Here is a 72,089-nt window from a genome sequence, read left to right on the forward strand (position 1 = left end):
CATTAAAAAGAGTTCAGATAAGCAAATTGTTATATTTTTAAAAAATGGTCTTTTTGTCTCACTTCAAAAATTGTTAATTTTTGAAAATTTCCCCAATTTTAAATTTGATTTCTTGGGCTATATGCATCTATGCAATAAAATAAACTATGAAACTTCCACATAAAGGAGTTAGACTGCCACCTTCATTTAGTAAAAACATATATTTTTTCATAATCCATAAGCGGAACACTAAGTCACAATCTTGGGGGGAAAAGTCAACTACAAGGCTTAGAAAAACTCAGGTTCCCACAGGTAGACATTAATTACATTAGTGCATGAAAATCTTCAGACAATACTAGCATTTAAACGATGCTTTGCATTGTCATATAATTCTTGCCCGAGAGAAGGAAGTCTCGTTGATATCCCATGATCATGTGATTCGTGGAAGAATCATGATGACCTTACTTTCTTTAGGCGAAATACACTGCGCTGTGGGAGAAAGGCCCATCTATTCCTTTAAAGTTCTATGATTATAACAGCATAGGTATGTTTCAAAAATAATATTTAAAAAATGAATTTTTTTAATTTAAGATTTTGCTACAACAAGCATACAAATTGAAAACAAGTAATAAAATAAATAAAGCAAAACATCAAATGCAGTTTTCAAAGTTTTTTTTTTCTGAAAAAAAAAGGATAAAAATCATTAATACCTATTTTAGCTAATATTCATTTCATTTTCAACACAGTAGAATTTATTTAAAATGAATAAATTCTAAAGTTATTTTTCTGTTTAAAGTGTAAATATTGAGTATTTTGATGACTTTTTTTTAAAATTTATAATGAATCTATTCTGAGATAGCTTTTAATTAATTATTTCAACTATTTTACCATGAAGGAAAATCTTTCAGAACGATCAAAGGGGGAGAAAACACCGAAAGAACCCCTCTTTATAACCACACTAATATACCCGAAATATTAGAAATGAAAGCCATTAATAAAAGATAGCACTAGCACCTTTCTTTTCCAAAAATATCAATAAATTTAATTAAATTAATCATCAATTTGAAATTTAATTTTCCTTTCTTTGTAGACGATATTAAAGTAAAATTTTCATTGAGCTATGACGGAGTTTTATCCCCCCCCCTACCTCCCCTCTCACCCGCATATCGATAAAGAGACTATATATTAATTTTTCCCGAAGATTTTTGAACATAAAAATTATCGCCTAAACTTAAGTTATTTTACATTAAGCTACTTAACATAGTATTTACATAATACTTAATTACTTATTTCGTGTTTTCATAAATAAGTAATTCGCTCCCTTCATTTATTTTCCTGATAAATAAATACAGAAATATATTCTACAAAATTATCGTGCATTTTCAACAGTAAAATCTGACAACATCCTAGCAAAACTTATTGGATTGACTCCAAGAATAAAATATTGCTCAAACTAATACAGCCACGTCTCGTTCTCGGACCAAACCAAAATAATTTCCAGAAATGAAATTATATCAATGGGCGTTAATATTTAAAATGTAGAAGAAACGTTGATTATCAGAAGGTGCTATATTTTTCAAACTATGTTCTTTTCCACTAAAATGTCCTAAATTTTGGTTTAAAATTTTTGTGCTAAAAAAATATTTGAAAACTTATAAAGATATCGAGAAATAGGTTGAAATAAAATTTCCCACAACAAAAATGTTTTTTCAATACTCACATAGTTATGAAGTAATTTCATAAGTAATTTTTTAGAAAAAGCTGTCAAAATGTAGGTAAACATTAAAGCATCGTTAATGATACTCATAAAGCCACACTAAAAAACAGTTCCAGGTCATTCCTTCATGAAAACAACAACACAAATCATAAATATCCTGCAGGAAAATGGACTATAAACGTTATGTCTAAAACTACGTCATGAAATTCTACAATCAAAAAATTGGTTTTTGAAAAATTAAAAGGAAATACCTGAAAAATGAATCATCAAAATCTCTCATCATAGAGAACATATTTTTTGCTTGTCCTTTCGCAATTCACAGCCGAAGATGAAAATTTAAACTTAATGGAATACTACAATAGAATTTATCTTCGCAAAGGCGTATACACGCAGTAAAGTTGTGCTCGAATTTGTGTAGGATTTCTACTTCTAGAATATGCTAAAATCGCAATGGTGACAAAAACTTGCCAGATTCATCCAGAATACTAGAAATTTCTGTAAAGACGAATGCCAGTTTTTAGTTGCTACTATAAAAAACATCGACCACTCTTGTGTTTGAAAAATTGCTTCATACTACACTCTTTTGCCATTTATATTATCCAAAAATAAAGTCAGTCTTTACATTAATCTTTAAAAAGTAATTTATTGAGGCAATCTGCATCTCAGAACATTTTTGTTAAATGAACCATGGCCAGACCATTGAGTCTAAATGCTCTCCTCCTGTTTAAAACTTTTAACTGTAACTGTGTAAAGTTATTACTTCCGGTTCCGTTTCGCAATAATTTGAAACTTCATCTTCATCAAAATATTGCAGCAAAAGCAATCATATGGGGACTTTTTCGAGGAGAGAACACAAAGGCAATATCATTCAAAATAGCAACTGCTAACCACTAACTAGCGTAGTAAATAATTTGGGAGTTTATCTCAAAAGTGTCATAGTATAGCACCAAAGAGTCTTATTGAAAACGTATAATTTTTCGGACTTATCATGGAAACGGAAAACTCATCTTCAACGACTGGTAATTTAAGCCGAAAATTCCTCTTCACTATAGTTTTTCTCTTTTTTTTTCATTAACTGTTGTAAATTATCTTCAATTAAGATCATGTAAAATATTATTGTTTAAGTTGCACAACTTTTTTGTCATACACACTACTTCGTTTCGGTATCATATCAATGTTAAATAATCATAATTATAAAGTTCATTATTATTTAGTTTTCGTTTTAAATTTAAAATTTTCTGGAAGCGACAGAATCATTCTCGAGAAAGATGTCCAAATAATATCTTGAATGACAAAGGCTTTTAAAAAAAACCACACTTTGCTAAGAAATATAAAATGTGGAAAAATCTTAAATTTTATTAACAAAATTTGCAAAAACTTGGTGCCATGCATTTTACAAAAACGAGAAACCCACCCTTTTTTTTCTTTTGTTAAGAATAGAACTGACGAATTAAAAGATACCATAGGGCAATTCCATGATAAGGCCAACCAGATGATCAAATTTTCAAAACTAAAATTTGTCAACAAATGAGGTGTCATTTTAAAGGTAAAAAGTTGTATATTGTGAAATGCCTGTCTAAAATTTGATCACTTCAGTTATAAATAAGTTACAGCAGGTTAAACCAAGGTCAACATCTTGAGTATTTTCAAACCATATTTCAAGACTCTCGAAGAAGTTCTGTTTTTTCCAAAAAATACATGCCAATATTATGAATTGAGATGAATAACCATTTAAAGATACAGAGTGTTGCTGGTGATGTTGCAAAAATGTGTCAAAATATAATTCATTTTGATTTGTAAAAGAATTCCTCTGGGGTACATTAAGTGTTTTACGTCCGACACCAAAATGGGCAGTTAATTATGCTGAGCCAATAATTTTAAAGCTACATACATGTATTTTTGGGTACAAAGTAAGATTTTCAATCTCTTTGATGTAACCTATTTTCATTTTGTAACAAGTGAATATTTTTTACTAAAATCTAGGTGTCGGACGTAAAAAAATTATTACGTCCGACACCGTTATATTCCTTTAAATAACATATGTTTTAAACTGTGTTTCTCCTTTTTTTGCCTTTAATTTCAAAGTTAAAGTGAAACATGCATAAAAAAACAACTTTGTGAATTTATTGTATATACATTTAGGGTTGATAGGGGTAAGTATGACCCCTTTTGAGAAAAGGTGTGTTGAATGAACGTAATACAGTTGATTAAGATCAATTTTGGCAAATTTGCCAAAACTATAAGTGTAAAAAGAAATTAGAAACACTAAGTGACTGCACCTATGTAAAATTGGCTAAGGAAGAACCATTATCAACATTCAACCCATATAAATCTTGATGGTTTTCTTTCATGTAAGTTTCACAAATAGCTAATCACCAGCTTTTGTAGCTGAACTATTAATTCCTACTAAGTCATCATAGTTGTCTTGTATTTCACTAATGCAAATATTTCATCAAAGTTGCTTTTGATTTTCAAATCCTCACTGTTAGGGGGGGGAGACTACTTAGCCCATAGTGTGGGGACGTCTTATAGCAAAATTTTACGGGGTAAGTGGGACCCCTACTCTAAAACAGATTTTAATAATATTTTACTCAAAAATTCTGACTGCAGTATGCACTTTAAGTTAAACTGTACATGAATGTTTAATGATCATAAAAAAATACATGCTAACCGGGAAACACTTCTTTGAAAAATGCTGCTTAAACTCGCCAAAAAATATTGTTCAGATTTTTTTTTTTGACTAAGTTCCCTGACCTAGAAAAAAATTTCACTTAACCCAAATATATGCAAAACTAATCACTATGATGAACCATGACTTGATCAATGTAAAAAAGTATAAAAACCATATGAATATTTCAGTTTTTGGGGTGCGACCCACTTACCCCAGTGTCCCACTTCCCCCAATCAACCCTACTTTTGAATTTACTTGGTAAATTTTGTTTCAGTATACGTAACCTATAATTTACATATTTATAACTGTAATGATTGTTATGTATTTACATTTAAGAGCAATAGTTTACATCCAATATGAACAATTTACGTCCGACACCAAGCTAAAAATATTTTTTTTAAATAATTTTATTCCTTATAATATCATTTGAAAACTGTGATATATGCTTCAATCATAAGTGTACTTTAGAATTATGCTGTTTTTAAAATTAAAATGTGAGCCAATTCACAGACCTTTAATAATTTTTCAGTGAACCATCAATTTTACTATTTGTGTGTTTACGTCCAACACCAACTCTTTAAATTTTTTTAATTTATACTTTAGGGATCTATTTTGAAAAACTAACATGATTTTTTATTCAGTGGGATGTAGTAAGTATCTCGTAAATAAATTTGATAATTTTGGAACAGTTTATATTTGGTAAATGAATTAAAACTGAGAAATTTTTCTTCATTTTTTACCATAGATCTTTAAAAGGGATAGATAGGCCTTTCTCCTACAGCACAGCGTATTTCGCCCGGAGAAAGTGGGGTCATCATGATTCTGCCGAGAATCACGTGATCAAGGGACATCGTGTCTCCCTCTTCTCGGGCAGCAGTGATATAACAATGCGAAGCGTCGTTAAAAGTCTAGGATTGTCTGAAGATTTTTCATTATACTTATGTGAGAAATCTCTATACGTGTGAATCTGAGATTTTTTAGCGAAAGAGGGTTTGATGAATGCAATGCTAGTGCCAATTTTATTAAAAAATAAAGCCATTGTGGACTTTCTGAGTAACAGAAATCTTTCTTTCTGCTAAAGGCAAAAAAGGTCCCTGCAGAGTCGAAATTAAGAATATATTAAGCAATTTATTGTAGATGCCGAGCATTATATTAAATCACTAAAATCAAGCGATGGAAAATTAGTTATAGTATGTCCTCGAAAAACTGGATTTTTAAGTTTCCTAATTTCCCTATTGAAAAGTGTGCTGGGAACATATGAAAAGTATGTAGGTGCCCGAATTCCAGTTCTAAACTGCGTAATGACTTATAAGCTTACTCGGGATCACCTTGAAACTTTTTTCAGTGCGATCAGGTTGTGAGGGGGGATTCAACAATAATCGTCGGACAATTTCGAAGTGCGAAAAAAAGATTATTCATTCATACGGAAATTAAGGAGTTCAGTTCTTTAAATTGCGCTGATTTTGACAACCTTCAAATGCTAAGATTAAATTTGAAGCGTAACAAAAATGCTTTGAAAGAAAGCCAATTCTTCCGATTCCTTTGACGACGATTTGGAAAATTCAGAAATCACCTCAATTAACATGACGCAGTATATTAATGATGTTTCTGACTACGCTGGATTTTTTGTGAACTGCGACGACTGCAACGCAGTCTTAACTACAATAAACCAAAAAATAGGCATAATAAAATTTAAGAATTTTGAGACACATTCAAGTATGATAAGTTATTGCAAGATTGCAACCATTGAAATATGTACATTTGTGAAGAACAACTGAGCGAGAATGTGAAAAAGTTTTGGGAGTAAAACACAAAAATATAATGTTTACTCATGAAGCCACAAGAGTTATGAGAAAAATTTCTAATTCCGTTTTTCTAAGTTTAAATAAGCATATGTTGGAAACAGAAGCAGCAGATTTTCTCGTTAACAAGTTTATAAAATTAATCGTTACTAAATATTGAAGCGTTAGAATGTATCGCGCTGTCAATTCAAACAATGAAAATAATTCACAAAGACCAATAAGTAGGAAAGTGACAAAATTAATATTGTTGAGGGACAATAATCACTAGTTTTCTTCACCCTCGAGTTTAAATTGTCAAAATTATCATATCCTGTAGGACGAAAAAAAAAAAAGAAAAGAAAAATTAGGGAGAGGGAGGGTTGGGGGGGGGATTGGGGGTGCGCCTGCTTCAAAAGTTATGATTGGGAAAATATCTAATGGACCATTCCATGAAAAAGCTGTCATTTTGTTCCGCATTTCATTAAAAAGTAATAACTTAAAAAGTAACAAAGGACATTTTTTTGCAAAAGTACAACAAATACATTTGCGATATCTTAATGAAAAAAACCTTTTTTAATTATTACTTTTACCTTTTTTAATTATTACTTTTAGTGAAAAATATGAGGTGTTACGTGAGGGACAGAGTGTTCCCTTTTTCTTTAATAATGCGTTAAGTGGTTTAATTTAACCCATGCTTAAAGCATTTGGCCCATGGGTTAAATGCTTTAATTTCCCCTAATTGTGCAAATGATCGCGGCGCAAAGTGATTCTCTTCGATAGGGGAAACAGTTTCTTGTGAGAGGTGTCCCTTGATCACGTGATGTCCAACGGGGGATGTTGACGCGCGCTCTGAGGAGAAAAGTGGGGAGAAGGCACATCTATTTCATTTTAAGATCTATGTTTTTTACGTCCGACACCATGGAATTGCCCCAAACAGAACTTCCTTCTATCATTTTTTTGATAATAATAATAAAAATTGCTTGTGTACTTAATGTTGAAAGTTTTTAAAAATTCTGTTTTTGAATAGCTAAAAATGTTAGAACATTGAAATAAAACAATTCTACATGTTTGTTGAACTTTAAAGTTAAATTACCTGCTTGAAAGTATGATACATAATTTATGTTTATTAATTTATGTTAAGAACATATTATATAAGTTTCCTTTTTTCCCCTTTTTCATAATCCTCTCAATTATTTCAATAGGTTTAAAAACCATGCAATTGAATGATCAAAAGGCTGGAATGCAAGGATTAAATAAAGAAGCCATTAATAAAGTTATTTACGAAGCATCCAAAGGAACTCCATATTTTGCTTTTCAAGAAAAAAGACAGAGATCTATTGATTCTAAAGTTAACGAATTATTAGCAAATCTTAAGAAAATTAATGAATTTCAAAGAAAAGATTCCTTAGAAAAGGTAAGCTAATTTAATTAATAATAAAGTTTTTATTGTGTGTGTGTGTAGTTTTTTTTTAAATTTTATTTATTTATTTTTGTGACATATTTAATTTTTATAAAACCAAACTGATGCTAGTGTTTGAAACGTAGCATGTGAGTTTTAAATTCAAATTATGAGTTTTTTCCCTTATGGCTTTATTTGGAAAATTAATCAATAAATCGGCAAAACAAAGAATGAATTCAGGGCACTAGGGGTCTTTGAACCAAAAAATTATGGCTGGCACTACATTCTAAAACTAAAAAATTATTTTTTATGCATATTCGAAGAGTTTTTTTTGGGGGGGGGGGTCGAGTTTTCTTGTAATTAACAAAAATTTCACTGTCTTCAGAAAATTTTACTTGAGTTCTCTTTCACGCCTGCAATGCACTATTTTTAATCAAGTTAAACACAAAGTAAAGGAGCAAACCTTCATTGAGAGTTTGTTATTATTTCTGTAGTCCAGGCGCGGATCCACGGGAGGGAACTAGGGGAACGTTCCCCCTCCAAAATCCAAAGTGTACCTAAAAATTTTCAAAAGAGAGTACGGGAAAATTATTCCGTTTTTCAAAACTTGAACTATAAGAAAGGCGCCAGAAAAAGTAAGGAGAGAATTTCAAAAGCGGATCTAAAAAGAGGAACTGCTGGAATGTCCCCCCCCCCCACACACACACACTTTAGAACGTGAACTAAGGTACCAGGAAAAGCAATTAGGCAACAACAGAAACGAATCCATGGAGGGAGCTGCGGGAACCTTCTCTTAAACCCAAAACCCCCATACATACCTAAAAATTTTCACAATAGAGTGTAGAAAAAATCTTCTGTTTTATAGAACTTAAACTCCAGGAAAAGCTCTAGAAAATTCGATCAAACAATAGCAGAGGCGGATCCTTGGAAGGGAACTGGAGGAACGTTCCCCTTCCTCTAAATTCTCATGTGTAGGTACTTAAAAATTTTCACAACGTATTACAGCGAAGTTCTCCAGTTATATAGAACTTTAGCTTGAAGAAAGGCACAAGAAAAAGATAGGAGAGAATTTCAAAAGCAGATCTAAAGAGGAGAACTGGGAAATGTTCCCCTCTTCCCTGCATAAAAATAAATAAATAAAGACAAACCTGTTTAAACTGTTTTTTGCATTTATTTGGTGAAGGATTGATCATTATATTTAAAGCTACTGCAATTCAGTGGCGCTATTATAGGTGGAGGCTGGAGGGGGGGGGGGGACACAGGGCGACAGGATCCGTGATCCCCCAGAAGGCCGAGTAGAATGTTTTTGTGAAACATTTCCTATAATTAAAGAGAAAAATAGAACGTACCTTGGAAACAGTCGCCTTTTTTAGTCGGTCTAAAAATAAGAAAGTCTTCATAATGTCGGAAGTCCGCTTCCTCCGCCAATACCTTTAAAGCGCGTCTCAAATCTTGTTTTCAGGACTTCAATTTTGAAAATTTTAAAGGGGAGAACTACCTAACACCTCGCATTCTAATAACATCGAGAATCATTAAAAATTGCTTTTTTGGAGCTTCAATTTTGAAAAATTGCCAAACCCCTGACATTACCAAATATGGTCTACAGTCAATTTTTTAAGATGTCGATAACGAAAAATTTCCGGACAAGGGTCTGAATGCTCCTGTAGAAAATCTGAACATTAAAAAATTAAGGTTTTGAAAAATTTAATGGGGAAAGCGGTTAAATCCTTTATCACCGAATATCGCTCAAAAACTTCGTTTTCTAGGACTTCAATTTTTGAAACATTTTTTGGGAAAAGCCCCAGAACCGTACTGCTCGAAGTATTGTCAAATTTAGTCTGTAACTGCGTTTTTGGAAATTCAATTTCAGAAAATTTAGCGGAGGGATTTTCGATTTAAATCTATTTTACAAACTAGTATGTTGTGGCTATCACGAAACTTTCTTCTATATTTTTCTTTTTTTTTTTTTCCTGATCCCTCCCCATGCTTGACGAGGAAGCAATATTCCCAACAAAAACAAAATTACACATGCAAAAACTTGACGACCATCCCAATGTCTGAATTATTGCAAAAGCAAAGCGAAAATTGAAAGTTATTTTAAAAGCCTTGCTTGAATTAATTACAAATATTTTATTTGTTAACAAACATAAGATGGCAAGAGTTAAAAATTTTGAATCATTGAGATAGTATTTCCGGTCATTTCCATACAATTAAAATCACGAGAAATACGCCGACGATAATCTATTACGATTTATCTTTCTTATTGTTGCATTAATAAAGCTATTTTTATTCGCTAAAAAATAATGATAATAAAAATAAATCAGCACCCCTTGCCGTGATTGGCGCCAAAATTGAACCAAAGCCTGTTTACATATGGATTCACATATATTCCAAAATTCAACCAGAACGTAGCATTACTTCTTGAGATAGGGCACTCACAATGGAAAAAAATAACGGGCGATTGCGCTACCCCCCTTTTTGAGCTATTGACACCAAAATAGAATCAGAACTTATACCCTCTAGGGGCTACTTGTCGATAAATTTTTCTTTCATTCCGTTCATTATTTCTTGAGATACAGTAGTCACAATTGACGACCAAAAACGTTCTATAGCTCAACCCCCGTTTGAGTTATTGACACCAAAATTGAATCAGCACCTGTTCCTGTTAATGGCAACATATGGACCAAATTTTGTTTGATTCCGCCAGTTACTTCCTGAGGAATAGCAAGCATGCGTAACTCAAAAAACGTCCCATTGCTCCACCCCCCTTGGAGGAATTCGCACCAAAAACCAATGGGCACAAGTTCACATAGGGGCACATATGTGTACCAAATTTCGTTCGATTTCATGCGGCAGTTTTTGCTGTAGAGCCGCCACAAAAAACTGGTCACACACAGACGTGACACACACACACACACACATACACACAGACAGACAGACATTTTCCAAAAATAGTTGAAATGGACTCGGCACACCTCAAAACGTTCGAATCCGTCAAAATTCGAAATTCGAAAATTTGCACGAATCCAATACTTTCTTCTATATATTAGATATAGAAGAAAGTAAAAAACGGAGGCAGCCCCCCAAAAAAATCCCATCTCTGACCCTACCGTCAATAAATATCGCCTATAATTGCGTTTTTTACAACTTTAATTTCCGCAGGCGGCCCCCGAACCTTTCTTTTTCGTAACATCACCAGAGGCTGTCTAAAACTGCGTCCTTAAGACTAAAATTTCAACATTTTTTTTCAACAACCGCCCTATCAGATGGTGAAAATTTTAAAAGTGCACCCTCTATAAAACTTTTGTGGTTGAACCACTGGTGCAAATATTATTTCCTTTAAGCACATACAAATAGAAAAATGAACAAACTTTTTAAACTAATTATTTAAGAATTGTACTTTTAGAATTTGTAATGAATACATGTTTTTCATAAGAGGCATTAAGAAGCAGTAGATACGTTGTAAAACTCAATATTTATGGTTATTTTTTAATGAGTAATTTCATTTAACTCCCCCCACCCCCATAAACATACTTGCTAGAAAAGTTCCCCTCCCAAATCCATAGTCTGGATCCGCCCCTGCTGTAGTCTGAATATGGTTTGAAAAAGCGGCTTCTTTTTTAATAAGAATTCAAGCCATTTCTGACCATAAAAGTAGATGTTCTGCATTGATTTTACTTGCATTGCAGATCTCTGCTGTGTGCAGGTAAAGGACAGTAAGTGCAAATTTTTCAATTTTTTGCTTTTGTCATCTGTTTTACGTTAGCAATACTTCACTAGCTTATTCAGTAAGTTACCGCCCTATAGCCAGGGCTAAGGCAGAAATACATGAAATACACCGCCAGCTCAGTCAATTCATTCTCAGTCATGTCATGAATTGACTGAGCTGGCGGTGTATTTCATGTACTTCACTAGCTTGCTTTTTTGGTTTCTGCGGGAAAAAAGGCTTGAGAAAAGCGTCTAATTCAGACATTTCCCTATTGTTAGTATTGAATCCAACACACATTTCTTCAAATATCTCAACATTTTATTTCTGGAGACACTGCCATTTACCTACCCGCGGCAGATCTGGCATTCCATAGTGGTGAGAATGTGAAAGGATTAAAAATGTTCTGCTAAGCAATCATGACTGTGTGTTTATTATCTTGTTATCTTCTATTCCCTATTTGTTTTTTTGTTTCTGAAAATTATTTTAAAAGAAACAGATAAGAAAAAGAGGTATTTAGGCAACCTTTCTGAGCGGTCATCCCTGTTAGTCGGGGCTGTGCTTAGGGGGGGGGGGGCAAACTGTGCGGCTGCACGGCGCCGCTAAAATATTTTGATGTTAAGGGGCTGCTAAAATATTACAAGAGAATAAAATATTTCTGTTTGAATAAATACCTTCTTTCTAATGGTACCAACAAAAAGATGATGCTATGGGACGAACTTGAGCTACAGTGCATCAAAAATAGGCAATTTTTTATGTGAGCAATTTTGACAGCCACTTTGGAAGCCAATATCTTTTAGAAAATCTTATACATATAAAATCTGAGTATCTATCTATCTATCTATCTATGTCCAAGCTTCTTCTCCCGAACGACAGTGAACTGACCATCGAACCAGGTATCGATGGATTCGTCATCTTCCCGTCTTCATGTTTGGCTATTTAACATAATCCTCCGATAATAATTAGCGGAGATATCAATTAAAAACTATTAATTATGACTCTTACATTTCAAAATAAAATCCATATTTTTCGAAGGCTTTCCTCCATTCAAATTATTATTCAGTGCTTCAACTCAACTTTCCGGATGAACGCTTTTATTAAAATTTACAGCGTGAAGAAAATCATTGAAAAGAAACATCTGTTGCAATTTTTTTTCTCGAATATAAAGAAATGAAATTAGGCTTTTGTTTTAAGGCTTTTCCTGTAATCAGGGTGTTTAAGTTGTTTACTTTTCGATTATTTTGCCGTAATCTGCAGCAAAATTTTGCTTTTTTTTTTTTTTTTTTTTTTTTTTTTTTTTTTTTTTTGTTCAAGCCTGATTGTTAAATACGCGTCACATGACATAACTTTCATTTTCGAGGAGGACCGTGCACGTCGTAAAGTAAATGAGTGATTTACAAGTTATTTGAGTTCTTTGAGGGTTTGTACCTGGAAAACGGATTGATGTAATTCTTGTACGACCATGTGGATAGAATCCATCCAAATATTTATCTGAGTGGTATGTTGCATTAATAAACACCCGGGCAACGCCGGGTAGTAGACTATTTTATGTAAAAAGCGGATTGTTATTGTGCATAAATATTTCCGATATAGTCTATCAGATGTAATTCAGTTTAACGTGAGTAAAGATTATAGTTGATAATGCATATATTTTCCCCTTTTGTGCTGACTGAAAATGTACTCATAACTTGTATCATTGATAACGATTATTAACGTTGATGAGGTGTTTTGGCAAAAATATGTTTTACTGGTGTTTTGCAAACCTTGCTTTACGCGCATTTATTTATTCCTTAACGCGTTAGAAACTAGTGTCAGTGTACTACAAAAGCATCAACTGGACTGCTCTTACATTTTTTAGGTAGCCCGTGCAACGCCGGGCACGCAGCTAGTCAATATTTATGCTCTGCAATTTTAACCCATTAAAAGCATGTATGAAGTAAGAGCTTTTGAATCATTTTTGTTCAGAATTTATGACATTCTAAAATCCAGGAAAAAGTTTCTCCACTGCGTTTTTCTTGCGACTTTGCATGCGTGCTGCACAAAAGTTAATGAACTCAAACTCATAAAAATACTAGAACATCGTATTAACAACCAAAAGTACTTAGAGCTCCTAAAATTTCAGGCTTCCAGTCGTGTGATAAAATTTTCTGTAATCTGAACTTAAACATGGCAATTCGTTACGACAGACAGAATTTTGAACTCACTTTCTATCATTATTCAAAAGAACACCATTGAAGGAAAAATTTATTTTGAAATGAAAAAAATCTGTTCTTTCTAATGTACAGTATAACCACTCCTAACAGACACCCCTCTTATGCAGACAATTTTTAGTTCCCCAATTCCCCAAAGGCAAATAGCATTATTAAACCCCTGTCCTGCGGACACCCTTCTATTGAAGACAAAAAAAATTGTCCAGTTAGTGTCTGATTAGAGGGGTTTTACTGTATTAATGAAAAGAAGATGAAAGGTAACAAACTTAAGCTACAGCTCTTTGAAAATAAGCAATTTCACTTGAACGGCTTTGATAGCCACTTCGGATAACAACTAGATCTCCTGACATGGAATGCCTCTTCTATATTTGCATACGTGAAAAGGCAGAAAAAGGTCAAAAATTTTCATTCTTTTTCGGAACGTTGTTCTGAAGTTAGATTTCAATTTCGTATTCCATACTCCCCTCCCCCCCTTTGGGCTGAAAACAATGCAATTTGGATACCAGTCTTTATTTCATCAATTACATCTTTTTCCGATTCCAAAAATTTTCTTTGCAACCATATTTTGTATCTTATTTTTTTACACTAATTTTGTACTTATAAAAATCTCGAACTAACTTATACAGATGAGTGACACACTACAGTTGGTTATGATTTGGGAGAGAATAAATAAATAAAAAAATGATTATTTATCGACTAAAGAACAAACTTTGCACACGGCCGCTAAAACTTTAAGCACGCTCCTGCTGTTAGTAGCCAGTTTCCCATGTCAGGAAATTTTTGGCCTATGTGCTCAACCCTTTAGAGTGGCTATTCAAACTTCTCTAAGCAACAGGGCTGTCGCCTATCTGAACTTTGAAATAGACTGGCGACTACTCTTCCATTTTGGTTCTTAATTTTATTTACCGTCAGCTGTCACCCCATTTTTGTGCCTTTTAGGCGCAATTTTGGATTCAGATGATGAAGCTCCTGTTATTTGTATAGTTTTAATAAACAAAGAGTCATGTTTTCGACTAATCTAACTTTGGAGAAAATTGACGACTTCATAGCTAATTCAGAAGCCATAGCAGATGACTCAATTCGGGATTTGTTTTTACACGTTAATAACAAACTTGAAAAAAATTGGTTTCTATAAAGCCAGAAAATTGTAAGCAAGCACAAATTGAATCTCTTTATCCTAGGAAGTAGAAATCATAAAATAAAGCATTTTCTTTTCTTTATTTTCTCAGAAAAGAATGTTAAAGTGTTGAATTGTATCATTTGTAGTACAGTTTCAAGTTCAATAACCAGAACCTTTAATAGCGGTCACCCCCTCTAAGTCGCCAAGTTTTAACGGAACGGAGGGGTGACTACTCAGAGAGATTTCACTGTACTATACATATTTTATCCAAAATTTGTTGTTTTAGAAAAAAACCATTAATGTTTTGCATAGATAAATCTTGCTTTTTATCCATGTTTTGTGTAAAATTGTCATTGTGGTTCTTATGTATTACAGTCGGACTTATTTATGATAAGCGGGAAGGCATCACAATCCTTGCTCGTCATAATTGAGTTCTTATACTATACCCAGGGCCGGATTTGGAAGTGTGGAGGCCCCGGGACAACGAAGGAGTAAAGGCGCCTAATCAGGGTTCGAAAAGACCATCATATTTTCGAAAATATCCGATACTTTGATATATATCCGAATATTTTGATGTATATGTATATATCCGATATTTTCGATCAGCACTTTAATAGTAAATACATCCTGAAGTTACTGCTATTAATTTTTCTGCATTATTATTATTATAATTTAAAGCCTTAAAATTACTGTTCCTTATTTATATCTAAACATACATTTTATTTTAAAAGTTATGTACTTTTATGGTTATTTTCTGTCCTGTTACGGTATAACACATTTATTGTCATCAAAATAGTCATGATTGATTTTAAAAAATGTATCTGCACTCTTCTGAATACAGTTATACATTTTATTTGTTCAATATTCCTTCTAATGCCTTAGTACCCAAACTTAGAACAGTGTCCTAAATTTCAACCATATTATAGGATTTCCACCAACTTAAAGGGCTGAATCCTTTCTTTGGTGGAAAAAAAAAGCGCCCCCCGTGCAATCTATTGCTAATAGAAAATTATAACAGATTTTTAATGATTAATTCAGAATTTTTTGTTATTATTTAAAAATGTCAAAAAAAGGGGGGAAGCGGGAGAAAATCGACGTGTTCAATAGATATTTTCTTTAAAAAATTTCCATTCAAATCATTTTGTCAAAATATTTTTGAGGTTTTGATCTCAAGAAGCGAGAAGTTGTAAGGATGACCTGCAAAGTTGACCATTTTTCAGATTTTTTTACTTACTTTTTTTCTCTTTAACTCATAGGCACAAATTAAATTAAATGAATTTAAATATATATATATATATATATATATATATATATATATATATATATATATATATTGCTACTTAAATGCTCGATCAAATAAAAAATTGATAGTAAATGGATAATTGCAATCAGGGCTTTCTGATATATCGATAACAATATTATTTTTGTGCAAGCATTCTTTGTAGAAATACAAAACAAAAAGTCTGACAAAAAAACATAGAATTTGATGACCCGTGAAAGTTAGGATATTTTGTAAAAAAAATTTTTTCATTGTGGGGGCTCCTTTGTTGTGAAGGCCTCGGGGCAGTAGCCCTTCCCATAGGCAGATTTAGGACTAAGTTCCTGAGGGGGCAGGATTTTTTTTTTTTTTTTGCTAAGGATTACCCATTGCTAAACCTTCAGACATTCGAAAGTAAGTACCATTGAACACTTTCGAATAATTTTGTAATCCTTTGAGTCCTATTTTAAGTGACATTCATATGCACTATTTTGAGACTAAACTTTTTGAAACCATAACGTTTCCGTTCTATGTTCGGTACGTTGACAATTGCTTTGTTTTGCTTGACCAAAACCATGTTGATAATGAATTTTTATTTTCTACTTTAAATTCTATCGATCCTTGCATCCAATTCACTATTGAAATGGAAACTGATAGTTCTCTTTCATTTTTTTACGTCTTTATTACTAAAAGTAATGATGAATTTATGACTTCGGTGTTTGGTAAGCCTTTTGCTGTTACACTACCTCCTCACAAATGTTCTTCTCATCCTCCAAACCAAAAGTTGGCCTCATTCAAGGCTTTTGTGTTCCGTGCTTTGAACATCTGTTCTTCCTCCAATTCTTTAAATGCTGAGCTTTCTTATCTTAAAGCAGTGGCTTTCGATCGTGGTTATTCTCCTAGCATCCTTGATTCAATTTATAATAAGTTAAGACCTCTCATTCTGAAAAGGTTTCTGCTTCTAGTGCTTCGTATACTAGTGTTTTGCCTTATTATCCAAAAGTTAGTCATCAAGTTGCAAAGATTTTGAAGAAATTTGGTTTCGATACAGCTTTTTCTCCAGTTAATAAGATAAAATTTACAAACTTAAAGGATCCCATTGATTGCCATAGCAACTGGGGCATTTATAGCATCTCCTGCAAGTGTGGACTTGGCTACGTTGGACAGACTAAACGTGCTCTCAAGCACCATCTGAAAGAGCACGAAAACTATGTTAAGCATAAAGAACTTGCTCGTTCTTCCATCGCTCAGCATTGCTGGACTTCTGGTCACTGTTTTGATTTTTAATCTGCAAAGATTATTTGTAAATGTTCTTCGGTTTATGACCTCGATTTCTGGGGAAGCTTACCATATTTGGAAAAATTCTCATTCTCTTGTCAATGATTTTTCCAGCACTCCATTTTTTCATGTTATTTGGAAGCAATTTCTATAATTGCCTTTCCTGTTTCTTTGGTGTCTTGCACTCTTTTTGTCTCCTGGCTTCTGATTGGTTGTCTCTTGCCTTGCTTTGAGCCCGGAGCGTACATGCTGTTCGCTGATTGGTTGTTTGCTGTCATGTTCCTGTATTCTTATTGGTTGGCTCTCTTTGGTATAAATACCGGTGTCCACCTGGTTTTTTGTCTGTTCTCCTCGCAACTTCTGGTTGTGTTGGTGAGCTTTTTGCACTGATGAAGAGGCTCCATTGTAGCCTTGAAATAGCTATATGCTGCATTTTCTCGAATATTTGTGCTTTATTTACGTTGTTTTTTCACCTTAATCATATTGTAGCACAAAGCTTATATGATAATTTTTCATTTAAAATGAGAGGGTGCCTCATGAAAAAATAACATCTTCAAAAATAAGATGCGCCCTAATATACACACAATATTTTGACTCAGAACTATTTAATACTATGGCAAAGATGCACTTTAGTAATAAATGTCAAAGATTACCCCCCCCCCCCTGGTCTTGCTTTGAAACTTTCAGGTATTTTTTGATGAACTCACAATCACCCCTGTATTTGAATTGACCTGAAGAGAGGTGACTGGTATCAAGAGAGTGACGCAGGGCTCCCTTTTAAGTAGGACATAGCATATTCCCTAATGTAGGGGATCCAGGGGTTTGTCCCCCGCAGGAAATTTTGTAAAATGGATTTTAAATTCTGCATTTCGAAGCCTTATAAGGGTTAATTGGATAAACAAAAATCTCTGGAAAAAAAAGACAAATATATATATTTAAGTTTTATGATTTAAATGTGTGTAAGTTAATACTTTAAAAGAAATGCTATACAGATTTAGAAAATATGTAACATGAGAGTAGCATACTACTTATTAGAACAATTCATAATTTATACACTTGATAAGAAATAAAATTGAAGCACACTTTGCTTAGGAGTTTCAAAGACTTGTCTAATTATTTTCAAGGTTTGGTTGGTTAGATTGGGTGTTTTGGCACAAGAGCCCTAGTAGGTTATAATGCGCCAATTCTTTTCAAGGATTTTAGAACATTTAATATTTTAAGGCACCTCATTTACACTTTCCAGTCCTCTGAAATTGAGTTCTAGATTATACAATTGTACAGTATTATTCAAACTTTGTAAAAACAAAAAAAAACAGGTACTTTAAGTTTAAAAGAAAAAAATAAACTATAGAATTCTCTCATTACAATAACCTTGTTTTTAATTATAAGCAGTGCAGAAAACGAAAAGGAATAGAGGTAGTGTATCATTTTTTCCGGGCTAAACAGATCAACAATATGCAGTAGAAGCAAGATAAAAGCAATTAGTACAAAAGAATTTCCAAAATACTGCATTTGGGATTGAATAAATAGCAAGATATGAAACATCTGAGTCACAAAAATTTATTTCAAGTATGTAATATGTTAAAAACGTAAGCACCATGATTTTTACACTTTTGATGCAGGATGTAGCAAGGAGCTGAATTTGACATATTTTGGCATTCCTCCCCCTACTATTTGTTAGAAATTTTAAAATTTCAGGTTTGTAGCCACACGTTTTCCAAATATTCAAGGTTTTCAAGCACTTGAAAATAAAATTAGTTTTTTCAAGCACTTTTCATTTTTTAAGGAACAAATCATGCAATTTTTTTGCGAGTTACGGACCCACTTCAAAGCAGTAGCCCGAAGCTATGGCTTATTTATCTTATAGGCAAATCCGGCACTATATGTAATTCACTCTTAATTGCAGATTTTTGTAATTTTTACGAAAATTCGTCAGTTTTTACGGTTTAAAGGATTTTTACAATTTTACCAATCTGAACGTGTGAATTCCAGAAGGTTCTTCAAAATTTTTTGTCTGTAAGAACACAAAATATCTCGTTTTTGAAGCCATGCAAATTGAAAATAAACATTCTGAGAAAGAAAACAAATCATAACGAGTAGATCGTTCTGTTAGCGCAAATGGGGGAGGGGGGGTTCTCTTTGTTTTAGGTTCTAATTTAATACTTATCAATTATTATAATAGTTGCAGCTGAATGCATAGCTTGTTTAGCCTATATTTTCATTTATATACTTGCCCAAATGGTTTTCAGTCCAAAATAGTGAATATAGGCATATATTTAGCACCCCAGTGACAGCTGTACTATTTGTATTTAATGTTCTTTTTTTCTTTTTTCCCATCAGAAAAGGACATTCGCTATTCTCTTCATTTTCATTGAACTATCCAAAAAAGAAAAATAATAAGGATTTTTTTGTTTTAAGATTTTGGAAGATGTGTTCTTACTATTTTAAATCCTCCCAAAACTGGGGTGCATTGCCCCTCTATGCCCCCCCCCCCTCAATAAATCCAAATAATAATCCAAATATAAAAATTCTCCCCTTCTGAACAAGTCAAAAAAGAAACAAAAAAGATTTTTTAAAATTTCTTTGGAAGATGTGTTGTTACTATATAAATGCCTCCCAAAACTGGGGGGGCATTGCCCCCCCCCCTCTGACCCCCCCATAAATCCGCCCATGGCCCGGCCTGCCCTCTACTTTTGTAATTTGTGGAAAATATTATCAAAAAATTATTCAGTTTGAGATTCATACCCTTATTTTTATTTTATTTTTTAAATGAATGGAAATAATTAATTTTTTTTTTTAAATGGTTTATTTGCTCAGTTAACGTTTGGAATGTCCAAAAATGTGCCTTTAGATAGAGAAAATATTTTTTAAGGGTATTTGAAGAGCATTTTTTCCATAATTTATGTCATTTCTTGTCTCCATACAGTATTAAAATTTAACTCAAAGATTTTAAGTTAATTTAAATGAAAGTTATTTGGTATTAAAGCTTCAAAGTTGAGGTCTCTGTTTGTTCCCACCTTTTGAGAACTGCCCTTTACCTAGTCGGACGAATAACAAGTAGTATGAGTAGAAAAATTCCATTGTATTTCAAGTGCTTTTCTTCTCCACAAATGAAAGGAAATGGTCATCATAACATGTTCTCAGGATTCATGACTCATCACTTACTTTCAGTTGGTTTTGAAAGGTTAAGGATTTTTCCCAAGAAAGGATAAACTGACCTGGAAGTTAGTAGATATTTTATGAATTACAAAGAATTGTTCACTTTGAGTGGAGTTTTCGCTTGATAAAAATTAGGTTTGCTCCCATAGATTTAACATTGTAAAAACCAAGTATTTCCGATTTTCTCGCTAAATCTGGGTTCACCTTAAATCAGGGCTTGTTATAAGCGAGTTTGACTGTATTAGGTGCTACTCGCATTTAAATACTTTGAATAAAATATTACTAGTTGAGATTGAATATTACCAGTGAAATGTTTAAATATTTATTCAAATAATGTTAAAATGTCTTTAGATGTCGGCATTGGGGTCAGCTTTAGAAGCAGAACGAGACTTGACCCACTCAATAGTTCACATCGACATGGATGCCTTTTATGCTGCAGTTGAAATGTTAGATGATCCAGGTCTCAAAGAAAAGCCTATGGCTGTTGGCTCTTCATCTATGCTGGTAATTATTGAAGTATTTTGTTTTCAGGCTTAAAAAATAGCTATCAACTTGAAATGATGATCTGTTTTGAAATAATATTTATTATTATTAAATATTTTCTTACTTTAAAACTTTTTTTTTGGTCATTTGTGGATTTATGCTCATAGAAAATTCTATGATTTTCAATATCAGCCATCCTGGCGATGATACTTTATTTGGTTTACATAAGTTTTTGTTTGCATCAAAATTATTAACAAGGGTGATGGAATTTTTTTCCTTTATCAACCCCGCGACAGATTGTGATCCTCCTCTTGTCATTGTTTATCCAGTGATATGTTTAACTAAAGATACTTGCCTTATTAAGTATAGGTAACTGGCATCATTGCTTTAGTAGGATAAAAAATCTTTCTGATTTTGTTATTTAATCGAAAATAGCTTACAAATCCTTTACCCTCATTCAAATTTTATTTCTTTATTATGCTTCCGACCGTAAAATATTTAAAAATTGGTACAATGTTTTGGCAAATGTGCAATGTGGCACTTTTTCTTCCAGTGTAAAATTTGGAATAAAATGGATCATGTAATCCATGAATTGATCAGTCTGACATTTCAATTCCAACGTACAAGCCAATTATTAACATTGTGTGATAGTGTTTTTTAATGTTTTATGTATGGTAGCTTTTTAAATATATTGTTTGTTAACTTTATTGGGCATGATTGCTGTACATACTGGCAAACAAGCGAGTCCTTTCTGAGAAAAAAATGGTAAAATGATGAGTGAAAAAATAACGGTTTGTGTATAAACCAACTCTACTTTCAAGAAAAATCAGTAAGTTTTTGCTGTGTTTGTTGAACAGGAAAAGAAAGAAAAAAATCTAACAAATCTTTTTAATATTAGAAATTTCTCTGTCTGGGACCGGAGCAGAATAGTCCCAACGTAGTCCATGCGTGTCGTAGGAGGCGACTAAAATGTACACCCAATCTAAAGTGTGAAGCACTGTGATGATGGGATGGATGGCATCTGGGTTGCATGATATCTAAACGGTCCCTTCAAGGAAAAGTGCAAAACCTCATTGTATTTAACTTTACACTCGTACAGGGTGGTTGTGCGGGTGTTGACCTTTTACCACCTCATACTTCCCAGCTCCTGTTTAATTGGAGGCTGACTTGAAGGAGAAAACGAGCAACCTTGCTGCTGGAGGAGGTGAGGGTGTAAGTCTATAACTCATCGACTGAGGAGGGGGGGAGGGTGCAAGTCTGCAACCCACTGACTGCAGTAAGGGGGTAGGGGGGTACTCAATTTCGGACAAAAATACATCAGGCGCAGGCAGGAAAGGGGGAGGCTGGTACAGGAGGCGAAAGCCACTGGGCCAGCCTTTCCCAAGAAGGTAGAGAAACCAAACATTTTTGGTCAGATTTTTCAACTCCTTCCCTTGTACAAACTGCTGAATCTTTAAGAGTAAGGACATATCAACCACAGTCCTATGCTCAAGCAGGGAGTATGTTTATGATGGCTGTTGTGAGAGAAACCTTCTCTTCGGAGAAGTTATCTCACAATGACATTGAATGTATTCAGCTGGTCATCCTAAGAAGGGCAGTTCTGATTCTTTCTGGGGATCACATGCCGAAAATGCAAAAGGTTTCTTAATAAAAGTAGTATTAGGAAGGCTTTTAGGCTTATTGGTCAGTGCACCTTAAAGCAGCACCTTGCTTCAATGGGTGTCATTAGGGATCCAACTTTCTGGGGTTGCCTCTTTCTTGAAGAAACTGTTGCTCACATCATGTGTGATTCTGAAGTGTTTTTTGCCTATAGGTTTGAACAAATTGGTCGTCATTTTCTTGAACCATAGATGATTCATAACATTCCTATTAGGTGTGCATTGATTTTTGCTTCAGCTACTGATTTGTTTTAGGACTTCTGTTTGTGGACTAGTACAATAGACCTTTGGTTGCAGTGCTTGGTTCAATTTAAACCCCCTTTCTTTCATTTCATTTCAATATTGGAAATTTACAATCTTCATGCTTGTGTATAAATAAATTTTGTTTCTTTAATCGAGATTTTTTTAATAAAAGTTCTCCTTTGCAATTATGATTTGTTAATTGTTGCTTTTATTGTTAATAAATATTTTGGAAATTTTATGGGGTTTTAAAAAAAAAATTTAGCAATTACGAATTGCTTACTATCCTCACTTAACCAAAGTTTATGTTGCTCTGTTTTTCAGATTACCATAATGAGTTTTTTTTTTTTTTTTTTTTTTTAATAATTATTTAGAAAGCAAAATTTTTGTCTTCATAGTTACAAATTTTCTCTGGTTTGAGTTTATTCATATTCTTTTTATAGGCCTAACTCAAGCATTTTTTACATTTAAAAATGTTTTTTGTTGAAAATTACCTTTTTTCAGCGGAAAACATTCATGTAGATGAATTTAAACAGCAAAATACAAAATTTCTAGATGACTTATTCCCATTATTTAAGATTGATAAGAAATAAAAATGCTTAAATGTTATGCATTTTTAATGTTTAAAAGTACTGTTAAAAATATTTATAATAAGTGTACTGGTGAATATTTGTTTAAGGACATACAAAACATGTTGAATTTCTGACTACTGTTTTGATTTTTCATCTGCCAGAATTATTTAAATTTTCTTCAGTCTATGACCTCGATTTTTGGGAAGCTAACTATAATTGGAAAAAATTCTCTTTCTTAAGTCAATAATTTTTCCAGCACTCCCTTTTTTCCTGATATTTGGAAGTGATTTTTATAATCTCTTTCGGATGGTTCATTTTCTCCCACTCCTTTTGTTTCCAGGCTTCTGATTGGTTGTCTCCTCCTTTTGTTACGGGCCACGGGGCTGACTTCTAATTCACTGACTAGTTGGTTGTTATCTCTTGTCTTGATTTCTTATTGGTGGACCTATTTAGTATAAATACTGGTGTCCATGTGGTTAATATTCAGTTCGTTCACTGGTTGTGTGGTGAGTTTTTTGCTCTGCTAAAAATGCTCTATTGTAACCTTGAAGTACCTATATACATTGTATTTTCTTAAACATTTGTGCTTTATTTACCCTGGTTTTTCACTTTATTTCATAATTCGTAATTAAAGCATGCTAACTTTTTTTAAAAAAAAAGAATGCTCTAATTTAGTAAACAAGTTTTTTTTTTTTAAGCCAAAATCTTTACTGTTTGTCATTTTGATGTATCTGTTTTGAATTAACTCAGTGTGTTTTTTACATTTTTTTCACAACTAAGTACATGTATTTATTTTTAGTCAACATCAAATTATCAAGCTAGAAAATATGGTGTGCGTGCAGCTATGCCTGGATTTATAGCAAAAAGATTATGTCCAGAGCTTGTTATAGTCCCCTGCAATTTTGATAAATACAGAAAAGTTAGCCATAAAATAAGAGATATTTTAAAAACCTATGATCCAGATTTTAGCCCTGCAAGCTTGGATGAAGCATACTTGGATTTAACTATGTACATAAAGGATAAATATCGCAAACAGCTCCACCTTGAATACTGTTTGAAAAAGAATTTTTGTGAATTTTTTTCTGATGAAGAAAATGATCCTCTTTCTCAGTCTAATTACGAAAATTGCATCACTTGTAGCCAGCCAATCAGTTTTGAAAAAAGGGATGAAATGGCCTATGACATTGTTGAAGAAATAAGAAAACAGATATATGAAACTACTCAACTCACTGCAAGTGCAGGTAAAACACTTTTTCAACATAAAAATGCACAATCAAATTCCTTTAACCCCTTTCACACTAGCGTGTGTATGTTTTATGATTGTTAGTTCATAGGAGAAAGGCAGTTGTACTTTTGGTTCACAGTAAATTGATTTGCTCTTATGTATTCTACAATGAAGAATTGCATGGTCATATGATTTGATAAGAGAAGATAAATTTTAAAGATTAGGTTTGTGATGTGTCCTTGTTGGGAATTCCAAATAATATTATCAATTATTTGTTTATTTTGATATATTTGGCTTTAATTAAATCCCTATTTTCTTTTATCTTGCAAAGTCACAAATACTCATTTCAATGTATGTAACGTATTTCCCGATCTTAGACACGTGCGTGCCTTACATCATGAAATGACGAAGTTCCTTATCCATTTGATTGCCCGCCGTTCTAACATCGGGAAATGCGCATTTCACATGCAAATGACTCTGGCTGACTATATATGTTGCTTCTGTAGCTCAGTTGCTCTCTCTCTTTTAAGGCGCCGTATTTTAGTTTCATAGTCAGCCAAGTCAGCTGCTAGCCCTCATGCTCTCGAATAGGCATTTTATAACTGTAAACTTTATCTGCAAACCTTAAGTTTAAATAACTGAAACTTCTATTGCATAAATGATTCTTCATTTGTCATAACTCAAATTTACAAATAAAGGTTTTGCCTGTTTTACTAAACTATCTATGCTTCGAGAGAACTTATTTTGCAATATCATATTTCATATGTAAATAGCTTGCCTAGGATACCACTATATCATATCACCAAGGAGGAAATAAAGTCATAATTTCAAATACAGGTATTGTTTTCTGAAAAGGACTCCAGTTACACTCTGCAACTAAAAATGCACTAATTAAATTAGTCATTGGTGCGATAACTTCATTGATAAAACCTCATTGCACAATAGTCCTATCTGGTTTTACAAAGTATTGCTGCTACACCTTATCTGGAGAGGAAGGGGTTAACTTTCTCTTGTTCTTACTGAAAACTTAAACTCTAGTACAGTTGGTTCTCTATTCAACGGCTTTCGAGGGACCACAAAAAAATCGTCCTTAAGTAGAATGTGTCCTTAAATAGAATGCTTTTAAAATTACAGTGGAGCATCCGGGGACCGTGACAAGTCGTCTTGAATAGAGCGATAGTTAATAGCGCTAGTTAGTTGAGCGTCGTTAAATAGAGAGCCAACCTGTATTTGATAATTTCTAAGTTTATTTTTTTGTTATTAAAAATTTTTTAAATATTATTTGTTACACACTAGAGATGAGATGGGCTCGGGCTCTAAAACCGAAGATAGGTTTCGAGTTCGAGCAGGCTCAGACTCTAGTAAAAATATTCAATCGTCCATCTCCAAACAAATTCAAAGCAAAAAAAAATCATCATGCTGTGAGAAAAGGAAACTAATATTTAAATCAATTCAATCCATGAAAATTTAACCAAAAGAAAAATTAATTAATGTTTAATTGATATATATATTTTTATTTGCGATTACTATGGAAATATGTCACAGAGTAATGCATTTGAAGTGGAGCATTTTGAGAAAATTTAGAAATTTCCATTGACGAAGAATATTTAACATAACATTTTTCATTAACAGAGAGATTAAAAATAAAAAAACAATCGCAGTTGCAATATGAGTACCCATATTTAGTTGTTGTAAAACAACATCTGATACTAACATTTCATTAAATCATGTCAGACTATAGGAGGTTTTTGATACAAGAAAGTTTCCTGCGGGCTCAGATTTTGGTTCGAGACAATATCACCCGGGCTCGGGCGGGCCCAGGCTCTCATAAATGAGCCCGAACTCATCTCTATTACCCACAATGCATACTACAGAAATATCTGAATGTGTTATAAAATGTTTAATTCAAATGAAACGTTGGTAAGTAAAGCTCTAGATTAGCATTCAACAACTGGAGACCATTTCATTGAAAATGGCTACCAAAAAATCAAGTCTTGGTCAGCAAATGTGGCGTCCATGTGTTTCTTTATCTGTTAAAAAGCATATTGTATATCGAACTATGACAACATGCTTCCAATACTGAGAAGTTAAGAGTATCTGCCGACTCCACCTTGGCAGTGTAATTCGTAACAAACTCCCTGAAGGTTATTTATATTTTGCACTGAATAATATTCTTTTAAAAAATTGGTTGCCAAAAGTCAAAAGTAGGCACCATTTTGTATGACTGGTAGCCAGTGGCTACTATTCAAAATTCCTAGTCTAGAGCTTTATTGATAAGTTAGAAATTTTTTGTTTTTATTTTATTTTTCTTGTTCATTTCTTATTAGAAAACTAAGTCACTCTTGAGGTTAATGAGACCTAAAATATCCATTATATTCACTTAAATTTTCTTACACAATCTCTTCATTTGTAGGCATAGCGCCAAATACAATGCTAGCAAAAGTATGCTCTGATCAAAACAAACCAAATGGTCAATACCAAATATGTTCAACAGTGGAGGCTGTGAAATCTTTCATTTCAACTTTGCCTGTCAAAAAAGTAAAGTGACTCTTTGTTCCTAATATTTTCTGATTAATAATTTACTAACTGAAGATTTTATAAAAATTTGTAACATCTAATGTGTTTGATATATTGCCATTGTTGTAATCATTGCTGTAGCTATAATTAGTGCCATTGATCGTGACCAAAACTGAGCTTGAGGGTGTACAGTTGAACCTCATTTTTAACACTGAATTCATGCAGCCGTGATAATTATTTCATGTTAACCAATTTTTTTCTTATCCGATGAAGTACGAAATTATTTTTAACTCACGGGACCAAATGAGTGTTTCGTATAAAACAATTTTTTGTGCTAAGCAACTTCGTGTTCATGAGGTTTGACTTTATTGGTCTAAGTTTACTATATCTGAAAGAATCAAAAACAAGCCCACATAAATGTAGATATGTTGAATTTCTCTAAGTGGGAGGGAGAGCAATTGACCCCTCCTAATCCCCCCTAAATGATGGCCCTGCACCTATCAGCAGTATTCAGTATATACAGTAGTATTTCTTTACTTTCAATATTTCATGAGCAGATTTCTAATGTTGAAGAAAGTTTATTAGTTTTTATCATAATAGAGTCACATTTAATAACTGCGCTTTTTGTGAACCAATCAATCATAATTTCTCTTATGAAATAAATAGCCCACTGTCTGCACGTTATGGAAAAGAAGAACCTGTCTGACAGCTTTATTTGGCGAAATGATCAAATTTATGTAAGAAATTTAAACAGTACTGTAAATTACTAAAACAGAAAAGGAACAAATTTGTTTTCTCTAATGCATTTAATGCTCAGTTCATTATTTGTGTTGATTTTGTAGCGTTACTATTAAGTTCGAGCTTGACTCTTTGGTTTTTTCCCCTTTTAGATTTCTGGTATAGGTCCAGTTCAAGGCCAAATTCTAAATGCAATTGGAATTCATACGTGTGCTGACATATGGGAGAAAAGGGACATTGTTGGTGTTTTGTTCTCTACCATATCTGTAGATTTTTATATCAGAGTAGGTTTAGGCATAGGAAGCACTACTGTAAAAAGGTAACATTTTTAAATTACAAACTACTTCTGAATTAAAAATATAAACAAACGACATATTTTTCAAATAAATAAGATTAATATGATTGTCATCCAGGGTTTGACCGATATATATCGGTCGATATTTATTTTTTCAACTACCGTTTTTTTCAATATAAAAATTATTAAATATAATTATTTTAGTAATTTTGTTTATTTTTTATTAAAATAACCAAAAGTTATGTACTGTATTTTTATGATATATTAATCCATGATTAATGTGACAAAGTAATGTAATATTACTTTTTATTTTATGTTCATAAATAAATTAGCAATGTAACAATTGTAATTCCTATTAAAAGTGCATAATTAAATATTAAACATTGGTCAGAAAAAAAAAGAAAATGTCTTATGATTGTGCACCAACTAATGCATATTTTTTATTTCTGAATCATACAACTGTGTAAGGAAGAAAAATGAGTAAAAGAGCTAATGCTAAATTAACTCCATTAAAAATTGATAAAAATGTAAAATGAAATATTAGATATAAGTAATGAAAGAAACCTTAATTTTAAGTCTACATATTGTAACAATAATAGAAGAAAATAAAGAGTGATTTGAGGACTCATTTACTATTTTGAAGGCTTTAGTTTGTACTGATTGAAAATATCGGATATATATCAAAATATCGGATATTTTTGAACCCTGTTGTCATTAGCCCTGTCTGATTAGTCAGTGTTTATAAGCCAGCTAAACAATTACATATTAGCAGAAATCTTTTTTAACACAACACTGCTTTGAAAAATTAGTAACGCTGAAGGAAAACCCTTCTGCTATAGTTAAACCATAGGTGGCTCGTACTGGGGTGCGGCTGCCCCCTCACTTCCAAATGTAAAGGGGCCTTGCCCCCTCACTTTTCCATACAGTGATTTATTTCATGAAAAGAAAACTAAAAATTAAATAAATGGACTTTTTTCATGCTATTTCATAAAAATGGAGCTTTTAATTGGAAGGAGGGATTCCACGATGGTCATTAGTTCCGATTTTCTAGGTCACATTCCACATTTTTCAGAGGTCACTTAATCAGTAATGTGAAAACACAATAATAAATAGCTCCAATTTACGAAAATCGAGGACAAAATCAACTTTTGGGGTAGCGCTCCCTAACCCCCCCCCCCTCCCTCAACCTCTTTTGATCCCTCACTTTTTTTTGTGCACCAGCTGCCTATGACTCAACCTATTGAAAACTTGCTTCCAGAACTGAAATTTTATTTCATACATTCTGTTACAGCCTCTTTCTATAAAACGTGACCATGGTTGCTTTGCGACATTGGAACTTATATTTCTTAAAAAGGAAAAGTTATGCTCTGTTGAACTGCTTGTAACAGTAAATTATCTACCCCAGGGAGCAAAATAATGTTTAGATGTATCATCGGTTTTCTTTCAGAAGAAAATAAGACACTAATAATAGTTACATTTTGTGTTGCTTTTTAATGCCTGAAAAATGCTCATTAAAGCATTAAACTTATTGAGGTTTATAAAATTTCAAAATAATATGCAAATTTCATTCCTAAAATTTGTTAGCTAATTTGTTCAATATGATAAATGTTTAGCATATATAAGAGTATTTTTCTTCCCTGAAAATGCTACCTTCTTTTAAAAAAATTAGTTGTTTTTGAATGGATTTTTCTTTTTGGAAATTTTATCTCATGTATAAATTATACGAAATGTGCATTGATTTCATGCATTTTTGAAAACCCAAGAATTGTCGTAAATGTCAGAGAAATGTTAGGTAAAATCAGGGGCCACAAGGAGAAAGTATAAATATAGCATTTTTTTTATTTCAGCTTTTAGTGTATTTCCATACTTTAAACGATTTCCTACTATGCCTCCTGCAACTTAATCCAAATTCTTTAATTAATTGCTTGTCTTTGTTATACTAAGCTTGCATAAATATTTTAAAATATAACGAACATTTTAAAATCTAATTAAGTTCAAATTTTAGTTTCTAGTAGGATGATATGAAGCGAGAACACTAGTATTTCTAACATTTTGGGTGATTTGTTTCCATACATTTAATACATACTTAAAAAATTTTGTTCAAATAACATCAAAGTATAATAATCCAACCTTTAGGGATAAATGCAGTACTTTGAAAGAAAAAAAATCTAGTTTTTGTTACAAATACAATAAAGATTACCTTTCAGGTAATATGTGCTGCAGATAAAAAGAAAATGTGCATTGTTTCCTTTGTGTGTTTCTACAGATTTGCGTGCATTTTCTTGCTAATTTTAAAAGGAAATCGTGTTTTATGCGAAAATTTCTTAAAGTGAAAAATAAAAATTCTTCTATATGTTTTTGAACAATACAACTTTGTCAAAAAGCGCAACGGAATTTTTTTAGGTGCTATAATATTATGCATAATTTATCATACATTTTTTATTTTCAGTGATTACGTTAGAAAAAGTATAGGAGTTGAGCATACATTTAAAGACACACATCAGCGTGATGAACTATACAAACGGTGTATGGATCTCTGTGAAGAAATGATAGAAGATCTCAAATCACGTAAATTGATGGTAAAACATTTTGTCATACATAAATCAAACGAAATATTCTTCGTTTGAGTGTTTCTATTCTGAGGCATAGAAAGAAATTCCTCAAGGGCATGTCCAAACTAAAAATAACCAACTCTGATACTTGATTCTTGCTAATTTAGAAAACTGGTTTGCGGGACTGGCTCTCACCAGGGATGCAACAGCAAGAGAGGGAAAAATTTGCTAAGATTATTTCTGAAAAATATTATTACTGTAAAATAAAATCATCATCACTGGCTCAACAACCCATTGTGGGTCCTTTCCTGGCCTTTTCCAGAAATGTCATCCAGTTAGATCTATTTTTGCCTGACTTCTCCAATCTGAGGATTTGATAGTTTTAAAGTCTCTTTCGAAACAATATCCAGCTATCTAAAGTGAAATAGTTTAAGGATTTTTTTTGGTAGAAAAATGAGTAACAATAGAGCTAGAAGAAAAAAAGAAACAATCCCTAATGCTCAAAAAAAAGAAGTATTTTTCTTGTATGGAGTATTTTCTGGTGAACAAAGTCTTTTATACAACAGTGGCATATCTGGGAGGAGTGAGGGCTGACTTTCCACTCCAGATAATCCTTTGTTTTGAAGATGGGGGCAGCATTTTAACTCGCAATAGGAAAAGAAATATTTTGAAATCATTTTCAAAACATTGAAATACACACAATATATTATGTGATACTATTTAAAAAGAGAAAAAAACACCACCCACAAGCATTACCAAATATCGTTTAAAACATTTTAAAGCGACAGCAACAAAAATTTTACAGGGAAATGTTTCCCACTCTCTCACCAACAACATTAATGATTGTCTTAAACTTTAGCTTCAATTTCAAAAAATTTCCGAGGGAATCCCCGAAAACTCTGCCCCTTAATATCATCAAAGGTTGTCAGAAATTATGTTTTTGGAGCTTCAATTTTCAAAAATTTCTGGAGACAGCCTCAAGTTTCTCCTCCCTCTGGCTTCACCTAAAATTATCTGAGACTGTTTTTCAAACTGTAATTTTGAAATTTTTCCGGGGAGATCACCCTTAGCCCCCTTTTTCTAAAATAGTTGAAGATAATCTACAATTGCATGTTTGGTTTCAATTTCGAAAATTTGCCAGAGGGAGGTACAGAGAAACAGAAGCTGAAAAATGCTATCCATCTCTCTATTTTTATTAGTTTCAAAAAATAATAATAAAAAACTACCTAGCGCCCCCTCCCCATACACTTTCACACACCAGTTTTTTGCCCTTGCAATGGCTTTGCGCCCTCCCATGCCAAAGCTGTACTTTTTATTCTTGTTTAAGTTTTATAATCATAGTAGAATCTTTGTTAGGTTTCGATTTTTGTTTTACATTTTCCTATATAAGTTTTTTTTTTCTTTTAGTAAATGGGTAAATTATGTTTATTGTGCACATATTTTTCTGGTATTTTAAGCAAACCTTTCAAAATTAGTTTCAATTTGGGAAAAGAAATGCTTTGTTATAAATATAACTGAAAAATGTATGCTATTTTTTGTTCAAGAAGGAACGCTATCGATATTTCATAATGAATTGCTAAAGCTCTTGATTTTATTGAATTTCTATGAAATGGTGAGAGGGGGGAGGGGTGCTAGATCCATAGGTACACAACATTGATTATAGTTCCAGTATATTCTTGTTTCATTTAAATTATGCACTTCCCTTAGTGAAGTGCATAACTGATTAGTTTACATTTTGTTGCATTCTCAAAAAATTCTATCCTAAAAAAACACTACTCATGGCAGATGCTCATTAATAGCATATATAATCACTATATAACTTGTCTCTAATAATGTCTCTATAACTTGTGTCAAAGACATATTTTAAGATTTCTTTTGTGGGGTGACTTTAAGTGAAACTGGGAGGGGAGTGAGGAAATAAATCTCTCTGGTAGAATTTGAGTTTGCGACAATGTATTTTTAAATACCATTTATAAATTAATTGTAAAAAAATTTAGTAAAATTATACATTCTTTTTCAGGGTAAAGTTGTGGTTCTGAAAATTAAGACGTCTAATTTCGAAACCCATACAAGAAATCATTCTTTAGCATACCATACTGATGATCAAGAAATAATTTGTAAGGCAGCCAAGAAACTACTGGATTTTGAAATTTCAGCTAGCGCTCCTCATCCACTTACACTCCGACTAATGGGTATGATTTATATGTCTGCATTTACAATCTCATTTCTTTGTTGTTGGTATGTACATAGAGTGTTGCTTCTTTATAAAATTAACTACGTATGAACAGGGCCGTCCAAACGGGTAGGGAGGGGGGTCAATCGTCCCGGGCGTCACAAAATGAGGGGGCACTGCAAGACGCCCTTTGTTTCATGAATCATAGATGCACAGTCACAGACACACAAAATAGAAAATTCTTGCAATGATTCTCTATTTTTTCCTAGTGCACAAAAATATTCCTCTCTCCTGGTTTTCAAAACGTTTGTTTCCATTGCATCATCGAAGCAGGTACAAATTCTGAGAATATAACTGTTTTGAATCAAACAAAAGTTTTAGGGAGGCACATTGAAAAAAAAAGGAGAGGAAATTATATTTTATTCTATTCTTCTCATTCTATTCTTTATGAAAACCGTTTTTACTTTCTTCTATATCTAATATATAGAAGAAAGTATTGGATTCGTGCAAATTTTCGAATTTCGAATTTTGACGGATTCGAACGTTTTGAGGTGTATTGAGTCCATTTCGACTATTTTTGGAAAATGTATCTGTGTGTGTATGTGTGTCACGTCTGTGTGTGACCAGTTTTTTGTGGCCGCTCTACAGCAAAAACTACCACATGAAATCGAACGAAATTTAGTACACATATGTGCCGCTATGTGAACTTGTGCCCATTGCTTTTTGGCGCGAATTCCTCCAAGGGGGGTGGAGCAATGGGACGTTTTTTGAGTTGCGCGTGCTTGCTATTCCTCAGGAAGTAACTGGCGGAATCAAACAAAATTTGTTCCATGTGTTGCCATTAACAGGAACAGGTGTAGATTCAATTTTGGTGTCAATAACTCAAACGGAGGTTGAGCTATAGAACGTTTTTTGTCGTCCATTGTGACTGCTGTATCTCAAGAAATAATGAACGGAATGAAAGAAAAATTTATCGGCGAGTAGCCCTTAGTGGGTATAAGAGCTGATTTTATTTTGGTGTCAACAGCTAAAAAGGGGGGGTAGCGCAATCACCCGTTCTTTTTTTCCATTGTGAGTGCCCTATTTCAAGAAGTAATGCTACGTTCTGGTTGAAATTTGGAATATATGTGAATCCATATGTAAACAGGCTTCGGTTCGATTTTGACGCCAATCGCTCCAATAGGTGTTGATTTTTTTTTTTTTTTTTGCGAATAAAAATAGCTTTATTAATGCAACAATAAGAAAGATAAATCGTAATAGATTGCCGTCTGCTTATTTCTCATGATTTTAATTGTATGGAAATGATCGGAAATATTATCTCAATGATTTAAAATTTTTAACTGTTGCCATCTTATGTTTGTTAACAAATAAAATATTTGTAATTAATTCAAGCAAGGCTTTTAAAATAACTTTCAATTTTCGCTCTTTGCTTTGCTTTTGCAATAATTCAGACATTGGGATGGTCATCAAGTTTTTGCATGTGTAATTTCGTTTTTGTTGGGAATATTGCTTCCTCATCAAGCATGGGGAGGGATCAGAAAAAAAAATATATATATAGAAGAAAGTTTCGTGATGGCCACAACATACTAGTTAAAAAAAGCTGCAAACTTACAAAAGCTACTCCTGCCAAAATAACAATGATATTTGCTACTGAAAGGAAATTTATTCAATATAACTGTACCATGTGATTTCATTATAAGATTTGTAAGACTGTAGGGTGTAGGTGCTATTTGTTGGTCATAAATTTTTAAAAAAAAGTTATATTATAATCATTGAGACAATCTAACAAGCCCCGACTCCCCCTACTATTGCAATCTGCAAATAAGGGGAAGGGAGACATAGTTTTTATTTATGGGAAAAAAAGTTTTTTTTAATGTAAAGTACATTAATTTGATAATATATATATATATATATTTTTTTTTTTTTTTTTGTAGGCATACGAATGGAAAAGTTGATGCCTGAAGGGGAACTGCCAAATAGTGAGAAACAACCTGTTAAGTTGACAGATTTTTTGCAGGCCATGTCCACAAAAGTGCCAAGTCCTTCAAAACTGCTTCAAACTTTTACTTGCCCAATCTGTCAAGAGAAATATGAAACGTATTCTAAAGCATTTAACGAACATGTAAACACCTGCTTAAAGGATAAAAAGCAGCTTCAAACGGTTAATCAAGCAGAGCATGAAAACACTGAAAGTCTAGAGTTAAACATATCCACAAATATATCAACAGCTAATAATTCTGTTGCAGAACTTTCTGTTGATGCTTCTGTTCTAAGTGATACAGATAACAGTGCTGTTTTCAATGATTGTTTAACAAGCTATTCTTGTCCTGTGTGCATGTTGAATCAAAATGTGACTAGCTTAGCCGAACTAAATGTACACATTGACAACTGTTTAAACAGAGTTGCTATCAAAGAAATCTTATCAAATGACATTGCAGTAAACAAAAAAAGGTAACCTTTTATGTGACACTTGAATGGATTTTTTCATTTAAAATTGCTTTGTGTTACTTATGAAGTTGTAAAAAGTCTCAAACTAAACTTGCCTTAAAATATTTTTCCTACGTAAGATACAAACACTATAACACAGCTAGTTGTAGTTAATCTAATGAACTTATTAAATGGTTTAATTAATGTCATATTTAATTACTGTGTTTTATGTAACAAATAATAATACATTTTTATGATATATGTTAAATTTTTTAAATCTTGGTCATTAACCCCAACTCCCCCATTGCAAACTCTCGGCAACAAGGATCTTCTAAGCCAGCCCATTGAAGATTCTCTTTAGCGCGGTTGAACTGTATTATATATTGGTTGCTGATTTTGAGTAAGAATGAAATCATTGGCCGGGTTTCATGCAATTTACTTTTATAATGAACACTGGTTTAAGAACTGTAATTTGCAACTTTTTTTATCTCAAATTATTCATAACGAAGCAAAAATCTCCTTTCTACCAGTGCACTAAAGCTGGCCTGACTGTTGCAAAACCTGACATAATATATATTAGGCCTGCAGGCTAACATAAAACGCCCATAACATAAGGCCTGCAGGCCTGACATAATATATATTCAATAACTATGTGAAAGTTTCCATTATTCAAATTACTGATATAATATAAAGCTTAAACAATTCCACCCAATGGCTTTCAGCTGAAAAATACTTTGTGTCCCATTCTGTATTTTTCGAAAAGGAGACATTTTAGTCTTGCGACTATCTGGGGACAAGGGGACAGGCTACCTGGTTTTGGACGTATGCCCATCGTAATTATATCACTAATACTAAATAAGCAAATTGGAAGTTCTGCGAGACACTAGCAATCAACTTTAATGAAAACAAGATCCTTAACCCTTTGTGAGCTTGTTCCAAAATTTACCTACAGACTCATTTTGTGCTATTATGCCACTGTAGCACAAATGAGGCAGTAAGAAGCAAAGGGATGTAAGTGGAAATTTTCAAGTTTTGAGTAAAATGCGTATAAAGATAATTTCCGTGGTAGGTTTTCATTGATTTTTTTCCCCCAAATCGTGCTGTACAGTAGCATCTACCAGGACTACTATCTCTTGCCCCAAGACAGAGGAGAGGTTCACCTACCATTTGTACTGCCAGTGCTAAGTCTATCTTAGCTACCAGTTTGTTTGGCACTCTTGGCTTCCTCAAGAGGTTTTCCACCTCCAGCTCAGTCACTTCCTAAGCCAGGCTGATGAGTGCTAATAAGCACAAAACTGCAGTCCTCGGCTGGAATGACTGAGTTGGAGGTGTATTTCATGCATTTGTACTGGTTGTCTTCAAATTTTTAATTTTGACACTTATATCCCTTTGCTTCTCACTGCCTCAAATGTATTCATCATTCAAACACATGGCATTTTTCAAATCTTGGAAAAATGTGTCATATTTTTTCTTTTCTTTTTTCAGGAAGCTGCACTTCAAAGAATTTGGGAGCAACAAATTGTCAAAAATGGACAATAAAATGAAGAGGATAGATGAATATTTCCAGTGAAATTTTTGTATCATAAGCAAGTCACATTAATTGTATATTTTAGAGTTAATAATTTAATTCTGTTATATTTTAAATTATCAAAGAATAAAAATTTTATTTATTGTTGTATTTTGTTCAATACTAAACATTATTTGATACACTTTTTTATTTCTTAAGGGGAAGTAATGTTGTTATTATTATAGTGCTAGTAAAACAAGTGACGGATCTATATTTTAAATTTTTTATAAGCATTTTCAAATTCCCTTTGAATATGTGTCGATATTTTTTGTTAGTGTATAGAAATTCACGAACCAATATGATACAAATTCTTTTGTAGTTGCTGTATAAATTTAAAACTTTTCCAGATTAAATTCATTCATTTAATTTGGCATTACTTTCAATAAATTGGAACTGTCAGTAGACTGGAAGCTGGCAAACATAATGCCAGCGTCCAACCAACTTCTTTAAGAAAGGGTCTAACTTCAAAGCAGGTTATGATGTACCTGTGAACATAAATTTAGCAGTTTGAAACTAACAAAAGAATTTTTTGAAAAAAAAAAGATTGGTTGCTAGATTTGCCTCTGGGACACTTCAAAATAAGGTGTCCCACATTAGGGTACAGGAATGTGCAAACTGCTCCAAAAGGCCGTCAAATGAACTTTTCTGCGCCAAAATCGGACAAACTTGCCCCAAAACTGCCATTTTTCATTTTCTGTGACACTTCCTTTAACATGTTTGGCAGAATATCATCAAGTTTATGCATTTAGAGCTTGTTTTTACGATTTTTCGGCTTAATCCGATTTTTTGCTCATTTCAAAATTTGATTGCATTCGCTTTTGAAAAACTCGATAGTTTGGATTTTTTATGTGATTCTGTTCCTTTGACTAGACAAATTTTGCACTGATCTTTCTTTTCACCCTTTGTTATCTTTTGTTTTCAGTATATGAGGATTTGTAAATTTGTCTTCTTGCCACGCCCACTCGAAAATGTCAATCCAGTTGCATCCAAATTGATTTAAGCGAATGCCATCTGTAAAAATCAATATTGTTCACCAGCTTTTAATCTTGGAGTTTCTTACGATTTTAGAAGAAAATTGATCTATAGTTTTGGTTGGAAACACTTAAGATAGCAATAATCTGGGAATTCTAATGCTCTGGTAATGAATATGCAGACATTTCAAGTTTCCCAGATTCAGGCATTTTTTCCATATTCTTAGTCTGTCTTAACATTTTTACTTATTTATTTTTTTTCTTTTAACATATTTTTTTTTTCACGTGTGTTTAAAAATTCCTTTTCTAGGACATTTCTCAAAATCATTTTTTCCATTGTAATTTCAATATTATTTTTTGATTAAATAAGCTCAAACAGTTAAAAATAAAACGTTTTAATGCTGCCTTAGCTTGATCTTCATATTTGTTAATGCCAAGAAAAAAATAATAAGGTCAAATATAAGTGAATAACTTAAACATACCAAAAAAGAGAGAGAGAGAAAATCTAATCACTTATTAAAACTCACTTGTAACTTGTTGAGGTAAAGTTTTTGAATTCAACCATTCTTTTGTGCTTTTTTAAAAAGCCTTTTTGAATATGTTACATAAAAGCAAACAAATTTTTAAAATAGGTATCCAATCACTCTAACTGAAATGTGCACTAAAGCAGTGATGTATTAAGCAAAATAAATGTGTGCACTAAATTTAAATCAAAAGTGTAAGAAAAAAGTAGAGCAGGACAGGACTTTTCTTTGGGAAAATATTAGAGGGCAATTCCACGAGTAACTGACTGACATTCATAGAACAAAACAATAAGTATTTTGAAACATAAACCACAAAATATTAATTTTTAAAAAGATATCTTCTCGAATATTGAACTTTTTAAGTTGAATTTCATGGTATAATTGAATTTCCAAAAGACATATTGGGTGATTTTAGAAAAAAAATTAAAAAGCATGGTAACTGACTGACATGAATGCAACCTATGTGAAAAGTAATACTGATTCAATAAGAGATTTTTTCTGAAAGTAAAAGGAATTTTTATTAAATTCAAATAGGATCAAAGAACAATGAATTAACTTTCGGCCTATGGCATTTGAGTTGGAAAATATAGCTACAATAAAAATTACAGTAATTAGAACATGTTGGTAACTGACTGACATTTCTGAAATTTTCTAACTGTACAAATGCAAATGTTCAAATGTAAGCAGTGAAACAAATAAATAAGTTTACATAAAAGGTAAGCAATAGAACTATATTTTTTAGATTTGATACAGTCGACGACTCCGGTTAACTGAACCAGTGGTTAATTGAGTCAACCGCTTTAATGAATCAAATTGCCAAAAACAGAACAAAATCCAGCTTTATTGAACAAGCCGCTTTATGGAATCGAAACTGTTTAGAACAAATGTGACCACTGAATTGCTAAAATAAATATTTGCAGTATTTACGACAAGTTAGTAACTCACTGACATATTGGCAATCGACTGATATTACAAACATGCAACACAAAATATCCAATAAAAAATTTTAAACAAAAAAAAACATTACCTTAAGTTTGTTTCTTTAAGCTAAATTTAATGGTATAATTGAATTTTTTAAAATTCATTTAAGATAATTTAAAAAAAAAATAAAAGCATGGTAACTGACCGACATGAATGCAACCTGCGGGAAAAGTAATATAGATTCAATAAAAGATTATCCTCTAAAAGCAAAATTATCCATAAATTTAAATTGGAGTCAAGGAAAAATGAATAACCTTTCGGCATATTGCATTTGATTTCAAAAATGTTACTAAAATTATCGTAATTAGAATAGCTTCGTGAGCTAACTGACTGACATTTCTAAATTTCCTATATATCCTAACATAAAAAAATCCAGAATTACTCAGTAAAACATACAAATAAGTGTACACAAAAGCATACTTTCTTTGCCATTAGTGCTAGACCAGGAGACCCTCAGTTTATGAGTACCCCCAAAATAATAGACCATATAGAAAATTAATACAGAATAGTTTTAATATGCTAATTATGATTTTTAAAAGCAAGAGAAATACAAAACTTATAAAAAGATTGATTTTTAACATCAAAATAGCTATTTTGTGTTACCTAGTATTTTGTTCAAGTAGTTTACACCCTCAGTGTATCCTAGCTGTAGTATATGAAATAACAAAAACTGCAACTTTGCAGCACTTCCTTCGATAGAATTTTTTTGTAACACCTATTAATGTTTGACCAAATGTCTAACAGCCTTAAAGTTTGTAAATAAAACTCTACGCAAAAGAAAAGCAATTAAAATATTTTTTTTATTGATAACCTCTTTTCTCTTCATAGTTTTTTTTAATTGCTAGAGAATTTTAAAATCTTTTCTTTTTCTTCAGTATTTAAAAATAGATCACATCCTTGTACAATTATTAAGCTATAAAAAGTTATTATATATTTCCTCTACATCATCTTGGCCACTCATGATTGAACAAGTCCTTTTTTTCAAGAATTTCACTTTAGCCTTTCGCTTATTACCATCTATCAGTCTTTATACAAAATATTGTAGATCACAAGAAACTCCATAGAAATGCTCTAGCAATCGCTTCCCATTTTTTGAATTTAGAAATATAACCCCGATTTAATGATTGTCAAGAGACTGGAAAAAGTTGTCGTTAAAATCAAGGACCATATACATTTAGTGTAGTTAGATCCGAACCAGTGAAATGTATCATTAAATTGAGGAAATCGTTAAACCGAAATTATATTGTGTACTAGCTGTACCCGACGCGCGTTGCTACGCCAACAAAAAAATATATCATTATACTGATTTTCATGACAATCGGTTGAACGGAGCAAAAGTTGCTACTCTGCAGTGCCACCTGGTGGCGAGTGGCTTCAATGAGCATATTATGCACCTTCTCCGTGGAAAAATACATATATATATATATATATATAGCAATTTTCATAATAATCGGTCCAGGTATCAAGTGAAGCTGTGACTATACTCAAATTTTGTACTCACGCAGTTTGCAAGATCAATCAATCGCTAAAAATATCAAATAGAAAAAATTTTAAATCCCCCCGTTGCATGAAAAGCTATAAAACAATAAAGAAAGAATTTATTTGTTCAAACTCAAGAAAAATGGCAACAACTAACTTCTTATCAATGAGATCTTTCACGCAAATTAATTTCAGTAACCGATAATTTTATTTGTATTTATCCAATGGATTGTGACTTAAATTGGAATAAAAAAGGAACTATCGATCGGATTTTTTTCGAACTGGTCTATAAACATTCCCAGTACCAAAAATAACAAATGGTGAAAGTTTCAGCCAATTCTGCCGGGTAGTTTTTGAGTTCATGGATGATATACAGACAAACATTCATTTATATATATATAGATTTATATACAACACCAAGGCGGACAGGCCCACAAGTGCACCCTCAAACCCGTGCGTGTTTTTTTTTTCCGCCCCCAAACCAGTAGGCCTTTGGGGTTTTTTAATTTTTTTTATACATCTTCGAACCAGTGCGACAGTTTTTTTTTTTTTTTTTTTTTTTTTTTGTATCCTCTAACTGGTGTGCCTTTGTTAAAAAGAAAAAGTAACACAAACATGAATTGCACATATCTTTCAACATTTTGCATTTTTTAATATTTTCAAAAAAAAAAGAAATGTACCATATTTTCCTGCCTGTAATCTGCAGATTATCTGTTAAATAAATCTAAAGAGTGCAGATTATATGCTGCCGTGGATCATCTGTGATTTTTTTTCTCAACAACAACGCATTGAGCCTCAGTATTTACATTAGGATCCACCAACAGAGACCGTTTTGCTTTCCGTACTTTATTTTACATAGCTTGAATGTTCTTTCGCTGCCTGTAGATTTTTTATTTTACATAGCTTGAATGTTTCTCCAACATGATTCAGGCTACCTAAAATAAACATACAGTTAAAGGACGAAGCCTTCATTTGCACAAAATTAGACCTTTTACTTCTTTGTCTATATGTATTTATTTAGGGTGGTATAATCCCGATTTCAAGAAGAAATCATTTTTTAGATTAATTTTGATTATACCTTAAAAGTTATTACTTCTTCACGTTTTTAATTCAGTTACTAAAATTGTATGTTAAAGCAAAACTTCATTGTTTTTTACATTGTTTTATCCACAGATTATAAAGATTTTTTTTTCTTCAGGCCGATTTTAGGATCTGTGGATTTGCAGGAAAATATGGTAGCTACTAAATAAATTTAAAGTTTGTGAAATTCAATTTCTCCATTTTGACGTGATCCAAATATTTTAACTCATTGAAATGGAGGATATTTTAATAGGCCGAGTTTTTCCACAAATGGCAAAAAAAGGGGTCATTATTATAAGCTTTTCAAATTCCAAGAAAATCTTAAAAGTAGGAAAAATTACTTTGGTAAAATTGTAGGTATTTGGGAAAGTAGTTGTTACTTAAGATAGGAGGAATTGTTTTTTTTTTTTTTACGAGGGGTCTTGATCTTTGTTGGAATTGTCAAACTGACTAGAACCAGCATAGCTGAGTTAGGCGGCTCATGTAGAGGGGCAAGGGGGCTCCGTGTTCCCCAAGTTCAAACTTTATGTTCGCTCAAAAAATGTGTTGACTGATTCACGAGTATAAATAAAGAAGACTGGACTTAATAAGTGTATTTTATACTTTTCCCATTTTAATATTTGATAAAAATTAAATTGCAGCTTTCAATTGAAAGGAGGGAGTTTACTGTGGCCATATGTCTCGATCTTTGAGGCTGTGTCCCCAATTTTGTGGAGAACCTCATTTAATTAATAATGACATTAAAATTGCTAGGTAAAAATATATATATATATATCTCTTTAGGGGTGCTGCTAGGCCAATCTAGCCCGCCATCTACTTTTTTGGTGTACCAGCCACCTATATAGCTGGGTTCAGACCCTGTTACTGGTTGTATCTTTTTATTTTCTTTTTAAGTGTCATTTAAAACATTAAATATATAAACGTTTGACGACAAAAGGTTCCTTAAAATATTATGGAATATTGCTCAAATATTTTTGTCAAAAGATATCCCAAATTGTATAGGATTTTCTCCGGTCTATTTAAACACTAATATTCTGGAATGTATATAAATTTTTGGAATATCTTTTCCAAGATCAATTAAAAGTGCATAACTTAATTTAGATTATAATGAATTGCAGTATGAATGTGGTTAAATGAATTCTTGCTACTAAAATGTTTGAAATGAAAAATTTTCTAGCATTATTAGTTCAAAAAGGATTATGCACTGTTTGGAATGAATCAAACCAAATGTTTGGGGGGGGGGGGGGGGACAGATGCTGAAGTTGAGGGTGCTGCGTCCCGCCCCTTAAAAAAAAACTTTCCCCGGGTCCTCTGTGAACACCAGTCTCCGGGTGCTGCTCCTAAGCCTCCACCACCAGCAGTTCACCAGAATTGGCTCCACCTGGGCGGTTGCGTCCATGTCCTACACACACACACCTATGTGCACACTCGTGATTGCAAAAAGCATAATTTGAATTCAAGATGTCAAAAATTCAAATTTTCTTTTTTGGTCATTACTCCCTTGTTTCCTTTATAATTGATTTGAATACAAACCTGATTTTTTAAAGTTTTTAACAATCTGTTTAAACTAGATTGAAAAAAAATAATCACAATGGAAATATTTTAATTGAAATTTTAGTGCCTTTTTTATCTCGCAGCACCCTGCCCCTTTTTTGGTCTGAGAGAAACACTATATGTCGTTTGGTTTTCTTTTAAAACAATGGTATTTAAATTGTGTCCCACAGGTTACATGTGGCTAAATTTCAGCTCATGTGAAATATTTATCAAGTGTAGGCAACTCCATAAAATACAAAGTTATCTCAGCTTTAAACTGTGCGGTTCAATATGGTATAATTTTGAAAGTAATCACTGTGATAAAATTAAACTAGCATTGTTTTTTGTCCTCCAGCATCCTTAATAAATAAATAATTCTGGAAAGTAACTAAGATATTCATACAGACACATGTTCACTTTTCATAACATATTATAAATTCGATAGAAAGATGCATAATACATTCAATTTTATCATTTAATGATTATTCTATCATTTTTTTAAAGCTGTCATACACAATCCACTGTTTATCTCATTAGTTGTAGATTTTGTTACACCCGAAGCTATAACCATTACTAGAGTCCGGCTTGGGCAAGAATTAAAAAGTTCTTTTATCTTGTCATTCACTTCTGAAAACGTTAAACTGGTTTCTGCATCCTCAAATTGCATGTGAGTTACAAGAAAGTCATATGTTTCTAAATTATTTAAAGTACATTTAAAAACTTTCTTAGCATTTGATTTCGGAATTTTTACTATTTCTTCTGGAAGCATACCAACAGGGTAAGAAGCAAGAGATTCAGAAGTCCCTATCAAACATGCCTTTTTAGAAGCTTTTACGATTCTGGAAAAAAATCCATCTTTTGACCCTGAATCAGAATCATGACTGATTTTATTTTCTTCCGATACCTTTTCTGGTTCTTTAGCTTCAGAATCTGCACTTGAAGATTCGCCAGTTTTGGGAGGGGCTAAAACGGCATCACCAAATTCTATGCTATTATCCAATTTCACCTGAACTAATTTCATACTTGCAATTGAATCTTCAACAGGATTATGCCCATGCTTGCTTAATTGTATAGATTCTTTCAAATAATCGGCAGCGAGCGATCTAAGGGAATTCTTTTTCCCTCTTATCCCACTCTGATTAAATATCACACTGGTATCAATGATATATGGATGAATCATTCTCAGAGCATGCAAGTCACAGTTAAGTGATTGACCACATAATATTGCATCTCGTGGCAAAATCCTTTGTAACTCTTTGTGAACATCTGAAAGCCGAACATAAACGTTTCTTAACATCTCTTGGGTTACTCCGCTAAATTTTGTTCTATAATCAACTACCTTATCAATGGGTTTGACAAAACTGTGGTAGACAACCTCCAGCTGTTCGTCTACGACTGCAATCCTGGTTACTTCATTATGACTTTTGACTGTTTGACACATTTCACAATCAAGAGCAAACATTGGAGATGAATCTGTAACAGGGGAATATAAGTCTTTCGTAAAAACATAATTATCGCAGATGGAATGCTCATAAATACTTTTCGGTAAAGGATAATGTTCCATGACCAATTGTACAGGACTCAATAACAAATGCAGCTTTGAAAGTTTGTTCTTTTTTGGAACTTTATCAACAACTTTTTCCTCAACTGGAAACAATGAAGAGTATGCAATTTTATCTTTAAAATAAGCATCAGATACTAAATGTAAAGTGCTCAGCTCATTTGCAAAAGATGAATTTGAAGAAGCATATTCAACTGTAATTGGAAAAATATCTATGACATCTTGCATGGAAGCAAGATTACCAACAAAACTGTTCTTGGTTAATCCATCAATCACCAACAAAACAGTTTTCACAAGATTCTCTGGCCTTTCTATCTTTGCCCACCGACAATCGTAAGGTGCAATGCTTCCCAGTAGTGAGCGGAGTAAAAGATGGTGAATGTCTTGAATGAATAATGGAAATGTTTTAGGAGAGGTTTTATAGTTTCTTAAATCAACATGAGCTTTAAAACCAATTGGAGTAAGGGAGAAAAAAGGAGCTTTTTCCTTCTTTTTTGTATATTTCTGTAACTCTCCTCTTAACGCTTTGTAACTTTCTTCTAAAGATTCATTCGACTTTTTCTTTTTCAACGACAATTTGCGGTCATCAGTCGCAATTAAATTCATGAAAGCATCCAACTTTCTCTTTTTTGCTTCGTACTTCTTGGTTTTTTTAACATTCCAGGTGGAACGTGATGTGGAATGAGAAGAACCATCCATTCTGAGAAATGAAAATCAGTTAGTGCAATATTTTTAAAGATTTATAAAGGGCTAATTTTCTGAATAACTCCTACAAAACATCAAAATTTCAAAGAAACTTCAGTCAAAACTCATTTTAAATCGCACATCTTCAACGGTGATCTAATGAGACGATAAACACAAAATTTTGGTTCTGGTTACCATGTGAAAAGACGTTACGGTTAAGATATAAAAGTCTAGATCGTAAAATTTATTTTACTGCAGCATTTGAGCAAAAATATTCATATTTCGTAAAACATTATAACTGAAATTTTTTTCATCAATTGCTATTCGGAACTCCAGCGAACGGGCCAAATCGTAAACGACCAAATCAACAGCTGATCAAAATTATATGTGATACGATGGCAACTCTCTTTTGGCACCGGCAAGAACTTTACTTTTGACACATTTGGTTTCGCGATCATGGTTTTACTTAAACTGAAGGAAAATAGTTTTGAGAAATTTCTTGTGTCATTTTCGGATAGTGGTCGCTCAGTTATAGCTCAAGTACTTTAGTCTGTCATATAATCACAATGATAGGTAAAATATTTACGTTGGGGGTTGCATACTTTGTGCAAGGAATAGCTTATGGTTTCCAAGATAAATTTATTCCAATGTATTTAAGATCTGCTGGATTTTCTCACACGCGTCTATCTTTAATGAAATTAGTACACCTTCCTTGGCTTTGTAAAACTGTTTTCGCTCCCTTTATTGATCTTTTCTGGAGCAAATGGATGTGGTTGATATTTAGTTTAGCTAGCCTTACTTTCGTTTCATTTTTAGGCATTTTTATCAATATCGAGTACTTTTTTATCGTGTCTACGTGGCTACTCCTTTTAAACTTCTTATCCGCATTTCAGGACGTTTCAGTTGATGCTTTAGCATTACATATATTACAAGAGCAGGAAATGGGTCATGGAAATACTGCTCAAGTTGTTGGTTATAAATTGGGAGCATTATTTGGTGGTGGCATAGTATTTTGGGTACATTACTACCATGGCTGGAGTTTTACATGTTTATGTTTGACAAGTATGTACATTATGTCTATGGTTGTGTTTCTACCAATGTACACTCAGTATATGAAGTCGACAGTTGAAAGTGACAAAGGAAAACAAAAACTGAAAAAAGAAGATACCCCTGAAAAAAGTCCTAAACTTTCTGAAGTTGAAAGGCCTTTCAGTATAGAGGAATCTCATCAAAATTTATTGCACAGAAGACATGTTCAAAAGAATGATGATGCTTCTTCAGAGGAAAGAACTGAAAGCTCAAAACCACTTGTTTCATCTAAGAAATATAATATTTATGAAATTCCACATTTAGTATTATCCACTAAAGGAACTCTCCCTGTTGTATTTTTTCTTCTTCTGTATAAATTAGGTAAATAAATTTCTGGTTTCATCATGTAATGTAATCCTACAACATGCAAACATTATAGAGATTTTTGAAATTTATAGAAAAATGCATATTCATATTTTAATAATAAAATCCTTTTTGATTTTAATCTAAGTGCAGAAAGCTGAATTAATGGAAATCAACTCTTTATGGAACGAATATAATTTAATCGAGATTAAGTTCAACCTTCATTAATTGAAATTAATTGTGATGACTTTTATCTGGGCGAAATTCAATCAGGTTGAAGTTAATCATTCCCAACTATAAATTAAATTAGTTCAAAGCAACTGTGTTTCTGATTAAAGTTATTCTATGATACACATTGTTTGACTATATTTGATTGTAGCAGTGTAGATTTATATGGATTTACTCTATCTACAAGTTTGTTGGCACTCTCTGCTTCAATGAGATGACATCTGCCTCCGGCTCAGTTATTCACTATGCTTGATTGAAAAGTTCTAATAAGAACGAAACTAAAGTCTCAAACTGTGATAACCGGGCTGTCTCGTTTATTGCAAATATATTTGATTGGTTCACCAATTTATTGAAAGTTTAATTATTTGAACATTCTCTAGACATGCTGTCTATTGTGGTTCAGCTATGTACATGGTTGAGTTTAGTTTTATTCAAATCATAAAAGAAGCTCACAAAATTTGTTTATTATTAACATTTAATGTAATCTTGTTGTTGTAATATTGTTGATGCAAAAAATATTTTGAAAAAAATTATTTTGCTATTTTTAAAGAAAATATATTCTAAAATGCTAAGATTTTCTGTTGGTCATCTTTTGATAGAATATTTATGTGTCAAAAAATTATGCTTTCTTCTGCATTGTTATGATTAGGTTTAAATTATTTTCATTTCATTTTGTAGGTGAAAGAGGAGCACTTTCCACTTTTCCTATATTTCTGGTTGATCAAGGCTTTTCAACTAAAGATATAGGATTATGGACTGGCATCTTTGGTCAGTTAGCTTCACTTGTTGGATCGTTTGGTGCAGGAATGTTGATTTCACAAAAATTGTTTGTATATTTGCTTTATTGTTGTTTAATTGTTTGTTGAATATCAATAGAATTTTTTTTTTTTTTTTTTTAAATTTTTTTCAAAACAAATGTTGTTTAATTCATTAACTTTATAAATGGGCAAACTTACTTACCAGCATTGGACAGCAATAGACACTGCCGCAGTGGCGTAGCTGCGCTTTCTGCCGCCCGGGGTAGTTCCTCAGTTTGCCACCCTTTTGATGGGAAATAGTTAATACATTAAAGAGTGAAAAAAAAGTGTTTTGATAAGATTTTAGTAAAGAAAAAAAAATGTTTTTTCTTTCTTATTTTTCTTGCAGAAAAGAAAGAAAAAATAAATTCAGAGCTCCACCGAAAAATTCCAAAAGTTAAGTCAAAACTTGGGATTTTAAGCAATTTTTGGTGACTGTTTATAGAAAAAAAACTTTGAGCTCCCTCCAGATTTTTTTTTTTTTTTTCAAAATTAAAATTAGTATTATGCTTTCTTTATTGATGTTAGGGGGATTGGGAGTTCGCAAGGAAATTTTCCGAAATTGAAGTCTTAAAAAAGCAATTTTAGTCTATCTTTAGATATGTGAAGATATTGGGGAAGGTTCAGCGGCACTGTCAGGAAAGCTTTTCAACTAAACTGAAAAGCACATAAATGTAGGCTGAATATAGTGATGTAAGGGCCTCCCCTAGCTCCAACAAAGACTGAATCCCCCCCCCCAAAAAAAAAAATATTTTCAAAACTTGAAATCTATTTTAGTGTATCTTTGATGACGTTAAAGAGAATAGGGAACGTACGCGAGCTTTCGAGAAATTTTCCGATGCTGAAGTTTCAAAAACGCAATTGTACGCTATCTTTGACGGCATAAGTTTCCAACTATTTCCAAAAATATTGGGAAGTCAGATGGTTTTCCCGTCTCCCAATGAAACTTTTTGAAAATGACATCCTAAAAACTTTAGCCGTTATTTGACGGGGAGTTGTTTGACCATGAAAGAGAGAGTTTGGAGGTGGGTTTCCCACCAAAATCTTTTTCGAAACTGTTGCTCGCTTTAAGCTCTTCATCACTGAGAAAAGAAGGCTTTGCGGTCTTCCCTTAGAAATTTCTGAAAACGAAATTTTGAGCCAACTGTGATGACGTTAGGTTCGTGCACATTTGGGGTCCCTACCTTAGAATTTTTTTGAAATTTAAATTTCAAAACCTCAACGTTAAGCAATTTTTGGAGACATTGGATGTGATGGGGATTTTAAAGTTCAAAGTTGATGTCCTTAATACACATATTAGACTATCTTTAACCACGTTAAAAGAAGGGCCAGGGCTTGACCCCCCCCCCCCCCCTCAGCAGGAATTTGTTGGTATTGAAATTTTAAAAACTCAATATTAGGCTAAAAGATAAAATGCAAAGGGATGGAGTGAGTGTTAGCCATTGGAAATGTTTTGAGATTCAAGGCCAAAAAGTAAACTTTTGGACTGTTTAGTGACGTTAAGGGATAGGAAGACTCTTCCGGTTGCTCTTCCCAAAAAATGTTACACCGCCTTCAGTCTGTAGCTTCAGATGAAGGAAGAGGAAAAACAAACAATATAATACTGAGATGTCCACAAGAACAACACATGTTTTGTATTTGAGTAATTTCATTACCATATTCGTACCAGAACCTTAGACCCCCATAAAAGACCAAAAGCATGATTTAGTTATTGGGAAAAACATTAAATTTTTTCGCATCAAAAGTATGAAATTGCCGCCTCCCAAAAAGTGGTCCAGCGTGGACCGCCCCTCCCTAGCTATGCCACTGCGCTGCCGTAAAATAAGTTAATTTTAAATGAAGAAGCCTTCAGTTTTGCCAACTATGCAACTAGTGGCTATATTTTGATCTAATGTAAGGACATTTTTGAAATGTTTCTCATATTTTGTTCAAAATTGTCTAAAATAGCCATCATTAAAAATTAATTTTTATTAAAACGTGCATATGAAGTAGTATTGATGGTAATGTTTCTCTAGCAGTGTATCCAGCTAGTAAGAATGCTTAGTACATTAAGGAAGACTTGATAACAAGGGCTGCACAGAAATTTTGGGGCCAGTCACTAATGACTTCTAAGGGCCCTCTTCATATTGTTTATCCCTACATCTCTATATATGTTTCACAAAACTCTGAGCCCTCTTCAGACCCGGGCCAGGGCCAACAAGTGTTCCTCCCCCCCTCCCCCGTGCAGGCACCTGCTTGGTTCCAGAAGTAAACAAACAGGGTTGCCGTTTAAAGCCAACATTTGTCATTTTCATACATAACTAATTAGATTGCCGATTCTTCTCAGGAATATTTTGCTTGTCTGATTGGCCTTGTGTTTGCCATTCGACCTCCTATCAGACAACGGTATCGCCAAGTGTCATGTTACTTTGTTTACTTCCACTATCAGTTCTCATTGAATTCACTATAGTTTTTATTAACTTAATATATTATGTAGAAGGAATACGAAAAGCGACTACAGATAACATCAGTAGAGGCAGACTTTGAAACTTTATAAAATATTGCTGGCACTGCCTAGTTACCAAATATATTGGACGGGTTAGTGAAACTTTAATAACTAAATGATTTTAGTTGTAGTTTAATAACTACTACTGTAATAATACTGGTAATGAGTTAATACATTATTTTTATTTATTTATTTTTGATTAATTTTATTTATTTATTTTTGATTAAAAGTCCAGTAATTTTATTTTACTTTGCACAAAGTACCAATAATATGTTTGATTTGCTTTCAATATAATTTAATGTTGTATTTTCCTACGGGGGAAAAGGGATTCACCAAAAGAAAATTCTAAGCATTTCATGAGTCAACATGGTTTCAATAAGTGTGTAATAATAGTCTTAACTAAAATACAGTCGGATCCCGATTTAACGAACCTCTATTTAATAAATTTTGCGATTTAGCAAATTTTTCTCTCCAACTAAAAGGAAGGCAAAACCCCCTATTTACCGAATAATAAACCGTGAATTAACAAATTATTTTAACAGCCAAAAACATTTTTTTTTTGATAATTTGTGTTATAGCATTGGTTTGTTTTCCAAATGCAACGATCTTGTCTGAAGCAGAAAAAGACTTTCCTTGGAATCAACTATTTTTGACGGGCAAGGGGGCAGCCAATGAATAGAGATTCTGATGCAGAAAGCGATAATTAAGTCCCGTTAAAACTTTTTCTAATACTTTACATGGCCTGGAAACATTAAAAATACTATCCCTCATGCAGCAAGCTGTAAATGACACAGTATTTTCTTCTCTCCATAAAGTCGAAAGAGAACTGTTTCAAGTCAAGTGCCAAGGAAGTTATCAAACATCTATTATTCAGTACCTTAAAATTTGAAATTAGCTAGTGTGTAATAAGTCTCGGAAATGCTGAATACAAAGTGTACATTTTCTAATTATGAATATGTTCAGTTGCTTATAAAGACTTTTAGATAAAGGAAATGCATTTTTTCTAAAATTTTTTGCATCCCCGATATTACGAATAATCCCGATTTATTGCGTAAAAATTTCGGTCCCGATGAATTCGTTAAATCGGGGTCCGACTGTAGTTCGCAGTTACTGTGATAGATGTGCTATTAATCAGAGATTAATAGGACTAGTTTCAAGGACATTATCTGCTTCTTGATTTCATCTTTATATTTACACTTAAATCTGCTTCATTCCACTGCTATGGCCCAAAAAATATAACTCATATTTGTTATCTTAGAACCTTTAAAAGGAAAAGCATTCAAGTGTTGTAGTCTTTTCAGGATCATTCCACATGATTCGAGTGAAACCTCTGTACGTAACACTAAATCTTGAAATATTTATATTTTTACAGTGTGAAAGAACAGATAGCCAAGTTTTCTATTATTTTAAATTCTCATTTGTATTTCATGCAGTGAAAGAAATGAAAATATTTTGAAATTCAACATCAAGTAGGGGTAAATTGACCAGACGTCCCAATTTTGGCAGGTCTTGCAGGTCAAACATCCCACCACTTTTCTGTTACATTTCCACCGAATTAACAAAAGTATAAATAAACTTGATTTTTCTATATTTTTATGAGCATTCATTGTAAACTTTAAAATATCTTCTTTTATCAAAACTTTACATATTAATTCAAGAAATCTTTTAATTTTTGAGAGGCGATGAAAATTTGCCTCTGAAACTTGTTTTCAACAGTAAATATGACTGACACCTTTGTAGAAGTGCTTTAAGTTTCTCTTTTTGGTGCCATATTGAGTTATTTTTTAACTTAAACTCTTTGTACATCTGAATTATTTATCATTTATTAGTTATTTTCTTGTTTCAAAACATTGGAACAGTTGCTCTAATTTCATAAAATACAGTAAACTTCTGATTTTCCATGAAATAGCGTGGCACTCTAACCGCGGTTAAGCGAAAACCGTGGATGATCCGAATAATAGATAAAAAACGATACTAGTGTGTACAATAGTTAAAAAATATGAATAATACTCACACATACATTTTAATTATAGCTAAAAACATTGTTACATTGCATCTGCTAACATTGAATGTAAAACAATTAACGTAAAAGCCAAAAACAAATAATTACACAATCCAAAGCTTAAAAAACGTTTGATTGCCATTTAAAAAAAAAAATTGTGAAATGACCCGCGGATAATCCGACTGCCGCTAATCAGGAGTTTACTATATGTATATTGCAAGGGTTTAATTCCAAATTATTTTTTTTTGTGAGATTTGAAAATATTCAACTTGGTGACATTTGACCTCTGGAAAAATAGATGCCCCCCCCCCCCCCAGGTTAATGATCTGTCTTGATTTGTAGTTCAAAAATTCTGGTTATATTAAGTAGGGACGTTTTACAGCCAAATACTGTGGAATGATCCTGTATTAGCTGGACGATTTATTGAATAAATTGCTTTATAATTAAAAATTATTTGTTTTAATCTTTTGTTTTTCTTTAGCAAATAATTTGTGTTCATATACTTTTTGTTTTGTTTAGGGATCTTTCTATGTTTCTTCATTATGTTTTGATAGCAAGAAGTATTCCGATTTTTTTCCAGTGGATTATCATTAATTTGTGGTTTCCTTCTTTACCTTCATTTCTGCATTCTGTTTTGTTCTGTAAGTTATTTTTATAAGCAACAACTACATTCAGGTTAATTATTTAATATTAATAAATTTTCTGCATGAAACATTAAGTGCTCATTTTTGTGATACATTTTATACTTGGACTTAAAATTCATCCTGAACATATATGATGGATGGAAAGATAGTAAAACCAACTGCAAGCTTCCTAAAAGTAAATTTTCATATGAATAGAGTTTGGTTTTTAGTGCAATGTTCCTGTAGTGCAGGGGCCTCCCAAGCACAAATCATATCCCTGGCCAGTAGCTTTATTTTTCCAAATTTGATGGCTTCATTGATAATATGTTATGAAACATTTGAAAAGATTATAAAATTCCGTTCTAAGCAATTTTTAGCCTACTTTTTTTAAAAATAAACAACAAACTAAACATAATTAAAGTATGAAAATAAATGTCAATAAAGATATGAAGGTATGTATTATGTTCTTTAAAATGAAATGCCAAAATAAAGCAGAATAATTTTAATTGCATTGAAACGGGAAAAAGTTAAAAGTGTTTTAGTGAGTTAATGCTGCTGTAAAAGTTTGAGACCCTGCTGGATTTTTGCAGGGAGGCCCCAAATTTATAGATCCATGCCTGAGATAACTTGTGTTAACTTTTGTTGCTTACAAAATGGGAAAGAAAAAAGACGTGATATGGAATTTTTTATTAACAAAAAGAAAATGAAGTGTGTAAATACTGTTCTACTGAGTACAAACAGGCAATTTCTCGTAAGGTGGAAAAACAAATTTTAACATGTTACAAATGCCATGCTGGCCTAAAAAGTCTTAGTGCTGAAACTATTTCGAAATTTTTGAGAAGAACAATAGTTCAATATGTTTTTCATTAATTACACTTTTACTTTTGAACTTAAGTTTCTGATTTTTTTTAGCCTAATTATGATGATGTTATACTATTATTAAATTTATTTGTTACAATGTAATAAAAAGGTATTTTTCAACTATTTGTGACATAAATTATAACTTCCCGTAAATACAATATATTGATTTTGGGAATATTTCCGGAAATACTGGGGATACCCAGGGATAATCCCTGGGAATACTTCCTTGAGCATTAATTCCCAGAAATTTTACATCACTAATTATAATTAGTTTTCATTTTAAATATTATAGATTAAAGCATGATAAATTACTTTTATTTCCAATTTTATGAAAACTCTTAACCTTAAATTCTGTATAAATGACAAGTAACTTGCCTGAGTTTTTTAAGTTACCTTCAAAAACAAAATTTCAAGGGTTCCCTCCTGGGAGGAGAGGGGAGGGTCATAGTATTGAAATTTTTAAGGGGTTGTTTTAAAGAGTATTTTCCTCTTTTTTGGTGGGGGGGTCTTTGTGTATTGGGGGGTACACCTTTGTTCTTATTGAGGGCACCCCTGAAAATTTAGATGTCATAATATTCTAACCAGTGGCGTAGCTAGACCCGACTTTCGGGGGGGGGGTTACTTCTTATATATATATATATATGTATATATATATATATATATATGTGTGTGTGTGTGTGTAATCGCTTGGAATTTTTTCCTTTCTCTTCTCTCTTCTTTTTCTCTTTTTTTTTTGAGACTAACTTTTCGGGGGGGGTTGTCCCCAAACCCCCCCCCCCTTAGCTACGCCCCTGATTCTAACCCTCCTGGTTTAATTTATTTATGATGCCTAATATTATGCTTTTTGTTTTTCAGTTTTTGGTGCAATCAGCATGTGTGTTTTGGAATTTAGTGCAGGGATGGTGACAACTTCAGTTTTCACTCTAATGATGACTTGTTCCCTCAAGGCTCCTGCTGCATTGCAGGCAACGCACTATTCTGTTCTTTCTACCGCTGAAGTTGGGGGAAAGCTAATATTTTCATCGTTAAGTGGGGCATTAATAGATTGGTTGGGTTTGTCTCAAATGTATTTCACATTCTTTGTTTTATCCAGTTTTACTATTTTAATCCATCGTTTTATTGCGTAGTATTTTTAAGTTTTATCGAAATAGTTAAACATTCATTTGCACTGGTAAAATGTATTAACAAAAGATTCAATGTACTTGCTTTTTGTTAACAAAATATTTTGAAATGTAATTGTTGCATGCAAAAAATTGTTAAGTACTTAAAAAATAATGAACTATTGACACTTTTCAAAAAAGTGTGTTAAATGCATTTGCATATATAGCTTAAAATACAAAGTCACTTGCAATGACAAACGGTTTTTTTTTTTTTTCAAATTTCATAAGGTCTGAAACAATTACTTGAAAAAAATTTCTGTTACTTTTGTCATGTGAAGGTTATGCTTTTGCTCACAATTTTCGGTCAAAATTCAATTGTTTGTGTTTTTAGCAGACCAACTACAAATTGAAGGCTTTTTAAAGAATTTATTTTCTATTTTGCATCATTTTTAAAGGTAAAAAAAAGCTGTAAAGTTCACAAATAGTTAACTTATGTACTCTTATTTTATGTATTCTAATATTCTCAAAGATGTAAACATGTTCTTTCAGAAATGTTAGTTTACTTCATAGGTTTTTGACTCAAAAAAGTCCTGTGCCAGCACATGAGAAACATTTTCTGAAGCTTGAAATGAGAAAGTGAAAATTTGATAAAATATGGGCATTTCAAGAAGTAATTTTTTCATTGTACGTGTCCAAAAGATGACAATTTATCAGTTTCATAATTTCATGGCCATTTATATTTGGAAACTTATTATTAAAAATCCACTTTAATATCATATAATTTAGAGCATCGATAGTCTGTTGAACTGTATTTCAGTGATTCTGTGATAGGCTATGAATCATAAGGGATTGCTCACAAATCAGCAAACAATCATTTAAAATATGTATATTGTGATTAAGGAAAAAACTGATTATTTTTGGACAGTCCCTTAGCATAAATCTTTCCATCTGAGAATCATTTAAATGCAGTTCGATAGGATATTGTTCCAAATTTTGAGTTATGAACTGTTATCCTTTGCTCATGTGCAAATAGTTTTCCTTTCAATGAGCATTGGTTTCTAAGTTTTTTTTTTTTTTTAAATTTTCAATTCAAATTTCAGTGTAATGTTTTCCTTGTGTGCTGTCCAGTTTTCTGAAAGTTCTGTACAGTGAGGTAAACGCCTCTGCCCGTTATAAGCCAAAATTTGCAAACGAAATAAGCATTGCTGAAAGAAATGTTCATATTTTTGTGAATATCATTGAAAATTTTACGGAAATTCTGAAAAAGATACTACATATCAAGTAAGTCTACTTTGATATTTACTGCTCTTTAAGATAGGGGTTGGATCATTTTTCTTTCTTTTTCTTCTTACAATTAGTTGTTGGTCCCCTAATGCATGCATAATTGTATTTTTACTGAAAAGTGAGCTCTTCCTCACTTTTTAAATGACAAAGATTACAGAACAAATTGTTATGTATTTCTATTGTTTAAAGATTGTCAATTATTGAAAGTGTTTGGATATTTTTGGCATTGTAGTGTATACTGAAACGTTTTTAAATGTTAATTACGTATTTTTAATGTTGAATGTGGTGAACTTTTTTGTCTTCACATATGTTTTTTTAAATTAAAATTTTATTTTTTTATGCTTTTTTTAAATTTTTTATTTTGCGTTTTTAATCCATTAATTCTTTTTTTTTTTATTCTCCTCATTCCATTTCTTTCATTTATCTAAATTTTCAAAGTTACTTCATTGCGTAGATATATAGTTTTACTAGACATTGTTTTATGAGAAATTATTTTTCATTTCCAGTTACATTTTAAATGTCTTTTAGAAGCTGAAAAAGGACCAAAAAGATGCATAAATCCTGTAACAGGATGTCTAGTAGTGATGTGTCGGATCGTGAAAAATGTAGATCCATGGATACGGATAATTAGCATTGAGATCCACGGATACGGATAATTAGCATCAAGACCCACGGATACGGATAATTAGCATCGAGATCCACGGATACGGATACGGAGCTCAATATTTTTTTTCTGTATTCAATTCCTGGTGTCATCGATGCCCCCCCCCCCCTCTTGCTTGCTTTGCCTGTGGCATTGCCAAAAAAAAAGGAGATAGTTGACGTTATTTCTTTTCAATGGTCAAAAAAGGCAAATTTCTATTCAAATTTCGGTTACTGATATCTACCCCCCTCCACCCTTGGATACGCCACCACTGTGTTTTCTTTTGTTTAATGGTTAATCTGCTTTGAATCATGTTGAGGCAAAGATAAGCGCGTTTAACCTTGACGCAGTTTTAACCGTAAATTTTTTTACAAAACTAAAAGAGCGATAACGTAAGAACTCAGGTCTTCCACTCACCCCTGTTGTCTCGGCAAATAATATTTGCCATCATGGCATAGAATTAAAACTCAGCATTTTCATTTGCAGTGGCAACGCGAAAAATTTCAATTTGCACTGCACGGAGTTTTGTTTTTATTTTTAGTGTGACACAAGCAGAGTAGATACAGTTTGTGCATTTAGTTTAAAGTGATGAAATCAAAGTATAAACCAATGTCAACAAAAAAAGTTTAGTAGTATAATATGGAGATATTTTGTAGTAGTAAATGATGAACGCACCAAATGCAAAATTTGTGACGTAGATTATCTCGCAAGGGTAAAGGAACAACTTCTTTAAAAAACCATCTGCAGTGAAAACTTCCCGAAGAATACGATTTATTCCTTAAAGAAGATTCCGTTAAAAAGAAAACTGATGACATTGCACTTCCAGGAGCATCTTTACAGACTGCAACGAGAGGATTTCAACAAACTTTTATGGATGACTGCATAGAAAAAGCTAAAATGTGGAATAGCACAAACCCGAAGTCAATTACACTTGATTACTTAATTGCTGAAATGATAGCATTATCTGATTTACCTTTTCAAGACGTAGAGGAACTGGGGGTTCCGACGATTAATGGATCATGTTGTCCCAAGTTATGTTTTAAAAGGCAGAAAATATTTTACAGTACTAGTTTGCAGTGAACTTTACGACAAAGTTTCGTCGAAAATAAAGAACATGTTGCAAGATTTTGAGCAAGTTTCCTTTACTTCAGATATCTGGTCCGATTCTTCATCGAGGGTTTCATTGTTATTGTTAACTTGTCATGGTATTACCAAAGATTTTATGCGAAAAAATATCGTTTTGAAAGCAGATATTTTGGAAGAACCGCACACTGGAGATTACATTTCGGCGTTATTTCAAAGCATGTTAGAAGAATGGGGAATTCCAAAACAACTGCATGGTAAGAGATGGAGGATCCAATATGAAACTTGCCTGCACTTTGTCTGAAATAAATAATATCGATTGTACTGCACATCAATTGAACCTGGTGTTCAAAGATGCTATTAAAAAAGTCGATGCAATCTCCCTATTACTTACGAAATGTAGGAAAATTGCGGGACATTTCAATCACTCTTCAGTGGCAAAATAAGAATTGGTAAAATTGCAAGTTCGACTAAATCAAAGAGTCTTGAAAGTTTTGCAAGACTCGCCGATACGATGGAATTCCAGCTTTTATATGTTGGAAAGGCTTGACTGCATCAAGGTCTCGTTGTCACTTTATTCTTCTAATAATAAAATAGAACAGCTTAATGCCAAAGAATGGGTTTTAATTCAAGATTTAGTAAAAGTTCTGAAGCCTCTGGAGGATACCAGAAAAAAATTGAACTCACAAAACGCGTATGTGTATCCAACGTTATTCCTCTGGTACGAGCTTTGACCAAAATATATGACGAGATTGGCATTCCTGATATAAATGGAGAAAATGTCAACATCAATTCAGCTGCTGCTGTTGATTTTGTGTGTTCATTGAAGAATGAATTAGATCACCGTTTTTCTGAAATTGATAAAAATATATTGTTCCAACTGGCAACATTTTTAGACCCTTGTTACAAAGGTAAATTCTTCAGTGACTTTGTCATCAAAGATATAAAACAGAAATTACTAACAGCTTTAGAAACTGAAGTAAGCCCCACAACAACTGCAGCTAGCACAGAAAAATCTAATAGTGTTAGAAAGGAGCCTTGCAACAGTTTAGAAAAGTCTATGGCCAACATGTTGGATAGTGACGATGATGATGGAGAACTCGATGATCAAATATCAGATGCAAAAGCTAATTTTCTCGCAGAATATGCCAGAGAGAAAAGATTATCAAGAGACCAAGATCCATTAAAGTATTGGCAGATTAACAGTAAAAGACTCGTTGATCTCAGTCGCATTGCTCGCACATATTTATCGTCACCTGCAACAAGCGTACCAAGTGAGCAGTTTTTTAGTGGAGCAGGGATTGTTTATGATCCTCATTGGAATAGACTTTTGGGGGACAAAGCTGCCAAGTTACTCTTTCTGAAGTACAACTTACCATTACTTAATTTTGATTATGATAAATAAGTATTATTTAATCCTGAAAATGTGATTGTTTCTTCTAATAATAAAATTAACGTTATACATTTAATTACAAATTTTTTTTCAATAAAAATCTAATGAAGATTTAAGTTTTGATCTCATTATAAAGATAAAGATAAGTGAATTTATACCTTACAATATCTATAATACATACATATATATTGGAATACCATTTCATTGTTGTCTATCCTACGAATTTCAAACACGAAATAAAATTTGGTAAAGTAAAAGATCCGTTTAGGATCCGCCAAAAAATAACGGATCCAGATACGGATCTATTTCCTCTCGCGGATACGGATACCGATATCCGGCACATCACTACTGTCTATTCATTTAACTTAACAAAATAACTGAAGATTTGATTGTGTGATCATGTGCTTTTGAAATTAGTTAATCTAACAAATTTGTATATTTCTGTTCACATACTTCAGATCAAATACTATGTTATGTCTGTCAGCCGTTCATCCCTTCATTGGGTCGATAAAATGAGTACCAAGCGTGCTTGGGAACTAAATCCTGGGAGTTCCGCATTCGGCTGACCACCTAACTGGAAAATCTGCCTAAGCATCCCAGAGCCCTTGGTCAGGAAAACTGAGATGGGCACAGTAGGCATTGGCCCCATGAGCTGTCATGCCACGATGTTTGGTTTTATGTTATGTCTGTTTCAACAACATATGTTCATTTACAGAAGTGTTCAATGTATTGACCTCCTAAATAACAATTACATTCTTATAATGACTTAAACACCAATTGAATGAGTTTAAAACTAATCTTTGAATATAGTTAACATTCCAAATATTTTCTTTAATCTACAGTGATAAGGTTATTCTAATGTAAGCTTACTTGTATTAAACTGCTAGAAATTCTTAGCAGGATTTACTCCTCTGAAATCTTTTCAGTACAGTCAAACTTCGTTGAAAGAATTTCAAAGGGACTTATAAAATCTATTTGTGTTCACTGTAGTTGGTCTTGCTCAAATAATAATGAAAAACAAACCGTAAGACGGGGATCGTGAATGTAGTTTGAATTAACCAGGTTCAACTATATTTGCAAATCAGACACATCACTCAGATCCAGTGGCGTAGCTAGACCCGACTTTCGGGGGGGGGTTACTTCTTTTACATATATATATATATATATATATATATATATATTTTATATATATATATATATACATATGATCGCTTGGAATTTTTTCCTTTTCTTCTTTTTTTTTCTTTCTCTTCTCTCTTCTTTTTCTCTTTTTTTTTTTTTGAGACTAACGTTTCGGGGGGGGTTTTGTCCCCAAAACCCCCCCCTTAGCTACGCCCCTGCTCAGATCACAGACAAGACTGTGTACACTGTTGTGAATAAGAATGTTAATGTGAAATCTGCGTACAATATTGATGGTGCGAATGTGATGCGTTATTTATTCTTCTGCAGATGATTCTCTCTGCAATCAGCTTTACAGATATAATATGAGCTGTAATGTTGTGCATTTTAATGTGAATGTTGTTCAGAGAAGTACCAGAGTAAAAGCCTGATTATTTTGAAGTAATGCAATCTTCAAAGTAGTGCCTTAGGTATGTTACTGAATGAGCCCAAGGTTATCCCAAAAACTTGCTTGATTTTTTTTTTTTTTTTTTCATTTTTTTGATGAGCTCAAAAATTCTATAGTAAACTCCTGATTATCCGCCGAACAGGGTGGCACAAGTGCCGTGGATAATAAAAATCGCGGATAAGCCGCGAAAATGTTAAAACGAGTGACAAATAAGGTAAAAATTGTCCCTTCCTCAAAAACCTAACTGTATTGATACATAATAACTTCTTCAAACAGTGAATATATACACAGAACACTAAAAATGTTTTGTAGTTTCTGCACAACAGAACTTAACATCAATAAAAAACTAGTGTATATACGATGAAGAAAGGAAAGCATAAAAATAAATAAATAAATAAAACAAAAACTGAGTTTAAATTTACAATTTTTCAACAAAAAAACAGCTATTGGTTCTCGCTTTTTACAGGGATAATACATGTTTCTGATTGTTATTTGACTTGCGAAAAACCCGCTTGCAGATAATCGGGAGTTTACTGTATTTGCATCTAAAGATGGATTCTACACTAGTTCTTTTGTTTCTAATTTGCTTAATGCATTACATATGAGTCAGTGAGAAGCAAAAGGATGTAAGTGAACATTTTCAAGTTTTGAGTAAAATGCGTTTAAAGTTCAGATTAAAGTTCAGGCAGGCTTTTATTGCATTTTTTTTTTTTTTCAAATCTTGCTCTACAGCAGCACCTACCAGATCTGCTTGCACCATAACAAAGAACAAGTTCTCCAAAGATTTGCAATAGTTCTTGAAATTTTTAGTTTTAGCATTTACATCCCTTTGCTTCTCACTGCCTCATTTAGCTCCTAGGTAGGCTTTCATTGAAATTGTTTTCTAAATCTTTCTGTATTGCAGCAACTACCAGGGATACTAGTACCACCTCTTGTCCCAAGATAGAGGTGAGGTTCACCTACCATTTGTACTGGTTATCCCTAAATTTTTAATTTTGCCACTTACATCACTTTGCTTCTCACTGCCTCATATTCATTTAGCTTTTTTTTTTTTTTTTTTTTTTTTGTCTTTAAGAAGTTTGGCTATTCTGTTGTGTGTGCTTCCCTAGACCCCCTCCGCAACATTTTCGTGATCACATTTTTATGTTGTAACTGTTAATGGTTTTCTCTTAGCGTTTGATCCTGTCACAGACAATGTTACATGAGTACTATTTACTGTTATATATGGAAAAACAGCTAGCATTTTAATAGCGTATTATAGCATAAATTAGCTTGCCTTTCACATGAGTAAAGGGGCAAATAAGTGGTGCATCTAGGGAAGACACCTAAATAATAAAGCTTCTTTTCTTTTTTTTCTAATAACCTTTGCATTATCAGAATATGATTTTGATGAAAAATTGTGAAGTAGGGGAATGTGGGCAAAGTGAAATAGTGGAGTAAAGTAAAATGGTGAAATATTTCCTCTGCTTTTAGCTCCACCTATCTGGTAATATTTTAACTATGTAGTAACACATGTAGTCTATTCCAGTCAAGAAAAAATAACCTCTGAAAATCAAAGAATATAACAAAAACAATTTTTAAAAATTGATACTCGTAATGTTTTGTTGTAAGTCAAAAATTATTTTGTTATTATTAAATCATAAAGTTCTTGTTATTAACATTTTAATTATTAACTAGGACCTACTAATATTCAGTGCAATATTTATTCGTTAAATATTAAGCTTATTTGTATTTTAAAGGCTCTGTTGAGTTAAGTAGATGGGGTGAAGTGAAATATCTCATTTCATTTACATATTCAATCTTTTATCAATTCACTTACGTATTCATTTATTAATTCTTTCATATACATTCCTGCATTTAATAGTTTTCTTATATTTATTCATTCATTCACGTATTTTCTTATTCATTCACTATTGTACTAACTGATTTTTTTTTTCACTTATTAACTCACTAATTTATTTATTCCTTCATTTATTGTTTCATTTCCTTTTCAAATATTCATTCATTCTTTCATTTACTCCTTCATTTGACCAAAAATATCTTTAATAATCTAATAGAAAATATTTCATTAGAAAAAACTTTTATTTTTCACTTTGCCCCATGAAAAAAAGAAGTGAAAAAATTACCACCTTTTTTTAGAGGTACAAATTTCTGTCATCATAAAATAATGCTAAATGCAAAATAAAATATGTTGTTCTTTCTTTTTGTACTGTAATTTTCAGAACAAATTTTCAAATTGTTCATTTTGAAAAAAAGTAAGTTATCTTTAACCATTTTGCTTTGCCCCACATTCCCCTACTCGTATTAAGTCTTTCAAGCTCAGAGCTGCACAACTATTTTTGTGACACCTGGGACATTTGCTTTGATCTTCCCCTCTTTGGATGGCTCTGATTCAACATTAAACCAATATCCAAATGAGCCATTTATTTCTGTTAATGTAAAAGTAATGTTAATGTCATTATTTCCATTAACAGATACATTACATTATACTGTAATGTAAAAAATCTTAAATGTTTAGCAGTTTATTTTATAATGAGTTCAACAAGTATTGTGCTATGACAGTTGATATTTTCAGCAAGGTAATTTTTTTAGAAATTTTAACCTTCTGAAAGATGTTTTGAATGTTCAACGTGTGTATTGTTTTGCTTGTAAAAAGTTGAAGAAATTGTGGAGTCCAATTAGCGATGACATTCAAGCATAGATTCAGGTGAACAATTTTGTGATTTGAGAAAAATGCAATAGGAGCAATTTCAAACATACCCTCAAAAATATAAAGAGCTTCTTATAGTAAATGCTTTTGCATTATCGTGAAAATGACTTGTATTTTCACAGACATCATTGCAGAAACAGGCATCATTGCAGCAAAGGCTGCAATGATGTCTGTTGTTGCAGCATTCAAGTAGGTCTAAATAATACGTTTATTTACAACTGAAAAAAATTTCTTAGAAAAATTAGTGATATTAGAACAGATAAGAAAGTATATTATGTGAAAAATTCCTGCTATTCAGAATTGCTTCCCTCTAATATGTTTTAAAATGGACGAATCTCTTTTGAACACATTTTGATAAATTTTGTTTTTATTAGATAGTTTGACACTGTTAGTTTTAATGTTTTTTAAATATTTTTTAAAAAATTTGCCCAATTGATTTATTTTTTGAATGACAAGCTGATTCTCCTTTTGGAAGGTCGGTAGAGAAAAGAAATATGACTGTATATAAAGAGCAAAGGTAAATAAGAGCTATAAAGGGTTAAAATAACTCATATTTGTTTGTGTTATGTTGGATAAGTTAGTTTACCGAGCTTCCACTTCAAAATAATAAATTAATTTTTCAAATTTTTAAATGAAAAAAAAATGGAAGAGCTCCTACAACGCAGCTGTTTAATGCATTCAGTTGCACCCTGTCTTTTTTTTTTTTTAATCTATTTGTTCAGCCCTTTAGCGGATTACCATTATACATGTGGTTAGTAACAGGTAAGTGAACCAACTATGTTGAAAATTTCTCTCTAAAGGCTTACACCATTATGCCTGTCATTTATGTGATTTATTTTTTTATAAATTAATAAAAGGGCATATTCATCTTGGGGGGGGGAGGGGGAGAGAGGTCTTAAAAAATTAATCTACAGAAAAATGTATGGTGCAGGTTTGTAGATGAACTTTTGGGATAAAAACCAGAATGAACCAGGATTGTTTTAGTTGATAGAAATAACATTGAAAACAACAAAAAAGACTCATTTGGTTCCATTTGGATTGGAAGCCTGAAAAGCTTCTGAAAAATTGTTACATGTACTTAAAAAAAAAGAAGTAATAATAACTTTTTTTGTAACGTCGTTACTTTAAGTGCTGAATTGTATTTATGAAATTTTAGCTGCTTTATTGTTGAAATAATATATGGAATGAATGTAGTACAACTTGGCTTATTAGAAATGTACATGTATAATTAAGACTGAAAACGAGATTGAATGCTGTTTGCTGAAATTATTTTTGAATAAAATTGTTTTATTTTTAGTGTTATTTTTGCATATAATGGAGAAAATAATAGCATTTAGGTATGCATTAGAGAACAAATAAAATGAACTGTGAAACACACAATAAATATTTGTATTACCTTTCTCTTTAGCTTAAACATCATTTATATTTTGCTGCTCATTTTTTATATTATTTTTATTTATTTATTTTATTTATTTATTTTTATTTGTTTTACTATTTTAGAAATATGTTCCTACAGTTGTAACCATTACTTTAACATTGACTGTTAATATTGTATATTACATGTTTTTCCTGAGAAAGTAACTATGTGTTGTTCCAATCTCTTTGTTGCATATCTGTGATTTATTTTATATGAGTTAAAAGATTATTAAAGGCTACAGATAGTTAAAGTTGTTTTTCAAAACTATTGTTTACTCCTAAAAATTCATTGTGAATAGTTTATTAATTACATGTACCACATAAAAGCAGCACCAAAAGTAAGTGATAATATTTTAAGCATAATTTGTGTGTCCCTCTCTTTCCTCCATTTTCCTAAAGAAAGCATAGGATAACTTTGTTGAGTATTATACCCTGTAGTTAGGGCAGTTGAATTCTTCTAAATTTAAAGCCAATTTTGAACTTTAAAAATATTTGCTACATATGCTGTACATGTATTCAATGCACCATGGGAATTCGCTACAAAGTATGTCCCCCCCTACTCGTCCACATATGGACTAGGAGGGGTGTTTGACCCCCCCCCCTCCAATGGAGGCAGAAAACCCCCACTCATCAGATTTTGTTGGTGTCTGTTACTGAGGGTCGCACCTTTTTGAGAAACTGAGCAAATAAAAATAGAATTAACTAATTCAAAGGATCCAGAAGCCAAACCTTAAACGAGATGCAGTTGCATGAGAAAAAAATAGTTTTAAAAGTCTGAATACATTAAAAGGCTTAGAAAATTGGGTTAACCTGAGGTCAATGTACAAAGCATTTCTGTTACTGGTGCCTTTACCCTAAAGCTAGGTAGACTGTGCAACGTAGCTAGTATATTATAAAGTGCACTCAGAGCCCAACTATGATATTTAAGGACCCTGGCCACGAACTTGACTTGGTCTGATCTTTATTTGGCATTAACTGTCTCAAGACTATGAATATTTAACTTTAAAAAATTAAAACTAGTAACTTTTAAGCATTACTTTTGTTCCTCTTAAAATTGCAAGTTAATAGGAATTGTTTTGTTATTTAATTTTCAAGTTGAATAAAAAATTTTATTTTAAGTAAATTGAAATCGAACATCGGTAACGCAAAAACACACGGTGTTCTTAACATGAGCACAAAATGTTCACGATATGTGTTTTAAAACACAAAACCAATCTATGCAAATATTACTGTTTAAAAATCTAAAGCTACTAATTTAAGCAAGTTGAAAGCATATACCTATTTAGATGGAGCAAATTAAAAAAAAGCAACTCAACTTAAAATAGTGAAAGAAACTTCGTGAAAGGCTCAAGCAGAGTGTTCGCAATCCGAAATTTCTGAAAGTTTTGGGTTAACAACACAGTCTAAAACTAAAAAAATATTTGAATAAAAAAAAAGTTTTTTTTCAACGATTAATTTTTGTATGCATTATTGAAGAGTTATCATTAACGGTCTGTTTTTACAGGGGGGGATGAGCTTCCTCATAGTTTCAGTAAATTTCTCACTATCTTCAGAAAATTTTACATGAGTCCACTATAACCCCTGTGCTCAAGATCGAGGCAAGCGCGGATCCACTACTGGTTTTGGAGGGGATCATTTCCATAGAGAGGTGGGTCAAAAGTTTTTAAGCAAAAATGCGACAGGGACCCCAAAACCCAGTTTTATGCTATCTTTGATCACTTAGAGTGATCTGCTCCTAGATCGAGGGACAGTTGAAATTCAGTTATAAAATTGCTTTTATTTCAACCAAAATATGTGATTATCTTGTTACCCCCTTCCAACCCCGTTGTCACGAGCTCAAAACTTCATGAACAACATCATAACTCAACTTCAAAGCTTGACATCAATTGCGGACGACCCTTAAAGTCTTGAGGAGTCAAAATTGTCAACAGTGCTTTTCTTTTGAAAAGACCGTACTAGATGGCAGCACTACAAATATTTATCGCTTCTGAAGAATGTGCTCATTTCCGACATTTTAAGTTTTTTTCTTTTTTCTGAATGAGCACAACATAGAATCTGACCATTTTTTAAATAGTTTGACAAAGTATAATATTTTTTTTTAATTATTTTAATCGGTGCGCAGATTCAATTTTATTTTTTGACTTTCTGCACATGACATCATAGTAGACATATTTTAGACTTAGAGTATACTTACTTACCGATTTTTTTAGATGAGTTGTAATAATTTACGCACCTTATCCGTTTTTTACGCTTTTACTTGTCAGTCCCAATTTTTACGCATTTTAAAATCCGATTTCATCCGCTTCTCTTAAGCTCGCGCTTTTTTCTTTACTGTATGTTTCTACCGCCTGGACGTTAATAATTTTGCTTCTGTCTTTATTTTTAGCCGATCTTACATGTCTTATTGTGCAGTGCAAAGCATAGATTGGAAGGTTGCAATTTTAGATTCACAAAGCAACAATTTAGATATTCTAGCGGGAAAATGTAGTTTTTTTCTGAAATAATTGCATCCCGTGAGTCATGGAAAGTTACCAGCAGAAGTCATGGATTTAAAAACTCTTAAGTATCCTGCATTTGATAGATACCCTGGTTTTGATTAACAAGATCAACAAGTTGTGCAAACATAATAATTTACTTTTCTTGTTCTTGATTTGAATCCCAGTTTATCGGACATGGATTTCTCAAATCATATTTGATAAAATGACTGATCCCGGATTTCATATTTCTAGTGAATTTAGAAATCATTGACAAAATATCAGAAGAATATCTACCAATAGCGCCAAAAGTGAAGAGGATGACGTGACGAGGAGATAGCCAGTGGCGGATATAAAGGGGAAGGTCATGGAGGCCATGACGCCCCCCCCCCCTAAACCGCCGACAATAAAATTCGTCCACATTATGTTCAAACACTTTATGATTGAAATGTAAACCATTTCAGTAGTTTTTTAATTCATTAATTATTTTCAAAAGTAAATGTTTGAAATACTACTTCCTTTCATTGCTTGTGAAATTAATGTGTGAATGTCTTATTCCTGGCCGATTTGCTGCTTGTTATTGACACCTAAGCAGTTTCAGAAATTTTTCGCGTTTAAACTGAAATTTATTTTTTGGCGGCGGGTTGGGGGGAGGGTCATTTTTTGCCCCCCCCCTGCAAAAAAACAGTAGTCTGTATCCGCCAGTGTTGCCAGATTGCGGGAAATCTGGTGCTCTCTGGTTAAATTTTGGGGAAATGAGTTTTGATGGGAATTCTTTGGGGAAATTTTTTTTTCTTGGGGAAAACCTCGGGGAATTTTTTTTTTTTTTTTTTGTAATTAAATTTGCGTCTTGACATCTGGTAGTTACATTGTTTGTATCAAACAGTGTTGGTTTAGCTTTGCTCAACTTTATGGAATGCGTATTTCGTATTATGTGGAAATATTATGTTACGGAATTCGCATTAATAGTTCTGCTTGAGTTACTAGTTGATACGTGAAACAGGCAAAAATAAGTGTGATGAAAAATGTTCTTGGATTAATACATACAAAAATCACAGTTTATATATACATACAGAAGCGGAGTAGTAAATGCGAGTAGAAAAAAATGTTTGGCTATTTTTTATCTCTCGGTCAGGTGCTTGTATTTATGACTAGTGGCACCCTCATGGCTTTGCCCGTAGTAGAAAAATTAAAAGGTATTTTGGTTCCCCTGTATATTTACAAATAATGCATGATGAATTTCTCGCCAATTGGCTTGCCTACGTTACGTTTCCACATTATGATAACTTGGTAATTTAGTTGTCCATCTTATGATAATTTTGCTCGGGAAAATGTTCTTAAAATTGGAATGGAAGAAGAACAAACTCGAATTTTCGAAAAATCTTCTAAAGGTGCACACCCCCATGGTACAAACTGATTCTTTGCCACATTTCATGAAAATCAGTCGAACGGTCTAGGTGCTATGCGCGTCACAGAGATCCTGACAGAAAGAGAGATCCGGAGAGAGACTTTCAGCTTTATTATTAGTAAGGATAAAAAAAAAACATAAGAAAGAAAAATTAATTTGAATTTTGTCATCTTGAATTCAAATTATGTTTTTCGCAATCACGAGTGTGTGTTTGTATGTGTGGGGGGGGGTATGTGTATGTGTGTAGGCATGTGTGTTTGTGTCTGTGTGCAGTCATGAGTGTGTGGGTAGTTGTGTGTATGAGTGAGTGCGTGGGGGCGGGGTATATCTATTTGTGTGTGTAGGCATATGTGTTTGTGTCTGTGTGCAGGCATGAATGTGTGGGCAGTTGTGTGTATGTGTTTGTGTGTGCGTGTGTGTTGGTGCGTGTATGTATGCGTGTGTGTAGGATATGGACGCAACCTGGAGACGGTTTTCGCTAGAGGAGCAGCATCCTGAGGCCTGACAACGCGACGGGTGGTGCCGCGCCGGTGGGAAAAATGATAGCACGCCAAAAACAGCCAAATGAAAGCAATAAGCAATCGTGATAGCTCAAAAAAAAAAGCAAAAATGGAAAGAAAAAAAAGTTGGGGAATTTCATAAGAAAATTTGGCTATTTGGAGAAAAAACAATTTCAAGAGACAAAAATATCAGAGGAAGTCGATTCATTTTATGAAAATATTAGCGGAAAATAATTTTTGAATTTGGGGAATTTTGATAGAAAACATCGCTTTTTGGAGAAAAGTTGGAAGGGAATTGGGAAAACCTTGATTTGACCATCTGGCAACACTGGTATCTACCAATAGAGATGGTAAGCAAAACATAAAATGTGAGTAACTGTGAAGCTTCCAAATGTTTTAAAAAAATTTTGGTATGGCTGGAGCAGAAAAGTAACTGCAAAACTGCTGAGCTGATAATATTAACGAAACTTCGCGGGGGAACTGAAAAACAAAGACAGTCGAAACTAAAAAAACTAATACGCTAAGTTGTCAGAATGGGGTTGTTTCCTTCAGTCAAAAGTACTTCCTACTTTTAGTCTCTAAAATTGATATTAAAAAAAAAAACATGCAGGTAGGGGGGAAAAAAACTTCTATTTGCTATCAACCGTATCGTTGCCAGTACATGTGAGTAAAGAAGCGCATTAAATATTACGCTCTGCGCTAATGGTATCAGTGAATGGCATTTCATCACTCGTGGTGTCATCTGCAGAAGCGTAAACAATGAAATTGACTCTGCGCGCCGATTAAAAAAAAATATTTAAAAATATTAAACTTTGTCAAATTATTTAAAAAATTATCAAATCCTAAGTTTTTAAACATGCTCTTTCAGAAAAAAAATTTCGAAAACAACCCAACATTTTGTACACCCTTCATACTGTGAACAAACAGCCTTTCAAAAAAGAACAGTAACAAGAAAACCTGGCAGCGCGTCAAACTTCGAAATAAAGAGCTCATGATTTTAGCGCACAATCTGTGATCATAAAACCCCAAACAAAGACTGGTGTTCAAAAGAACCAAGCAACCATTTTATTCTGTTGGATTGTGATATGTGTCGACGAGGTCGAAGAAGTTCACAGACTTTTTTTCATATTTCATTCTGCTCCACTCGGATTGCGATTTTTTTCGAAAATTTATTGGTTTATGCATCGCTGGCAATGATTCCGCATATTGTTGGTGGACAACAGATTTGACAATAGATATGATTCCATACAGTATATTTTGTACTTTCGAAATATTTTTATTTCCTTTCGTCGAGGAATATACAATTTCAGGAAGTATTCGAACGTATGCTTCCAATTGATAAGGTTGACGTTCTTGGAAATGGAGGTCAAGCTTGGCAAAACTACAGTTACTGCTGTTTATAAGTTTTAGAAAAAAAATATCACATACCCACACAATCGAAATACCGGATTTTTTTAAAATATTTTTTCAGCGTATTGGAGACAAGTTAATAATCCTCTTCCGGTACACTGTTAACTGAAATTTTGAATGTTATACTACTCCTTCAGTAAGTTGTTGACTTCCCTACTTACATGGAAGTTGAACTTTGTACCATAGAGTTTCATATTGGTTTAAAAGTTTAAATCTTTGAATTTTCTTTGGGTTAGAAGCCCAGTGGCTCAGAGATAGCGCTTCCACAGCGCAGACCCGGATTCTATTCCCTGGCTGGGGCACGGTCGACTCGGCCGTCCCTCCTTTCAGGGAGGGGGTCGATGAAACGAATTAAAGCAGAAATTTCTCTTTGCTTGTTTAATCAGCCGCCGGGAAATTGCTTCATAACACCTCCATCATTTTCACCTAAACAGTATTTCAGGTTAGATGGATGATTTCTGTGCGCTTCAAATGGCCATTTTTTTTTTTTTTTTTTTTTTTTTTTTTTGCACAATCGGTACGTGAAAGGGACCCAAACTCATGTCAACTTTTTCTATCTAGCGATGCTGCGTTTGAGGCACCACCTTTTGCAGACCTAGTGCAATATCCCGATGCAGCATCCATTCTTTCATATAGCACCACCATCGGCGGATGCCATTACCACGAGAATTTTGACCCTCAGTTTCCCCATCAGACGGTGGCACCTCAGCTCTATTCGATGCGAAACTCCACCAAAAAATTAATTTTACCAAGAGTATATCGAGTACTCCAAGCCAAACGAGTACTCGAGGGATTTTTTACGTTCCTCATAATCATACGGCATGGACGCTGTCGACTGAAAATCCACCGACTGCAGCCAGAATTGAATCTGCTCCTCTCGTCGTAAGAGACCAGCGTCTAACTACTGCGCCACTCTGTTGGATGTTGAACTTATATTGTTAAATTTTTGACTTTCAACACTATCATTCAACTAGTCCAGGGCTTAATTTGCATAGGAGCTCACTGGAGCTCAGCTCCTGCACTTCTTTTCAATTTTATGTTAATTTTTTCCCGTTAGACAAAATTTAAGTAAATCATTTGACCTAGAGATGCAAAATTTCCGAAAATTTTGAAGCCATGAAAAGAAACCAGTTGTTTTCAATTTTTTTCTGGAAACATTGATTTACTAAGTTAAT

The 72,089-nt window shown here is 32.8% G+C and overlaps 4 protein-coding genes across 5 annotated transcripts; 3 read left to right on the top strand and 1 right to left on the bottom strand.

Moving 5' to 3' along the window:
* The first annotated feature begins 2,485 nt into the window (after positions 1-2,485).
* Positions 2,486-36,805, top strand: LOC129233907 (DNA polymerase kappa-like). Of its 2 annotated transcripts, XM_054867833.1 has the most exons (10): positions 2,486-2,715; positions 7,351-7,562; positions 20,630-20,782; positions 24,031-24,472; positions 26,870-26,994; positions 27,864-28,030; positions 30,456-30,585; positions 32,579-32,750; positions 34,666-35,182; positions 36,644-36,805. In XM_054867833.1, the coding sequence occupies exons 1-10, from the start codon at positions 2,685-2,687 to the stop codon at positions 36,726-36,728; spliced, it is 2,034 nt and encodes a 677-aa protein (XP_054723808.1). In that variant the 5' UTR covers positions 2,486-2,684; the 3' UTR covers positions 36,729-36,805. The 2 variants fall into 2 exon arrangements, with proteins under 2 accessions (XP_054723808.1, XP_054723809.1); XM_054867834.1 differs by lacking the exon at positions 34,666-35,182.
* A 6,978-nt stretch (positions 36,806-43,783) lies between these two features.
* Positions 43,784-45,723, bottom strand: LOC129233908 (RNA exonuclease 5-like). Its single transcript, XM_054867835.1, has one exon. The coding sequence runs from the start codon at positions 45,551-45,553 to the stop codon at positions 43,784-43,786; it is 1,770 nt and encodes a 589-aa protein (XP_054723810.1). The 5' UTR covers positions 45,554-45,723.
* Positions 45,724-46,104: 381 nt separating this feature from the next.
* Positions 46,105-56,966, top strand: LOC129233905 (major facilitator superfamily domain-containing protein 3-like). Its single transcript, XM_054867831.1, has 5 exons — positions 46,105-46,948; positions 47,837-47,984; positions 52,962-53,083; positions 54,782-55,018; positions 56,839-56,966. Exons 1-5 carry the CDS (start codon positions 46,105-46,107, stop codon positions 56,964-56,966), a joined length of 1,479 nt encoding a protein of 492 aa, XP_054723806.1.
* A 1,686-nt stretch (positions 56,967-58,652) lies between these two features.
* On the top strand, positions 58,653-59,441 carry LOC129233906 (zinc finger BED domain-containing protein 4-like). The gene has a single exon (XM_054867832.1). The coding sequence runs from the start codon at positions 58,653-58,655 to the stop codon at positions 59,439-59,441; it is 789 nt and encodes a 262-aa protein (XP_054723807.1).
* The last annotated feature ends 12,648 nt before the right edge of the window (positions 59,442-72,089 follow it).

The sequence above is a fragment of the Uloborus diversus genome, unplaced genomic scaffold, assembly GCF_026930045.1.
Source record: "Uloborus diversus isolate 005 unplaced genomic scaffold, Udiv.v.3.1 scaffold_795, whole genome shotgun sequence".
NCBI classification, from domain to species: domain Eukaryota; kingdom Metazoa; phylum Arthropoda; class Arachnida; order Araneae; family Uloboridae; genus Uloborus; species Uloborus diversus.

Excerpts from the sequence above, each read along its gene's own strand:
- LOC129233908 (XM_054867835.1), bottom strand. The coding sequence starts at position 45,553 with ATGGATGGTTCTTCTCATTCCACATCACGTTCCACCTGGAATGTTAAA.
- LOC129233907 (XM_054867833.1), top strand. The coding sequence starts at position 2,685 with ATGGAAACGGAAAACTCATCTTCAACGACTG. Across the intron at positions 2,716-7,350 it reads AAACTCATCTTCAACGACTG|GTTTAAAAACCATGCAATTG; the intron begins GTAATTTAAGCC and ends TTATTTCAATAG. Across the intron at positions 28,031-30,455 it reads GGAAGCACTACTGTAAAAAG|TGATTACGTTAGAAAAAGTA; the intron begins GTAACATTTTTA and ends TTTTATTTTCAG.
- LOC129233905 (XM_054867831.1), top strand. The coding sequence starts at position 46,105 with ATGATAGGTAAAATATTTACGTTGGGGGTTGCATACTTTGTGCAAGGA. Across the intron at positions 47,985-52,961 it reads ATGTTGATTTCACAAAAATT|GGATCTTTCTATGTTTCTTC; the intron begins GTTTGTATATTT and ends TGTTTTGTTTAG. Across the intron at positions 53,084-54,781 it reads TCTGCATTCTGTTTTGTTCT|TTTTTGGTGCAATCAGCATG; the intron begins GTAAGTTATTTT and ends TTTGTTTTTCAG.
- LOC129233906 (XM_054867832.1), top strand. The coding sequence starts at position 58,653 with ATGGGTTTTAATTCAAGATTTAGTAAAAGTTCTGAAGCCTCTGGAGGA.